We start from the raw sequence: 72,089 nt of genomic DNA on the forward strand, positions 1-72,089 counted from the left end.
CAGAGCTGCAGGAGAAGTCCAGTGTGCTGCAGAGCAGAGAGCAGATCTGCTGCTGCTGCCCCCTGCTGGAGGTCAGAGACACTGTAGCAGTGGAGCAGCCTCAGCAGCAGCCTGTCAACACTGAGAAAACAAAACACACACACACACACACACACACACACACACACACACACACACACACACACACACACACACACACACACACACACACACACACACACACACACAAACACACACACAGTGGCAGGGCAGTTAATTTCAGATTAATATAAATATTTCACCCGAATTTACCAATTACCATGGACTGTAATATGTTGATTACCTGACACAGGAGTCTCAATAAAACCTAAACAATGCTGGCACAAAATGACATCTTGGAAACTTTCCAAAACACACATAAATGAATATATAAGTGTATGTAAATGTATATAAGTTTTTATAACACGCCCAGTTTCCTGCTTATTTTCAGCCACTTTTTGGTAACTGCATTTATATTATGTCAAATGAGATTTTAATGCTTTAATTTTTGTGTATTAAGAAATGGTACTTGATCAATTTATGTTATTTATCCTCATATGGAAAGATTTGCTTCCATATTTTCCATATTTCAAATTTTGTGGGAAAAAGATGTCTGGAGATTTTACAGTCTCTTATAGCCTGCAAGTTATAGGACAGTGCCAGACCTGTGAAACAGTGCCACTTCATCCAGTGTTTAGACGACGTTTGATGCTTAGACCTCATTAGTCATATGCTAATAGTAACTTTGATACAATCTTCAATACAGTGTTGAATCAATGTGCTTTGCAATAGTGAGCTTTGATGCCTCAGTATCTAACATCCCATCACTACACTGGAGTTCTACCATATGTATTCTTTCTCTGCCTGTTCGTTTTCCATATTGTTCTCCGTTCCCGTGTTCTTAATATCTGTGTTATCTTACTTTTACCTCTATGTTTTCTTCTTCCTGGTTAGCCTCACTTTGTTTTTTGTTTATCATGTATTCTGGTAACCTGCTCTTGGATAATGTTTCTGCTCCTCCTAATAAACAAAGTTCGACAACACGCTTGTGTCTTGCCCTGCCTGTCTCAGCATTAAAGCTAATCTAAAGGTCAAAGCATAAACTTCACTGGCAGATACACCTATATTTAAACATTACCACGTATGTACACAGTTTTCTAATTACATTAACATATTAACAAATAAGCAGACATCTAGTTTCTGGACATCTGAATATTTTCAAAAATTTGATTCTTTAAAAGGTGGGTTTAAATGATACAGCACTACAAAAAGCATGCCAACCATAGGCAACAAGCAATCCTTGAATTAGAATAAATTAATATTTCTGTATGTGGGCAAAATAATAATATGATTCTTAGTCCACGTAATATTTAGGCTCCATGCATGTAAATATATCTTTTATTTAAAAATGAACACATTGTCTTTTTTCACCATTAGTCGCTTTGAAACCATTTAAGCCCACTACACTCCATTTAAGATGACCTTAGAGTGTTTTAATGAGGAGTTCCTTCAAGTACAAACTTGCATCAGTTTTCACTGTACTGGCTGCAAGTAAGAAATTATGATATGCAAAATAAATGCTGTTTGATGGAATAAATGAATGACAAATATGAAGTTACGATGTGATCATAAAATGGCTTAGGCTAATGTGTCCATGTGTTCTTACAATCCTGGCAGGTCATGTGTGACTGGGGTTGGAGCTTTACTGAAACAGATGTTTTACATCTTGTTCTGGATTATAATCTGGCTAGTGGAATTGAGAGCCCTTTCCCCAATGGGAGAAAATGATTTTATTGTTTTATGTGAGATCATCCTGAGCAGACCATTCACAAATCAGAACAGTTTCCTGTGGCTACAGTGAGGACCTCAGCTGATACTGGAATATTCACCCACTGCTTTGATATGCTTATCTCACAGATTTCACAACAAAACCCCAGAATATCTACAATGTAGATGAGACAGGATTTGTCACTGTTCCATGACAAATCCTGTAAGATTATGTAGCAGACTACAGGTGGAATTGGGAGGGAACAGATAACCGTCCACATCACTGGGAATGTTGTTGGGCAGATTCATCATCTACAAAGGGAAACGGTTGTACGATTCTTGGTGTCAAGGAGGTCCAGACCGCAACCCCATTTTTGTGACAGAACATGGACGGTTGGACAAATATCTTCCTTAAACTATTCACTCAGATCTCAGACTGAACATTTCTCAGGGTTTTAATATTTGATGGTTAAACCTCGCATGTGACTCTGGGACTGGGGGACTAGGGGGCTTCTTAACATTTTTTCTACTCCTGAACCTCTTACTGAATAAATGTTGAGCTGTTAATCCTTCCAAAACTATACATTTTTAATATTTTGTCAATAAATCATGACATGATCTTACTTGGAACTTAAATGGACTTAAATGATGCAACTGTACCTATTAAGATGATGCCAGACTTTGCACCTATTTAAGAAAATATCTTTATTTACATTATAAAACAGACATGAACTAATAAGCACATTTTGAAATGAGAAGTTAGACATTCATATTATAAATCAATTAAATATCTATGAAAAATGCCTGGAAAATTATTTTGGCAGGCTTATTGCATGCAGTAAAGGAGTAAAGTTATGTTAATATGGAAAGGACATGAAATTCTATACCATACAGCTATTTTTGAAAGAAAGACTTAATTCCTTTAAATCCTTTCCATACAATCCTAATTCGAAATCTCTTCTTCTCACATGTTCTTGCTTCCGAGGCTCCATTCGCTTCTTTCGATGTCTGCTCTATGTCTTTTTGATGACGTTTCAGTTTCTTCTTCTCATGTGTCTTTTTCTCCTTGAACTGTTTCTCCTGTGCATTTGGTGCTGGCCTCACATCTGAGTGAGGCAGTAGTGGACGGCAAGGCCTGTAGGGTCTGGATGATGGGGCTTCTTGGAACCAGTGGGGCTCACCAGGTGCAAATCTGGTAGGCTGTCTGAGGGAGAGTGAGGGAAACCTGTTGTCTCGTGGTTTGGGAGACTCCAGGGGGAAACTGGGCCTTGGGCTTTCCAACTGTGAAAAAGCATTTAATTTAGCATCACTATTAAATACATGCATGTGCACACACTTTGATATACTATCAAAAATATAATGTAAGTGATATTGTAGTGCCATAGGCAATCCATTTGTTGATATGCCCTAATACATTTATGCTCACTATTTACCTGGACTTTAATTATAGTTCCTTATTTCAGTCTAAAACCATCTGCTGTGTATAGCAGAACATTGCTTCATTGGATGTGCACTGCAGTGTAACTAAGTGTTTCTCTTTTCCTACTTTCTCAAGATGTGCTCTCAGCCTTCTCAGTTCAGCTTTGATCTCCACATTCTCCCTCTGCAGTTCTCGCACTGCTAGCTCGAGGTCTAGACCTCCAAGACACCGCCCCACACGTGCAGCCTTCCGTCGGTTGTCCTCCCATGTCTTTCTCCGACATTCACCCAGGGTCTCTTTGCTCAACTCCTCCTCCACCTTATGGATTCCCATTTGGAACATACAGAGACATATGAGCCAGCAATGTGTATTCGGTATCTTCAGCCGACAAAGAGTATATATATATATATATATATATATATATATATATATATATATATATATATATATATATATATATATATATATATATATATATATAGTTATTGTTCTTCTCTGCGTTCTTTCTTTCTTTTTCAATCTGAGATGTTGCAGAGCCTCATTCCAATCCCTAAAAGGCAATCTCTATCTAAAAAGGGCTCATATCAAAATTTAAAGTGGTGTGTTAGTTGTAACAGTCGCCAGCTGTGTTGATAACTCACTCTACGATGCGCTGACACGGTGGAATCTTCCAGCTGCTTACCGTCCTCCTACAAAACAGAAACCTGCTTAACACACTGATATCCAGCTCAACAGGAGGATGTCTTACAATGTAGGTCGGCTCTAAAGTGGGAGAATTGCTGCAACTAACTTCAAAAGGATGAACGCTGTTCTGCCAAAAATGCATCTCACTTTTTTAATCGTATCTTTTTTAAATGTTTCTACTACTGTTTGTCTTGTTTATTCTGACTAGCAGTTGCTATCACACCACGCGACTAGAATGTTATACGTATGACGCCGCATGGTTACAGAATTCAAAAGATTACAGCTCGGACGATATTGAACGCGCGTTAAAATACGCTCATGAATGAGTTTAACAGACACCTGTTCATTTCAACACAATGGGAGAAATGACTCTGCTCACAGAGCTTAGTAACGCCTTAGAGGAAAATTCGCTGCTGCACTTTAAAACACTGAGCGTTTTTCTTAAAACACATAAAAGGTGCAAGATCACGCGTTGTCGTGTGAGCACCTCAGTCGTAAAAAGGGCTGAGTTGTCATGAATACGTTATGATCAGGAGTAGTCGGCTGTACTGCTGCGACATCCGGTCAAATCAACTGTCCTCTAAGAATCAGCGCAGTACTAGTTTTGGTAATAGCAGCATCTATGGACATAAACGGCGGCGAAACGGATGGTTTCTTTCTCGTCAACTTTATAGTCCATCACACCTGCTCCTATAGATCGGGATAAAATCTCCATACCAAAACCTCTGTGCATTGGCATGATGAAAATTTAGAGCACGCAAATCCTTCACTTCTGAAACAGCAGAAATTATGTAATTTTACGCAGATTAAAAAAAAAACCCTCAACGCTAAAGACTGCTGTTGACGGAGTTTTAATGTAAATATAGTAGGTTGGGGAAGTGTAACGATGAGCAGTGTGTGGAAAAGAGTGAGATTTATTAGGGGCAAATCCAAAGTCCAGGGTCAAATTATTAACATGGAGAGTCCGAGAATTCACGATAAACTAAAGTAAAGAAAAGTGCACGAAGACAAACCAGGGATGCGGGCTATAACATTGGGGCGAGGATAAACATTCAGGCTTATATTCACATGCACGGAAGCCTCGATTAACAAACAGCAGCTGGACTTACAATAAATAGCAACAAGACTAAACTAAAACAGGGCTTAAAAACATGGTCACATGAGCATTAAACCAGACACAAATGCAAATTTGAAAACGAAACGAAGGAATGGAACCACAACAAGGGAGTAAATCAAAATAAAGACACTAGACAGGGAAACCGTGGAGACATGAACGCTAGGAGGGTGGTCAGTGGTGACAGGAAGCTTGTTTCAGTCATGGATGTCTTTGGCAAAATGAATGCAACTAAAATGCTTTCCTCATGTGTCCTAATAACCAAATAATAACCAAGTTCTTCTTTATTTCTAAATAATATGCCTTTCGGAAATTGTATAACTGCTTGTGTTATATTACTTTCTTTTATTCAGAAACACAGGAGACTCAGGTGAAAAGTGTGATGGAAATTATACACTTATTATTATATCCTAAAACTTGTCTCACCTAATCGTAGTCATCAGTTTATTAGATAAATGCATACCTATTTTTATGTTTGTGTTTCACATGTTCCATCCCTTTTCTTTTCTTTGAAAGAAAAATTCCTTAACTTAATCAAAGACTAGGATTAAAAAAATAAAATAAAATAAAATCATAGACAGGTCAGCTGAGCCCACTCCCTTGTCGTAATGTCCCCATATTGACAGTTAAATACCACATATTAAATACAATAGAGACTGGAGTGTCTTGTTTTTCTCTGAACATTCCACAGTGCATCTAGAATTTTAATAGTTGTTTATTTCTGCTCAGTTTTTCTGCTCTTATTTTAATTTGTTTTTGTCTTAAGGAGAAAAAAAAGGCGACAAACGAGACCTGTGACCCCAGGGGGAAATCATGGATCAGATGCCTCACACCAAGTCACTGTGTAAACAACACCAGGTTCATGTTTTAGTGTGAGGAATGAGTGCAGGAGTGTTTTGAAAGAGCAAATACAAACACTAACAAGAAGAGAACAAAGAAAACAGGAAGGAGAAGCTCCTTTCCTTTTTGAGTTACTTACTGAGATCATTCTCATAGCAAGTTCATTACACCTTGTGTACTTGTTGTAGTGCAGTTTGCTGTTTCTATATTGGCTGAGAGAAGGAGCAGACCTGTTCCATTTACATTTAAACAACAGAATCTTGTCAGTGGAGGATGTACTTTCTCAAACCTTTTTAACTGGTATCTCGCCTCTGTGTCTCTCTGTGTTCGCAGGACAGGGACCACTGCACGCCTCGCACCAGAACACCTTTCCAGTGATGACTCCCCTCGTGTGGAATTAGTTCACAGCTGTTTAGTCTTATACTTATCCACAACTAGGATTAGTCCATTTACTATTTCTTAGAAGTGGGGATCAAGAACATTGGAAGACGTGAGTAGTTTTTTGGAGCAATACAGATCAATACATAAAAACAGGCAAATGACCTGGTTATACCCAAATACATCCATAAACATATCAAACAAAGTAATGCTTAGGTATGAATTTTCTTGACTTCGTGACCTATTATGAAGCTTAACTTGTTATGAAGTGACACATGTGATAATGTTCACACATTTAGCTGCAATTCTTTGTTTAACTTCAGAGGGTTAAATGGAGCTCACTCAGATGATGGTGTTGACTGCTTCAAGGATTTTCACTAGAAGTTATATAACTACAAGTTATATTACCGATGTCTAAGTGTATGCAGCGCAGAATTCTTTATTCGTAATGTAATACATGTCCTATTTCATTCTACAAGATAAACAGGTTGGAAAATATTTGTGTAAAATAGATTAGGATTATTTTTGGAACATAAAGCCATGCAGACATTGTAAGTGGACATCAAGGAAAAATATAAAATAAAAGAATAGCATAGCATACAGTTACAGGGTATGCCTGTTTTCATTGATTACTAGGGAAGCTCTTTGTCTCCCTCTTGTGGCCATTGTTGTCTTAGCCAACAACCATATCAACATAAGTGACATGAAGTTATAGAAATTAATTAAAACTGAAACGTATTTTTATAAACACGATTTGACAGTGTGTTTTACATATTCTGGTTGAATATGACATTTGTGTCGACAAGATTATAAAAAACATAACCATACATTTACCTGATACTTATATCCAAAGTGACTTACGAGTGAGTATATCTTCAGCAATTGAGGGTTAAGGGCCTTGCTCAGCAAACCAACAGTGGCAACTTGGCAGCAGTAGGGCTGGAACCGATAAGCTTCTGACTACATGTCAAGTATCTTAACCACTGAGCTACCACTGATCACTGCTGGGGGTAACCATAAATGTTAGAATTTAAAATGTTGGCTACTAAACTATTTAAAAAAACATTTTGGAACATTTATTTATTTCATTTCCCCTAACCTTTGACAGCACGGCTAGTCCAGACCTCTGTATATGCATCTTCTTACCCCTTCTCTCTGCACACAAAAAATAAAACGCATTGAGAAGAGACTAATTGCCCAAAGGATAAAAAATAAAATGACATATATAATGATAAAAGGAAAAGGTAAATAGATAACAGTAGATGTGTTAATATAAAATCAAAAGTCATCTAAACAGAACTCAATGCAATAAGTGTGTTTTGAGATGTTTTTGTTTTGCTGTTGTTGTTTTGTTTTTTTTTTTGCTTTCAAGTGCTAATGCCATTATGACTTGCTAGACCATGAAGACATTTAAAGACATTTAAAGAATAATAAAATAATTTGATTTTGCTGTAAAAGACAGATGTCATGTTCACACTGCATAACTGCACTGTTTAATGTGAGCAGACATCTGGCGGACACGCTTATCTATAGCAACTTACAGTTTCAACTATATTACAGAGCTAGGTCCATATAGCGGTAGGAGTTTGATTCAGTTCAGTTCAGCTCACCCAGGCTTTCATTTCTGTTTTCTTGTCTTCAGGTTTTGTTTCATTGTCCCTAATAGGTCCAACTTGTGCTTGTCTACTCATGTCTCACTGTCCTCCTTTGCTTGATGTCACAACTTCATTGATACCTAAAGTGAATGTTGGAAATATCACATGTTCTTTGAGTAGGAATCAAACATCATTGCTCTAATACACTGGACTGATAGTGGACTCTGCCGAGGTACACCTACCCCTGATGTTGTGATGTTACTGAGCCTCATCCTGTCTCAGATGCCTTGGCTACTCCCATCATCCCCTGATGTCCCCTGTTGTAGCCCACACCACCTCCACCCCAACTAGCTACTCTCTGTTGCCCTTAATGGACGTTCTCTTGCGACTTGGGTCTCGGACACATGCACACAAGTCTAGAACCTCCAGAAAGTTGGACTAAACATTAAATGCTTATTTCATTTTTTTATTTATGTCTCTCTTTAAACAGCCAGAGGAGGATGGGACCCCCTTTGAGTCTTGGTTCCTCTCGACGTTTCTTCCTCATGCTCTAGGGAGCTTTTCCTTGCCACTGTCACCCTTGGCTTGCTTACTGGGGGCTTGGACTTGGACATTTGAAAAGCTGCTTTGTAATAGCACCTGTTGTAAATAAAATAAAATAAAATACAATTTTAAAAAGTACTTTATAAATAAATTTTGAGTATTTGATTTTTATATGAAATCTTAAAATGTATAAGATAACTAAAATGTGTTTTTTAATCATTACATTTTTTCACTTAAAACAAATATATAATTTGGATAGTCCCAATAATCTAGAAAAATCAAATCTCATCATTACAGTGCCAACAACACATCAACATCACCAGACTTCAAAACACTTGTCTGAGAGGAAGATTTGTATGCCTGTAATTCTGTTGTTGAAGAGCCTATAAAATCAAAATAGGCTCTTAAATTTGAAATTTTAAACTAAAATAAATACAACCTTATTTTAAATGCCTAAACACACACACACACAGTTACCTCACAGTGTGAATATTGTTGTTGGTGGAGAAAGTATCATAGATCCTCTTTGCTGACACATCAGTGATGTCATTGTGACTGAGGCTGAAATTAGATGGATTATAATTACCACATTGTTCAGGATTCCCAAACACACCTCCCTCTACTAAATCACCGTGTAGTAGTACAAACACCTGTAGATTTATATATCAATGAATTAAATTAATGAACGAATGAATGAATAAACGAATGACTGAATTAGCAAATGAATGAATAAGCAAAGCAATAAATTGTATATTTGTGTCAGTGGACCTGAGTCATTAATGGCCAGATAATTATGCATTTTGACATTTTAAACAAAATATCATTTCTTTCAGTTCTTGTACACATGACTTGTTATATATCAGGCATGAAACTGTAAATCATAAAGAGTCTGTTATGCCTTATTTCTCTTTTTAATGAGAACATGTGTTTCTACAAGCAGTCTGGATATTTTGTAGACCACAGAGGTCCATCTTGCCAAGTACAGGAAGTGATCAGTGAACCAGGCAGCCAGTGAGAGAGGTCGCCATTTCCAAATAAAATCACCAAGAAAATCAAGCTTTTTGCTGTTTGCTTTTGAAAAAAAATAAGTCCTTGAAGGAACAAAGGATATGACTGAATGATCAAAGTTACATTTATATAGAGCCTTTCAAGGAACATACAATGCTTTACAATGAACACGCACAGCTTCTTTGTTCAGTCACCCTGCCGGATTTTGTGTTAAATTGTGAGAAAAAGAGTAAAATGTGTTATATCTATGTTAGTGTTCACTGTGCACTCAACAATCAAGACTCTCTACACATCCCTCCTCCCGCTTGTCCACTCACTCCAGGATGTGGGCTTTGTGCTGGTGTGCGAACAGCATCTGCAGGCAGTGGTTAGTGAGCTGACAGTGGTTAAGGTCCAGTTCTGACAGCCCTTCAGAATGTTCCAGAAACAGTGCCAGTGACCTACAGGCCTGCTGGTCCAGCCGGGTCTGACTGAGGATCACCATCTTACCCAGAGCCCGGGAGAGAGCCACAGCGCGTCTCACACACTCCACATCAGTCCCCACACAGAGAAGAGACAGGAACTGGAGCAGCATGGCTTTATTGCTGCTGAACACACTCAACATTCTCCAACATGTAGAGTCACAAAACACTAACACACTCACATAACTACTAACATTAATGCTATTTACACACATTTTGTTTCAAATGATAAAATTATTTTCCCTTTTCCAGAATGTTTCCCTAGTTTGTGTGGTGTTGAGTCAGTGGCTTACTGAAGGGTGACTGTGTGTAAAATGGGGAAGAGTTGCCCTCACAGCCGTGTAGAGTGAGCTGTGTGTGTGTGTGTGTGTGTGTGTGTGTGTGTGTGTGTGTGTGTGTGTGTGTGTGTGTGTGTGTGTGTGTGTGTGTGTGTGTGTGTGTGTGTGTGTGTGTGTGAGAGAGAGAGCTCTCTGGATGACCATGGAGACGACTCTGCAGTCCTCAGTGCTCAGAGTCAGTGTGTGTTTCTGTGTGTCTGCTGTGAGGTCCAGAGCAGAGCAGCAGGAGAAATCCAGTCTGTGCTGCAGAGCGAAGAGCAGATCTGTTGCTGCTGCCCCCTGCTGTAGTTCAGAGACACTGTAGCAGTGGAGCAGCCTCAGCAACAGCAGCCTGTCAACACGGAGAAAACAAAACACACACAGACAGTGGCAGGGCAGTTAATTTCAGGTTAATATAAATATTTCACCTAAATTTAACAATTTCCTCCAGAAAGTCATTTTATTCTGAAGTAAATATCCATGGATATTGCTGATTACCTGACAGGAGTCTCAATAAAACCTAAATGATGCTGGCACAAAATGACCTTTGAGGAAACTCGTGAAAAACACATAAACGTACATAAACGTTTATATAACACTCCCTAAACAGACCAGTTCTGTGTTAAAATTCTGATTGTGAGAAAAGTTCAAGCCTGAGACGGGAGACGTGTTAGAGCAGTGGCTCATTGCTCTCCAGCTCCGCCTTTGGTATGGAGGTGAAAAGCAGGCTGAGAGAGACTGCTGTGCAGTGCTGGAGGGTGAAGCGCAGGGCAGCACAGTGGACAGAGTCCAGCTCTCTGCTGTTCAGGTTGATGCAGTTCTCTGCTGAATTCAACAAGCTGGACACACAGTGAGCAGAGCCAGTCTGATAGATCTCTCTGATGATGGACAGTACAAAGCTGGAGCTCAGCCTGGGGAGAAGACACACACACACACACAAAAACACAGACACACATTTCCAGGTCTCATGCTGTACAGTATAATTAAAGTGTTTGGACTGTTACTAACTGTGTGAACAATCTGAACCACACAACACATGACTGTATTCTCTCACCTTCTGATCTGAAGTCTGGCCAGTACAGGCAGAAGGTCTCTGGGATTTTGTTACTTAATGTTGGGGATGTGTAGTGGTCCCATGAGCTGGTGGAAGCTCGTCTACTTTGCAGTAACGTCACCCTTTCGCCTTGCTGTCTGGATGCGTACTGTCTGTCAGACTAGCAAGTCATCTACACTTCTCACAGATAAAACTGCCACTAATGACGAAGAATAAACATGCTGCATTCAGTGCTCTGAAGCAGAACATAAGTCATGATGAAAAAGCAAAATGTTAACATTACTTATGTTTGTGGTAGTTCCTTAGATATAGTTTGTGATGATAAAATAGTTTTCCATGGAAGTTGCCAGTTTCCAGGTAGAAAGTAGTTAAATCCAACAAAACATTTGTTAAACAGATAGAGAGCAGTAAGAGCTAGTATGCTGAAACTACCTGTTTCAAAAACAGGAAGCTTCCTTATGAAGGAAAGAGGTTCTTATGAACCTCAGCATTTTGACAGCAAGTATTAACCATGGCTATAAAACCATGTGAATAATTCAGTTATGGGATTAATCCACAAAATAGAACATCAAATCTAATTATTTGGCCAGTACAGGGTTATGCAATATTCCTTCATCTCAGCAAAATGCAATAGCTTGACTTCCTTAACTTAATAATAGGTTTTTTGTATTAAGAATGTTTGTTTATAAATTCTGATATGGATGTAGGTATCGGAATTGATTTTTGAACACATAGGTGATCTTAGCTGATGTTATTGTAGGAACTGGGTGCTCTTTATACCGTATTTTGGGGCTAGTTGTGGGCGTGACATGAAAGAAGTCTTATGATAAATATGTTTAAGGTGTGTAATGCCTTTTTCTATCCAAGATGTAAAGTTTAATATTTTTGTTCATGGTAAATTCTGGATTGTTCCAAATGGGAGAATGAATAGTTTGTGGAATTTCCACCAGACTGTTAGTGTCATGGCCACCTTCAAACTGTTGAAACATGGATATTTTTGAATATGAGTCTGGGCACATTTGAAACACCTGCCGCAAACATTACTGACATTATATCTTGTTTATGTGATTGGCTGTTTGTCTAGCCACAAGTACTTTTTGATTTATTTATTTTTTAATTTGGCAATTTTATATATAACAGCAACAAATGACATCTTAAGTTTTATGACAAAATGTGCAAACAAGCTGGCCTGAGAGGTGTGTAGCGGGATATGACTCAATGCATCTCTGGTGCTGCTTTTGATGAGTACAGTGTCATAAGTGTGTCTGTCCAGCAGCGCAAACAGGGGATACAGCTTCTTCTCCCGGAGGTTTCCGATAAATATGTAGATATGTTAGTATGTAATAGAAAGACAGCTGCCCATCCTCATAGTCTAGGTACATGCCCACAATTCCTGGGCAATTGTGTCAGGGGCAGAGGGGTCTCAGGCTTGGTGCAGGTGTACGACTTCTGGATGCTCCTCCAGAGCACCCAGAAACCCTCATAGTGGGTTTCTGAACTTGCTCAGACTCAAATCTGAATATCGACGTCCGAAAGGTCTTAGAGAGGAACAAAAAGCACAATTCATTTGATTAATTTGTTCCAGTATAAATATGGTTACCAAACATGCTTTTAAAAATATACTTCCATGTAGATGGTACCCTACAGGGTAGTGTTGGAACAGTGTGTATAGGCTTAGCGTCATCTTGTGGCCCCGCCCCCTCCTCAAATATCTTGGTGTTTGTGTGTTCGTCTTTGTTGCCACACCCTCTCGTGTCGTTCGCCTGTTCTCTGTTATGTGTAATCGGCTTGGGTGTATATATGTCTCGTGTGTCATAGTACATGTGTTGGTGTTTGAGATGTGCATAGTGTTTGAGCTTTGTTGTATGTTTTGCATGTTTGCAAAAATAAAAGTGCGTTTCATCGTGCCTCGTCCCCGCATCCTGCTTATCCTCACAGCGTCACTACTAGACCACTTTAGATGTAACTTAGAACCTCCAGTGACCTCTGTATGTGTTTCTTTAGTTGTATGAGCTCCACTGGAGGACTCTGAATAGTTGACAATGGAAGAAGGGTATATCAGATTCACTCCTTCTGCGTCGGTGTGACAGATTAACACACTGCATTAACGTTTAGAAATAAAAACATATGGTAAACACAGTCTAGAAAATATTACCATGTAACAATTCATTCAGTATATGAACTGTTTTCTGTGTCCTTATGTCTATAAATTAAAAGTAATAAAACATTTAAATGATAAATAAATTACAATGAATGTATAAATGTTCACAAATAAGAAACTACATTGGTCTGCACTTTTCTCCACAGATTCAAGGAACTCATGAAAGTTGGAAGCTATAGAAACACATAATACAGAATTATAGACTGTGTGAGCAGAAAGATCACTGTGATGTTCTCATATCTAAAGCACTCAAAGCATTGATGTTATGTAAATGAACTGTGATCTGATTGGTTTAAGGAAATAGATTCACCTACTTTGAAGTTCAAGTTTTTATCAAAAGGTTAGAACTGGTTGACTATACTTTGTCTGTCCTGCAACAGGAAATTTAAACATTTATATCCAAAGTATTATGCGATACAAATCAATTCAAGACTACCCGTTATTGACCGCTAGATGGCGGAAGATACGAAGAAATAAATGAGTCCAGCTCCTCCTGCCCGACTTTACGGTGAGACTCTGCTTTTACGTCATTAAAACGCTAAAGAAAAAAGGTCGCCATATTTGTAGTTCCACAACGTGAAAAGGCGTCATTTTGTATGCCGAAGAATGAATAAACACCATGCCATGCCTTGAAGTCGACGAAATTGCAATTTATTTAGCTAGCCATAAGAATAAGAATAGCTGTTTAATTTACATAATCACAAATATATTGCATGTACATACAGCTACATTTCAGTCGATAATTGCTGCACCTGATACAAGGATAGGAATTTCAATTTATTCATACTGGATAGAAGAATCATTAATGGCTGTTGAGCGAAGCACTTTCATTGAAAATTCATCCACCAATTTAATTTTTTTTTGTTGTTGTTGTTTTTTTTTTTTGTAACCAGAAACAGGGCACATCAGCCAGGAATACATTCCAGCTGTGAACACTGGCTGTGATTCATTACATTTTGGCAATTGTGAAAACAAACTGGATGATACTTCTAAAAGTAATTGTGTTTGCAGTTTATTTGCACAGTTACATGAACAACACTGGTAGCATAGTCAACAGGCTTGATGGTTTTCCAGTGCACGACACTGTGATATCAGGGCTGGCCCAAGCCTGTGTGCAGCCCTATGCAGAAATCTGAGCTGCCACTGACATAACATAGGTAAAAAACAAATAGAAATAAATACATGGTCTTTGGCACCCTCTTGGCGGCCTTAGCAGTCTCTCATTTTGCTTATACGGCGGGACAATTGTTCTGCTGTTATCCTACCTATTGAGCAGTCCTACCTAGATTTAATGCACTTATGTACATCACCCTTAGTCCAGGTTTCTGGTGTTTATTTTAGATGCATTTTTGGTTGTATATATTATAATTAGGCTACTGTGGACAATTGTATACCATATAGCTACAGCACCTGTACTTCACACACATGTAGTAATCGGATCTAGAAAGTTGCCAACCCTATTAAAATATTAGGTTTATAGTATAATATTTGAATTAAACAGACAAAGCGTTAATCACAATCATTTGCATGATGATTAAATCTTGAACCAAAAATGTATCAGAGAGCTCTAGTTTTTTTTACAGACACACACCCAATAAAACTGTGCTTGACCATTTCTTGCCCTCTATATCATTCTCTGCAGTTTACTGAGAAAGACCTGACACTGGGTAATGCCATTGTCTATTCGAAGGCCAAAACAACAACAATCTTGGTTATCAAAGACTCACTCCACCCTGACCACAGCCTCTTCTTTTAGAAGCCATGAGAAAACCACCATCGCAGCTTGAGAGCACAAATCTAGCCTCTTAAGAGGTGTTATGTTCCACAAGCAGTTCGATATCTCAATGTGGTCCACATGAAAGCAATTTTCTTTCCATGAGTGCAAAATGCACTTTTAATGCCTGATATTTCAGCCACTCATTTCTCTCACTACATGACAAAACTCTCAAAACCTTTCTCCAAAAGCACTGAATGTTATTCTAACCATTTATGGCCTTTCTCCATTCATGTACACAAAGTCCAGTATGATTCCAAATGTCATCAAAATATATATCTGTTTGTAGCTGAGCAACTTATACAATGCAATCTTTCTTCTTTGTGTCAAATGAACTTAACAATTGAAACATCCAAAACTGGCTGTGTTACTTGCCAACCTACTGGTGTTTGGACATGTGGGATTACTTGCATGTCGCTTTCAATAGCTCAGTTGGTACAGTAGAAGTAATAACTGTCGGCTCAACTCCGACTCACACAAACTTTATGTTTTAATGCAGAATCTGTCATTTTATATGAGCATAAAAAGAGGTTTTTCCCTGACCGGGAATCGAACCCGGGCCGCGGCGGTGAAAGCGCCGAATCCTAACCACTAGACAACCAGGGACAAAGCTGCAGATATTACATGACAAGACCATTTTTCAAAGTCTGCACTCCTACTATTCTGACAATGTTTGGATGCATACTGGACTTGGTATGCATGGGTGGAAAAAGGCCATAAAGCGAGTTATTTATCTTTGTTCTACAAAAAAATGAAGTTTGCAAGAGTCAGGGCTCTTTTTTACCATCTGGGAAAAGAGGGAACGCTGGTGTCACTAACACATGGAAAGAGCTGTTATATATTCCCCATTTGTCTCCTTAATGTTTCTGACATTTTAGCCACTCATTTCTCTCTCTACATGAAAACACTCTAGAAAATGTTCTCCAAAAAGTACGGAATGTTATTCTAAGTACTCGGAAAATAGTCTTTTCCTCCCCCTTCTGACGCGTGAATTTATAGACGCCCTTGATTGCACGGTGTCTCTGTAATTGACAGGGGAGAGAGCGTATGCCACTCCCTCTCTCCCTAAGAGTACAGCCAATTATGCTCTTCTAGACTCTCGGCCACAAATGGCTGTGACACCATCAGTTTCAAAGTTAAACACAACTCCTATAGTACTAATAAAAGCTTCACACTCAGCTCAGCTGGGGCATGGCAGACACTGAAGGAAACTCCTCACTTCACTCTCTTCATCTGACCAGTCATTAAGCTCCACTGGTTTCTTCACTGTTTGGAGTTTCAGCACTTCTAGGAAGAGGGAGGTCTTTCTCTCTGAGGTCTATGTAGCAGACTGCAGATGCTGACTGGTAAACTGGTTGTAATGCTGGAAGGACACTCCTGCCTGTTTGAGTCTCAGAGTCCTTCGCATGAGAGTACATATCCAGCAGGAAATCTTGTTCATCATATGCATATGACATCAGTTTCTTTATAGGTCTGTTACTAGTCTCTCTCTGATGAATAGCTGGTTGCAGACTCAGGTTCAGCAGAATTTTTTTTTTTAATTTTCCCACTTATAGGAATCTGTCTGATCCTGTGTTGAATCAAACCTGCAAACACAACAACCCATTTATTAAATTTTTTTCATTTAGGTTTGATTAAAAATAGCTTTATTGTCAAGACTATCCTGTATAATATTGTGGAATAATTAAAAGACAGGTTTAAAGTTTAATGCAAAGAAACAGCAAAGGTCATTTGAAGATGTCATTTATCAGAACACTGGACATAGTGATTTGTAATTTTAGAATAGAATCCCTTTATTTACTAAAGGTACACAGAAATGTACACAGGTACACAGAAACTTACTGTATGTAAAAGTGCAAGAGTTCAAAGCAGTATAAGTGCAGATAAAAACAACTACAGTGCCACTGCAGCTTTTAATGCTGTTTCAGTATCAGGGTCTTCAGGAAGGCTCCACCTGGCAACCCTGAAGTGCCTTGCTATGCTTAAAACTGCACACACACACACACACACACACACACACACACACACACACACACACACACACACACACACACACACACACACACACACACACACACAAAAACAAACAAACACTCAACAAGGTGAGTTCTGCTTATTTGTTATTGGAGATTTGTTAAGAAGGCTGATCGCCATTTAAAATTAGATTTCACACACTAATTGTTACACTGGTGAGTTTGAGGTAGAGATGCACTTTCATTAATACTGCTTACACTGTGTTTCTTTATCACACGCATGGACGTGTTGAAGCATCTCATATGCATGGAACACTACTACTCAGAGCATTGGATGAATGAAAACAGAAGCTATCTGGCTCACACAATGTTTTAAATGTGCCAAGGGAAATTCCAAGTGTGGCCATCCTTGAGTGGAGTGGAAGATAAATACGTTTTTTGTCTTTCAAAGCAGCTGTAAGAGTTAGTGGGTCTCATGCAAGAATATTTTCATTATGCTACATTTATTTTGAATTCTTATAACTGTGCCACATCAGATTAATCTTTTAAATTCACCAAATTATCATAATGTTTGTCCATTTGTTCAAAGTTTGCATATAATACTGTGTATCTATAAATTATTGTATTTGATAATTGCCCCCAAAATGTCTTATAAGGCTAAGTGCCTTCCCTGTTTTCATCTCTGGGTAAAAGGAGCCAATTTCCTAATCTGAGGGATTAATAAATGAAAACTTCACTATGACATCATTAGTAGTGGAATTAAGATCTGTTAAAGGCAAGAAACAGAAAACCATGTTACTCTATTTGTTCATGTTGTCACATAAGATCCCCACTATCACGTAAATAAATAAGATATGGTCTGATAAATATATTAAAACACATAAATAAGATATGGGGTGATAATTATAGTAAAACACATAAATAAGATATGGTCTGATAGTTAGATTTTCAAAAAGCTTTATAAACCTTGATAATTATATTCATAAAGAAAAAAGGTGTGTAGTTGCGCTCAATCCAGGAAAAAAAAAAAGAAAACATATCCTGTAGGTGCATAAAGTAAATAGTAGAATGTAGCTTGCACATTACCAGAAGGAGAATCAAGAGGTTTTGTTAAGTTTTATTGCATTAGTGTGTTAGCTGTTGTGTATGATATCAGCCCGTGAAACAAGATCAAGTGTTTCATATTTCAAGCTGTCGCCAGCGCTCAGAGCTAGTTTAAAACACGTAAATAAGATATGGTTTGATAGATTCAAATACAGTCTCACTAAAGAATGGCCATAAATGACTATAATGAGGTGAAGGGGAGGACAGATGAGAGAACATTTGTCCTGACAGGTGATGTTACACTGACAAGTGCTGGAATGGAGCCTGTTAATTTGGACATTGGTTGTCAATATCAACATCACAAAGTATTAATATTGCAGTGTTTTGGGATTTAAAATAGCATTGACATATGGAGGCCCATGTATAATAATAATAATAATAATAATATTAGTAATAATAATTGTTAGAAACTGGTTCAAAGTGACCAGTCCCTCAGGTTCGATCTTGTCCAAGTTACCCTCTGCCCTCTGTAGCCGGATCCGGAGAAGTCAAGAGATACTGACACCAAGGTAGTGAATCAAGAGAGTTCCACTTTATTGAGGAAAGCACAGAGTATATATGTGTCCTATATCTACTATCTAAATCTACAGTATGATGGGAAAAGTGAGGCATGTTCTAAGGGTCTACGTAGAAAGGAAAGAGACAAGGTTAGTAAAAATTAGATGTTCTTTGCATGAACGACCCACGAGCTGTTCCCTTGCCCGCCATTAGCCACTCCTGTGCTTAAAGAGAGACGGAGAGAGAGAAAGAGAAAGGGAGGGGTAAAGGAGACAAGAAGAGGGAGCGGATGACCTCGGGCGACCAGCTTGTGGTCAAGCCGCCATGTCATGGCTGATAGGCAGAGACCTTGCGTTGGGTGCCTGAATAGAGAAAGGCTCCAGTATCTAACACTTCTAGGCATCAGCAGTAATCCCTGTATTTCTACAGTATTCTAGATCATTGCTATATTGGACTCTAACCTATTGGACTGGCTAGGATGTATTCTATGAATAAATAACAAAGCACTTTTGTAAGTCGCTCTGGATAAGAGTGTCTGCTAAATGCAGTAAATGTAAATGTCCAAGGAAAGCCGACACTAGCAGGCAAACCGAGCATTGCACAGGCCATACTTGAAATTCCCACAATGCTTTTCTCACCAGGCGTATGTCGGGGCAATAACGTCAGTTGGTCCTACCAGACAATTATCAGCATGACGAGAGTCTTTCATATCAATAAATTCTGACAACATTTTGAAAGTGATAAGCAATGGTTAGTTCGAAAGTTATTCATAAACAAGCACGTTGAAAATTACGAAGCAAGAGACTTAGATCAGCTGTTGTCTCTATCGATAGTGTGGGTGACCCATGTGTTCTTAGGATGCAGGTAGGGTCTAACGCCTTCTGTGCTGAGTTGCTGTTTCCAGATTTTAAAAATAGAACGCATTGTTAAACGGCATCTGTAATAGTTAAGCAAAGTGTGTTATAAGTATAAAGTGTTACAGTAAGTGTTTTGGCCCCTGACTGCCATTAGGACAAGCCAAGACAACCGCTCACTACGTTATCTTATCTACTTGTTAAATCAGCCTGAAATTAAGATACAGCTAAAAGTGTTGATTTTTATACTAACATTTTAACAACTTCAGCCAAAGTATTCAGAATGTAAATGTTTGGTCTAGCAGGTATGGCCCACAACTGATGCAGAGAGTGCATGACATGGCAGAGGGGATTCATGTTGGCAAAATGCCCTCCTACAAATTAGTCTCAAATACTGAAGCAAAAAAGAGGCCAAATTCATCTGATGGAAGTAAGTCTAAAAGGGCTTCTTGATGATGTTACCCTGGTGACTTGCATTCTTTCCAGATGCTCAACAACCACTAAAAGTAGTGCATTGCTAAAAACTACTACTTGTTGTGCTGGAGGTGTTGAAAATATGGTTTCCTTGTCATTGTCAGTCTGATTTTATAAGGTTCTACCTGGGTATCGATAGGAGCTGAAACTGTGCATTTGTTGCCCCTCTGAGGAGATGAGCCAATGAGGAAGATGCCCGTGTTCAAATTTGGCTCTAGACCACGCTTTGAGCCGGTGCACTTTGTCAACGGTTGAAGTTGCAGCAGCATTGGCGGAGTGGGACGCAATGGTGAGAAGGAGAACGAGAAAGATCTCAGGAGTGAGAAGCTGAACAGCGGCAAGCAGCGGGAGGCCGGAGACAAAGCCTCTCCTCTCCCTTCTCTGACACAAACACAGTCACGTGTTATATACTCACATAATCCAAAATCCAGCATCTTTTATTTGCTGTTAGCTGGCAAAGAGTAATCAGTATAGTCAGATTCCTTTAATGTAAACACTTGGGAAAATTCCTGCCATGATACCACTTTGGACACAGGGAAGATCTGATAGTAAATATTCTGGCAGGGACAGGCCATGACGGCTTAGGAAAGTTTATAATGAAGGTTAATTACACAATTCCATAAAATATAGATTCAGTTAAAATGATCAAACTTTTAAGTCATTCACTTTTATTTTTATGTAGCTAACCCTTTCTTACCAACTTAGTACAATGACAGGAGTTAATCAGAAATGCTCTCATTGGCATTTCTGCTTGAATTGGCTTGACTTGGAAATGGTTGGCTGGAAAATTCCTGCCATGAGATCACTTTGGACACAGGGAAGATCTGATAGTAAATATTCTGGCAGGGACAGGCCATGACGGCTTAGGAAAGTTTATAATGAAGGTTAATTACACAATTCCATAAAATATAGAATCAGTTAAAATGATCAAACTTTTAAGTCATTCACTTTTATTTTTATGTAGTTAACCCTTTCTTACCGACTTAGTACAATGACAGGAGTTCATCAGAAACGCTCTCAGTGGCATTTCTGCTTGAATTGGCTTGACTTAGAAATGGTTGGCTAGAAAATTCCTGCCATGAGATCACTTTGGACACAGGGAAGATCTGATAGTAAATATTATGACAGGGTGAGGTCATGACTGCTTAGAAAAGTTTATAATGAAGGTCATGAAAGGTCATTTTTGACTAATTGCAAAAAACGCCATGTAAACATTAGAATGGGAAAGTCAAGCGGTCTGAGCGAAGCGAACTGCGAACGAGGCATGGACCAGACTAACCAGGACCAATATTTTGAAAGGGATCAGAGGAGGATGACATCAAGAATCATTCTGACGATCAAGTGGCGCACGGTCAAGCAAATTGCAGCCAGATACAATGCTGTTGCTCCAACTAACTTGTCTGAATGCACAGGTCATCGTCCCTTAGCACATTTGGATGACCTGTTGAGATGACCTGTTTGAGTGTCATTGCTGTCTGAGGCAAACAGAACGGCAAGGCTCCAGTGGGCAGAAGAGCAGAAAACTAACAGTGGAACATCATCTTGTCAGATGTATCCAAAATTCTGTTGCACTATGATGATGGGAGGGTAAGAATTTGGCATAAGCAGCATGAGTTAAAAGAGTCCTTCCTGTCAGGTGTCAACAGTTCAAGCTGGTAGAGGTGGCATAAAGGTGTGAGGAATGTTTTCTTGGCACACCATGGGTCCTCTGAAATCATTAGACGTTTGAACAGAAGGGCTTACCTATGTATTGTGACCGAGTGCATCCCTTCATGCAGCTGCTTAAACTATGGCAGAAGGACACTTTCAACAATACAAGAAACCCTGCCGCAAGGGTTGTATAATCACGGATTTGTTCCAGTATCAAGACAGCAAATTTTCAATGTTTCCCTGGCCTTCACAGTCCCCAGATCTTAATCCTATAGAACATCCCTGGGTAAAGGTATAACAGGCAATTTAGAACATGTCAGTCCCTCCATGTAATTTGAGAGAAAATATCCTATGAAGATTGGACCAAGATTCCTGCAGAGTATTTTCAGCACATAGTGGAAACTATGCCAGAAAGAATTGCTGTAGTTCTGGAGGCCAAAGAAGGTCCAACATGCTATTAAATGGGTGTACTTAAGCCAGATACACTGTGTCCTATAATAGGATGTTGCTGGAAAGTATGTGGATGTTGTTGGAATGGCCGCAGAGTTGCGGCAGCAGTACAGGTAGTCTGTGATCCTTTCCCCCATCCGAGTGAGTTTGTCCTATTACACGGGGTCGAGTTATGATGTGAATGATTAATTACACAGGATGGATTGTGGGTGACGGAACCGAACAGCCTTCAGGATTCAAGTAGAGAAAGGGGAAACTTCTCCAGCCTTTGAGTTAATCACAGGACTATTGCATAGCAATTAGGGATAACAGAACAGCTTTCGGGGGGGTTTGGGTGGGTTGCCTTATCCGCCCCTTTAACAGAGTAGTCACAATTCAAATTTCCCTTCTTCCATTGTTTACAAGGCATTATACATGTGGTTTATTTATAGTGCACGGAGTAATATGCAGCGAGTCTGGTCTGTCTGCTTTGGAAGAGAAACATTTGGCCAAAAGAGCAAGACACAGCCAGGAGGATGATTGGTAAGAGCACATCATAATATGCACCTTAAAGCTGTGCTCTACAGCTAGGTCCTGTTCCATGATTGCATATATAAATTTACTACTGACATTGCCATTTATATCTGGCCATTTACAGTGCACTCTTGCTCAATGCAGCACTTGAAGCTGATTTTCCATTGTGCAGTTATTATGTTCAAGAGATGTTTGACCCGGTCAGGGTGACACACTTTAGTGAGGGCAGCAGTATCCTAGAGGACACTACAGACAGTGACGGAGACATCTCAGAGCGCGAGGTGAGAGGTTGAGTTTTTTGTTACTCTCTCTACGACATACTTTTCATGCCAGGTACTATTGTCCAGTTCAGCCCAATTTAATTTACTGCCTTGTATTATCATATATAAATTGCTGAACATCTTATCACTCAGTTTCAAACATCCCCTCAGCTGTTTTAAGCCATTTCGGTGATTCAGAAGTACTGCTAAATGGATGTGGTGGGAAAATGAGAGCACATCAAACACAGACAGCTTTATGCATTGAGTAGTAAAGAGTAAAAGTTTATTGAGTTTGTAAAGGGAAAGAAATGTGAGTTCCACCTTCCAACTATAACTTTTCTAGGATACGTGATCAGCCATGGTGAAATCACTACGGATGATAAGAAGATCAAAGCCATCTTCCAGTGGCCCATTACTATTATAGTTAAAAAAACTCCAGAGATTCTTGGGATTTGCAAACTTTTACCGATGCTTCATATGGAATTTTAGCAGCATTGCAGCTCCTCTCACAGCCCTCCTGAAAGGAGCAATGACCAGGCTACTTTGGAATCAGGAGGCTGATCAAGCATTCAGGAAACTGAAAGAAGCTTTTACCACGACTAGCATACATCGACATCCTGATCCTTCCATTCCATTTGTCGTGGAAGCTGATGCTGCTAACATCGGGGTAGGAGCTGTACTTTCACAACGATACGACAAGTCCAAGTTACAATAGATGATTAAATAGACAAGTGTATATAAAATAGATGATGGAATAAACAAGCCATACAAGACACAGTCATCCCAATGGAATGTCTGTCGGGAAAACATTACCTACCTTGTGCTGTGACCATCTGTTGAAGTGGGCTCATTCTTCGCTGGTTCAGGGCTATGACAAGCGATATTTATAAGTATGTTTCTTCATGTTCAATTTGCAGTCAAAGCAAGATGCCTAAGACCCTACCCACAGGAAAGCTCATGCTTCTTCCCGTACCAGAAAGTCCTTGGTCTCACATCACCTTAGATTGCGTTACTGACCTCTCTGTCCTCATTGTAGTTGATGGATTCTCCAGGGGTGTGTGGTTCATTGTGTTTCCGAGTATGCCTACAGCCTGCCAAACTGTGGAAGCCTTGTTTAACCAGGTGTTCCGTATATTTGGCATCCCAGAGGACATAATATCATATTGGGGACATCAATTCACATCTCGAGTTTGGGCTTCCTATATTGAACACATCGGGGTAGCTATTAGTTTTACATCCACAGTCAAATGGCCAATTCCTACATTGTTTTTATATGAACAATCCATCAGACCGGTCCAAGTTCCTCTTATTGGCAGAAATGGCCCAAAATTCACTTACTAGTTCATCCACTGGCTTGACTCCTTTTTATTGTATTTTAGGTTATCAGCCTCAAATGTCCCATGGACTTCCATATCAGCTGGTTTCCCCGCTGTGGATGAGTGGATGCAGCAGAGCGAAAGGGTATGGGAGGAAACAGATCAGTGTATTGTATGAGCTCTCTGAACGTATAAGGAAATTGCGGACAGGCACAGAGGGGAGAACCCGATATACCAACCTGGTGACAGAGTGTGGCTCTCTACACAGGACTTCCGCAAGCCGGGGTCATGTCGCAGGTTAGGTCCCAAGTATATCGGTCCATATGAAATTACCAAGCACATTAATGAAGTCACATATCAACTCATCTTACCTGCTCACTTTTGTGTTTTGAGGTCATTTCATGTGTCCCTTCTTAAGCCTGTTGTTCCTGTTGTGGCCTTTGGATGAGGTCACCCCTGAGGTCACTCCTGTATTAAGTATGTTGGTTGCTGTCATTAGAGTGTATTGTTTCTGAAGGTTTTTTTGCATTATGCAATGCCTCTTCGCAGAGTGTGATTTTCAAGAACTTTAGTAAGCAGATGACTTATTTGCATCACCTTTTTTGGTAGGACAAAGCCCATCCATGAGCCAAAGGAAGCTGAGGTAGGCCCCATTCCATGAAAACACAGGGAGTGTGTGAACCAGGATACCAACACAAGCATACATGCAAGCTGACGCCTACCCTTCCTTTGTCCAGTTGTTTGGTCAGTAGACAACTAATGAAAAACATTTCAAAAGGGTTTATACAGAAGCCAATGTTCAAATGGCTCTCTGTGCAGTGAGGAAACATATCATAAGGAAGTGCAAATTCCACTAAAGTTTAAGTAGGATCACTGAATTCAAAGTCTAGAGCACTATTACACTATGACTTCTAACAATAGCGTAAAAACAGTAATGTCATTCGTTTTTAGGAAAGGAATGTAAAAGTTTATGAAATATTCTTAAAAAGAGGACAGTTTGATGAGGAGCTTGGTCTTGCACAGCTACCAAAACCCAGGATTGAACTAGGAGTCTTTTGATATTCAATCTAACACTCACCCAGCTGAGCTATCTCAGCTAGTGACTAAATACTTTTGCCTGGTTTCGATCAAAATGTTACCAATGAATGTAGCTCATGTTCATGTCAGAGGAAACTGTCACCTTTATCCCTGGTGAGCTAGTGGCTAGGATTCTCTTTCAAACTTAATTTTTATGTGGAATAAAAAGAAATATGAATACCTCTCTTTATGACCTCCTAATGCTCATGCATACCAAGTCTGGTATGCATACAAACATCGTCAGTATACTAGGAATACAGAGTTTGAAAAATGTTTGTCAGAAGCATATGAGCTTTATTGCTGGTGGGTGAGTGGCTAGGATTCAACACTTTCACCACTGCGACTTGGGCTTGATTCCAGGTCAGGGAACGCTCTTTGTATTTGCTCACTTAAAAAAGAAGCTTGTATGTGAAAAAACAAACTTCCTTTGAGTCAGATTTTAACTGACAGACTAAGGATAACAGTTTTAAATTCTACAGTCCTAAACACTACCAACTAAGCTATTGAAGGCAACATACATGTAATCCCATAAATCCAAACACCAGTATGTTGGCAAGAAACACGGCCAGTTATGGATGTTTGAATTGTTAAGTTCATTTGACACACAAGAAACATTGCATTGTACGAGTTGGAGATGTTCAGCTACCAACAGATATCTCTTGATTACATTTGGATGCATACTGGACTTTGTGTACAATCAATAACTACTGGTACTAACTCAAAGTATGTTTCCCCCTTCAGTTTTATTTTATGCCAGAATAAAGACTTTCTGTCTTTAGAATTCTACATGACTCAAACTGAGATGCAGCAGATCACTTAGCTAGAACAAAGGGTCTTGTACTACAATAATGACTTTTGCTTTATTGCCCATAAGGTACTCCTCTTTTTTCTTTAACCCTCAGATCATCCCGTAGATGTTAGAATTATTCTAATGAAATTATAATTAACATTTAAAAAAATTCCTTAACATCACTCTTAAAATAACTTTTACCTTACAAATGATTTCTTTACCAGCAAATTTGAGTTGGTATGAATTCATCTATTAATTTTTCGTTATTATTTCATTAAATACATGCCCCCCCGCCCCCTAAAAAAAAGAATAACAGTCCAAATGAAAGGTCTAAATGAATCTTTGCAGTAACAACAGTCTTTTATGCTATTCCAACCACCCCACCTCCCCCCAGTGGACACACCATGCTCCAGTACATGATTCTGGAGTGCTGTGCTATCTGTGCTCCCCACTAACTCTTCCTACCTGCTGGGGTTTCTCCTTCCTGGACCTGCCTTAAAATGCTTAAAATGACAGCACCTTGCCCTCCATTTACCTGCAACATTCTGCACTGTCACAAACAATATTTATGTGCAGATTAGCAGATGAACCTCACCTGGATGATCCACATTTCATTTCTTTGTACTGTTATAATAATGAGTTACTGTATTTCTACCCAGGTGTTCTATCCAGGTGAACTGTGCTCTGTTTCTATCTCCTATGATGTCTTTGTGTAGGAATGCTGTAGTGTATCTTTCATGCTTACAATTTGTCAGCCATCCTCTACCCAACTCATCTTTGCCCAGGTTTATCCAGGGTTAACCGAAGGAGGATGAGTTCCCTTTTGAGTCTGACACCTTCCAAGTCCCTTCCACCATTCCAGTGAGTTTTTCCTACTGTCACCCTTGCCAATGTCATTTGGCTTATTTATCAGTTGTCACAAGGTGTTAACGTTATTATGCACATGTATATAAAATGTGTATATACTCTATATACATAAATATATATATATATATATATATATATATATATATATATATATATATATATATATATATATATATATATATATATATATATATATATATATATATATATATATATTGCATTATTCTCTGCACCTTACATGTTATTTGCAGTTTGGATTGGATTATAAAGTGAATTTCATTGGTGAGTACTATATTTTTTGGTGACAAAGTATAATCTAATCTTTACAAAGCAGTGACCAGAAAGGAAGAGCTGGATGAGGCTTTGGTCCCCATGATAGTTAGAGACACACAGCCATTTAGCTTAGTTCAGGATAAAAGCTTCAGGGACTTGGTAGCAAAATTGGATTCAACTTATATTCTCCCAACTAGGAAGGTATGTGTGGTGACATGGATACATTATGAGAGTAGTATTAAAAATATATATAATTATTTTCTTCCTTCCCTTTAGACTGTAAAGGCCATGGTTGAGGCCAAATGTCAATAAGAGAAAGAGAAGGCCAAAGCTGAGGTCCAGAAAATTCCTGCAATGAGTTTGTCAGCAGATATGTGGACATCTCTTAATGTGGATGCCTTCTTGGCTGTGACCTGCCATTTTATAGATGACAACACATTTCTGAAGTCTACACTACTTGGTGTTGTGAAATTCCTGCAGGCGCATACGGCTGAAAATTTGGCCTGTGTGAAATCCTCTCTTATGGAAGAATGGGGAATAAAATAAAGTCACATGTCTGGTTACTGATGGCACATCTAATATGATTGCCTGTGGAAATAGCTGAAGCTGCCTCATGCGCTTCAAAAAAAAAGAAACTGAGGTTGAAACAAGGTGTTGGAGCGATTAGTAGAACTCAGGGAGCCTGTGGGGGCAGATTTGGCGGGTTTACAAACTGATATTCCTGCGCTGATCTCTGATGTGTACAGTAATGTATGTGGGTGCCGGTCTATACTGTATTCTTTTCACAAGGCAACTGTGGAGCTGTCAGACCTCAGTGGCAGGCATAATCATATCCCAACACATTTCAGACTAAAGGATTTGAACTCCCTGGCACTGCCAGACACCTAACTGGCTATAATTTGATGGGGAGGATGCAGGTTGTCTGCATGCCTCTGGAATGGCTTCTTTGACCTATTCACACAGCGATCGAGAGCCTTACACTAATGCCAGAGTCCCTCTGATTTCATACTTTTCTCTGCATTGTCCAAGATTTGTAAACAAGCACAAATCCATGGGTAAAGTTTTGTAATCAAGAACACACTCTCATGTACTTGGAACATGTCTTAGCAGATTGTGATTTACAAGCAATGTTATAAGCAACACAAGTTCAAACAGGTGGTTTGTTGACAAGGGGTCATTCATCAAACAAAACCCACATGCCCCATATGGGGATCAAACCCATGACCTTGGCGTTATTAGCACCACGCTCTGACCAACTGAGCTAATCGGCCTTTCTCTGTTCGTTTCGCAGTTTTTGGTGCAGCACTGAAGGGAACCTTTCCATGAAATTGTAGACTTGGTGTCAACGAGATTACGGCCACTTTTTCGACCGAGCATAGGTGAAAGTTGACACTTATTGTTCCCTCTGACAAATGGTTATTCTGCAGCCAACTTTTGAATTAAACTTCAAAAGCAAATGTGGAGAAGCTTTTGTTAAAGAGCAATTCAGTGCAGTTGTACACAGTGACGAAATCATCAATTGCAAAGTCCACTGAGCTTTATTGCTGCGAGTTACATAGTGCTGTCTACTACACCATGAAATCTGCCATAACAACAAAAATATAATGTCTGATTCTGTGAGCCAAGGAATATAAACCTTTTAGGGACATATTTAAAATATCAGATTTTCTGCCTGAGCACAGAGTAGGCATTTTTTTCTAGCTTTAACCATACGTCCTCTTTCTTTGGAAATCTGTGTCATTGCTGCATGAATAAGCAGAAAGATTTTGAGCAATTTTTTGTCTGGGTCTAAGGGGCAATTTATTAAAACCAAAAGATGCTATTTTAGCTAGTTTGTCAAATGAACATGTCAAACCTACAGAGACAATGTATCTAGCTACAGAGCTCTGCAAGGTTTAATTCTTGGAAGTATTTGAAGCCATAGAAAGTTATTCTGTAAGCATTGCTTAACTCAATAAAAAGAGACAGTTAGAGCCAATGGCTGCCAGATCTAACATAGCTCACATTTTATAGTGTTTGCATAGCATATCAGAATCTGCAAGAACTATTCCTGTCATTTCAGGAATAAGCTTTTTTGACTTCACAGCTAGATGAAATATTTAGGGTGGATGCAGGATTTGGTATGATCTCCTAGAGAATTGCCATTCCACTGTGTCTTCAGCTTTTGTCCGATCTGCAAACAAGTCCCACTCTAGGAGAACTAGGTCAAGTGGTAGAGTGCTCTTTTAGTATGTGAGTGTTAGTGAGATTGATGCTCACATTCTCAAGTCTAGAATTTGTAGTTTTTTTCTATGATGAAATCCTTTCTGATAGCAAATGTTTTCGGGACCTGCTAATACGCTTATGCCATGCACACATTACGTGACTTTTGAAGTTTTCAAATTGATGTATGGCTCACACTGCACAACTGTATGTCTTGGAATCTGGAAAGCTTAATTTGTGGTATCTCAGTGGCAGACATAATCAGTGATAAACCACTGATATGTCAACTGGTCTTAACACAGACAGATTTAACTTACTCTGTTGAGACTGTGTCTAACTTAAACCTTTCCTTCAAATAGAAGAGATCCTTGTTGCAGAGGTAATGTTTTTACCTTTATATGGTTTTCCCACTCATAGTCATGCAACACACAAATGCAAACCTCTCACAGACTGTCTCACACACATCCAGTTATTCATCTGAACACATGATGTTTCTGTCTCTGTACCGCTATTAGTTATGCAATGGTTCCTCAATACTAGCACTAACTGAACAGGGTTCTGTATAAATATGATCTTTATAACAGCTGCCATAACAGCAAAAATGTAATGTCTGATTCTGTGAGCCAAGGAATTATTATTGATATTGTGAAAATTTAATAACCTCCAATGCCAGCAAATTAAATTTCACAATATTGTGAAAATTGTAAAGGATACATTATTCATGTCCTCATTGCTAAAGATTGTATCGCTTTATCACAGCGATACGCTAGTTAGCTAGCTAACAGTTGAGGTCAGCGAGTGTGAAACTCGGGGCTATAAACCATTCCTTGTGGAACCGTTTCATTGTTCAGCTTTCAACTTTGATCGTTTAGGTGCTGGTAGTTTGTTAGCTAGCTAACTGTTCAGCAATAGAAAACCTACTTTTGTATGATTTAGAGACCCAAATTCACAAACCTGTGGGTTTTCAAATGTATCGTTCTCTCTAAATAAGCAAAATGAGTTAAGCCATTACTACAGCTATCGGACTGTTTGAACTACAATATTCGACTGTTCATTTATTGTTAATTAGATTAAATTAACTTTCATAAACATTCTGTATTAATAGAATGTAGTTTGTAATGACTGATTAACTGTGTATATTCAACATGAAGCTATTCATATAAAGTTTCAAGTTTGGTTTATTTGTAACATACATTTATTTGCCACTTTCATTTTTAGGCTGTAAAATGAAAGCTCCTTGCTCACAATCATTGCTATAGTTTGATCAAATTCAGTTATATATATAAACTCCCTATTCAATGGGAAGAAACCAGTTCATGTCATTGTGAATTGCTGGTTCTGTAATCAAAACACTGAGGTTCCATATGGGAACAGAAACTGCTGGGACTGTCCATTCTGTGTGCAGTACGATGGCTTCTAAGAGGTATTGCTGTATTTGAGACATGGTGAGGACATATTTTAGTGAAAGTCTTCCAATGATGCACCCTTAACTGAACCATTTTATGCTGTTGCTGCTGTTAAAAAATGCAGAATGGTGATTATAACGAACCGATCCTTGCACAATATATGGAGCACCTCAACCATGGGGTCTCAGCTGGTGTCCCTGTGCTTGATGCACCCAAGACTCAACCAGACACTGAAGATCAAGCAGCTGGCTTCCTTCACTCCCAGAAAGGAAGTAGGTTTTCCATTTGAACTGTTGCCTTCTTAGTTAAGACGTATGCAGGGTTTATTGCAACGCCAGAGTTGTGAAACTGTGCAAGGTAATGCATGTCCAGTGCTGGAATTAAGATAATAGCTCTAAATAGTCTCTGACTTGGGCAGAGATTGTGAGTGGGTCTTCAAGGGCAAACAGGATCTGATGGCCCACATGTAGTTTGATATTATTCCTAAATAACTAAGTTGACTAAGTTTACATGGCTATTTGAAAGAAGCTGATCATGTAAGCAGCAAAGACAGAATATCATTCTCTGACTAAGGATTTAGTTGACTCATGTTTAGCCCAACTAAACTGTGGTCCTGGCTGATTTTAGTTGGACTATTGAGCCACTGACTCATGCACAGAGTTCTCTGAGTATTTTGCAGTTTCTTAGTCTACTGAGTTCTTACTGAGTATAACGCCAACTTTGATGCATTTGTTTTCTTTTCACCGAACAAAGCCTTCAACTTTGACTGTGGTGACATGAATTCCAGATCTGTAGAGTATTTTTTTAGTAATGCATCTTTTGCCCGTGCATTTTGATTGCAGTGTTAGGAGGTCATAACTGCTGATCAGAACTTTGGACAAGAGGGCTTATCCTCATGGCTGACTGACTTTCATGTACAACAAACAATCTTTTCTTATTTATTTTTTTCCAGTTGTAACAAACCGTTCTGCTGTTTTTTAACTTCTGTCAAATTTTTAATGGTTGTATAGGACAATTACGATGGAAATTGAGGTGTACAAGCACCACCTTGAACAGACCTACGAGTTGTGCGTGCCTGTCAGACCGCTGAGCAGTATGACATCCAGCACCAGAACCGACAGCTGCGGGCCCTGCTTTTCAACCACCAGCTCAGATGCAGCCAAGATGCGGACAAAGCATTCATTAAGGTGAGTAATTATTGTCAATGGTTGTCTTAGAATGGTGCTAAAGTGCTTAAGATACTTTTTGGCGATTCCATAACCAAGAATTCTCAAGGTCACAACTAGCTGCATTCCTGTTGGGTGTGAATGACAGTTGCTCCTTCCCGGTTGATACAAAGTCACGATAGAAAAAAAGGCGTACACAGAACTGCAGTGAACACTGTCCTTCAAGTGCATACAGTGTTTGAGCCTGCAATCCAGTTCATTACCCTGTCCAACAGCCTCCCAGGTTCCCCTCCACATCTTCCTTGTCAGAGATGAAAATTGATATAAAAAAAATGGGGAACAGTTGAAATGACTGAGCCAATACACTGCACATTTCATCTTGAATACTTTTGGTTACTTTTTTGTTCCTGGCTACCATGCTTTTTTAAGCATTGATTATATCAAACACTGATTTATCTAAGATAAGCAAAGACCTGTTCTCTCTTGCTGCATTTTGTTGGGTTTTTTGGTTTTTTTTCCAAATGAAGCTGTTGTTTTCATTTTTGGTGGGTTTCATACTATCCACACCAGCTTCCAGGTTTCTGTCCTTTTACATACCAAGCAATCAGCTTCCTTTCTCTTTGCTACAGAGCACCTCTTTTCTGTCCACACCTGTGGTGTACTGGGAGGTAGTAAATCTTGCTAATCAGTACTTGTTTTTGGCCTGTGAAAATACAAACAAACAATACACATATTCAAACACTTCTGAACTACAATTGCTTATCAGGATTTACACAGGCTTATGTTCTTAATAGCTCTTTGCTTACAACTTCATTAAAGCGGTTTTGTTCTACAGTATGTGCAAAGTCTACTTTCCCACACAGTTCACATCAGTCTTGGTTCGTCCTGCTGGTTCTTCATGTCTGTGAATGTGAAAAATCAAACTTTTTTGCTTGGCTTCAAGCAGTGATCCTTTGATTGCATCATTCATGATTCATTTAGGATTACAACCAAGTGGTTCAATATCCAGCCAGAGGTGTACTCAAGTGAGGTAATAAAATGAAATTATTAATGTAATAATATGATGGCAGGAATTGTAAAAGACCAAATTAGGCTTCAGAAGTAAGCAGGAAGTGAGAATGACCAAATATGGCCTCTGTGGCAAGTCCGGGATTGAGGCCAGGATACCACCTAAAGATACAATTTTAATAAAAAATGGTTTTGTAACTTGATGAAAATGTATAAAGATTGAACCCACCTGAGACTGTTAGACATTCTGTGGACAATACCTCGTCTGTATGCAACATTAAGCTCAGAATAAAGATGGCACCGGCTATTCCCTTCAATTAATTACTTTATTTTCTATTTAAAGTGTACTTAAGAAAAGGACTGGAATGTGGGAAAAATCTAGGAACCACACAAGAATGTCTGGAGGTAAAAAGTCAAGCCTTAATGTGAGAGAGCCTCCATTTCAGAGTCTGCTGTGTGAGAGTCCTGTGCCTTTTTTCTCTAGCTTGGAATAGGACTGTTGCTTCTGCTTCTTAAGGTTTTCAATCAACAAGGACGGTGGCTCCACCTGCAATGAACCATGAACTTGTTATATTGAACTGCACAAGACAGTAAATTTACACTTGTATTCATTCAGTATGAAATGCGCCTCACAAACACAGTGCTTGTCTGTGTTTATGTTTTCAGTGTTACAGTGTGATTTTATTTAGGTGAAATTTGTTTTCAGTCTATCTGCAGTAGTGCACTTAAAGGGCCAGGAAGGTTAGTGGAACACATTTGCTCTGCCTCTGACCTCACAATTCCACTGTAACAACAGTGTTCAATTCCGTCATTTAAAAAAAAACAAAACTTGGTTTGGTTTAAATTTGTTTAAAGATTTGTTTAAATTGTGTGTGCCAGTGTATGTGAGCGTGTTACAGTCTCTCTGACCCTCTACACCCATTAGTGCGTTCTTCCACTAGCTTCTCTCTCGTTCCTGCTTCAATATTCAAGGGAGGATTGAGATCCATTCAGGTAATTTTGCAGCCTCAAAAAATGCATTGAAAGACATTCCAGTAGCTCAGTGGTGCACCTGCGCTCCACTCTGCTCCCCAGTTCGGAGGATGCCAGCACCTATGTTTAGTCTTTTATGTTTAGTCTTTTTTAGTCTGTTTCTCTTTATTTCCTTTGGACTCCAGTGCTTTTTAATAATCTGTTTTGGACATGGTATGGCTGCTCCATTACCCAGGAGCCCATACAAAGGTTCATTTCTGCCTGCCTGCATAACTGCTGGAGGGAGGATTTTATGTCCAGAAAATGTTAAGATGGCAACAGCTCGGTGGGAGACAGTATGTGAGAATCACCTCTTAGGCTCATTTTACTGTTTCTCATGTAGAAGGAATTCCCTCACTATGTTCCCATTCTGAGCATCAAAGCCAACTGGGATGGGGGTTTGTCACATTCTGAATTCTAGCTCATGTCATATTTTGTCAGCATTGGCTTTGATAGACTCAGGTTATCGGTACAAATTTACATTCAAGATTAGTTGTCTTTTACATATATATCCCCTCTCCTGCAATCATGGCTAATTAGCTGCATCCATCATTGTAATTGTTTAATTTTTCATGCTAGTTCATTCACCCTTGTATTAGTGCCATGCATGTGAAACAGACTCTTGAAAGATTTTTCTTTTTGTATCTTGCATGCCTAGCATAACAGGACATTCAAAATCCCTTGAAAATGTTAAACTTTTTTTTTTATGTATATATCTCCTCAAAATTCCCAGTACAACTGCTGTAGAGTCCACGACTCAACTCTTGACTAAAGTCTTCACTCCGAGCGTCTGAGCCGGCTGCTGCGGCATACGCCACGCTGCTCTGTGACCCTCACTCTCCACTCCTCTCCTCTCCCAGCTTTTCCAGATCCCTCAGATGCAGACAGCCCAGCCTGCCATTCCAAGTAACAGTGCTTCCTTTCGACCCGTGTCCAGCCAGCCCATCATGATGTTCCTGACGCCCATGCCCTTCACCTCATCCCAGACCGGCCAGTACTACGTACTCCAGTACTACGTGCCTCAGGTACCCAGAGCAGAGAAAAGCGCCTGTGCAAATATGTACACAGTGTAGCAAATGGGTTGAAAATCTGTCTATAAACAGGTTGGCCAGCAATAAATAAACTGCTCCTAAAATGTGTAGATAGAAATATGTTTTATCTTGGAAGCAGAAATGAGAAATTCTAGTTTAGTTTTTTTTCAGTGTAAAAACTAAATGTTTTTGTATTTTTTGTTTGTTTACTGCTTCGAATATCTCTTTTAGGAGTGTCCTATATGAATGGCCATGTCTGGTGCTAGGCCCTTTACTTCTGCTGTTCTGTTTCATTCTCAGTATCACCACAGTGGCCTTCCCTACGTGGGACATCCCCAGCAGTACTCCGTCCAGCCCACAGGACCCAGTACATTCTACCCTGGGCTCTTTCCTGCAGACTGCCCACTAGCATATGGTGAGTTTGGACTTCCCTTTCTCTACCCCCACCTGGGAAACCCACACGCGTGCTCTCACCGATAAAGAGACCTTTCTTCTGGGTATTCCCGCTGGCTGAAACTGGTTTTTCGTTTGCTCTCTAACTGAAACCAGTGCTTTTTTTTGGTCACCACTAGTGGCAGGGCCTTCATACTATCCTGGCCAGACCATATACACCAAATCTCCATCCATAATAGTGCATACAGCTCAGCAGCCTCCACCCACTAAGAGGGTAAAGAAAACAGTGAGTATTCCCCCTGCCTCAGAGGTGAAATTAATTTAATTGTGGATTGACTTAATAGATGCAAATAACTTGCTGTTCGCTAAGATCCGTATCCGAGACCCTAACCAGGATGGCAAGGATATCACAGAGGAGATCATGTCAGGAGTAGCCATTAGCCAGAACACAAGCCCACCAGTGGGACGTCCCTGCACTACCCCTACTGCTCCACAGGTAAGCCATTCAGTCCCACAGCCCGAGCCCCTGATCGGCTGCAGGCCGCTGCTTCGCGTGATCCACTCCACAGGTCAAAGTACTCTCTCATCTAGTCCTCCCTCATAATAAGCTCTGAGCTGATTGTTTGGTTGTTTGGCTGGCTTTCATTGTCTTGTCCTATTAAAAGCATCATACAATCACCAACAAAATCTGATGGTGTAGTTTGATTTCCGGCCATTCTCTCTTCCTTCTTCAGTGATTCGGTCACACCGTTGACCCTCCTCCGTCATATTTGACTGGTTGCAGTAGCTTGTGTGATTGTGGCTGTTCTGATTTAAGAAGGCTTCTCAGATGTGTTTTGATGTTCCGACTTGCCGTGCCTATTCTTTCGTCTGCCTCCATCTTAGTTCTCCCTCACAGCCACTCGAATCCTCCTGATCTTCCCTCGTGTTCCCTCTACACAGACAGCCCACGTAAAGGCCCTGTAAGAAGGATTCAGCCAAACCCTGAGCACCTCAGCTCCTCTGAGGAAAGGCCTCTCTGTAAAGGGAACACTCACTACTGCGCTGTTGCACTTACTTTGTGTCCTCTTTCCCTAAATGTTAACAGTGTTCCTCTTTCCTCTCTTTCTCTATTTCTCCTGCCCATTTATTTAAGCACCCCATGCTTGTCTGCTGTCTCTTGCTGTCTTTGTGTCTTCACCCCCCCCCCCACCTCCACACACACACACATTTTGTGCCTTTGCGGCTGGATCTTTTGCCCTCTTGTGCTTTTTCTTTGCCTCTTTCTCTACTCACTTCTCTAATTATGCTGTGCTGTGCTGTGCTGTGCTGTGCTGTGCTGTGCTGTGCTATGCTCACCCCCCCACCCTCATTGCCATTCCCCTTCTTCTGCATGTGTGTGCAGTATCTCTCTCTCTCTCTCTTTCTCTCTCTCTCTCTATCTCTCTCTCTCTCTTTCTCTCTCTCTCTCTATCTCTCTCTCTCCATCTTTTCTGTCTTTTGCTAGTTTTTATGTCCACACCCTCATTATCCTCGCATTTTCTACCTCAAATCCCAGCAGCTGAACAGCCAGGTAGCAGAGCAGGGGAATGTCAATGTCGGCCTGGCCCTGGAGGCCCACTTTCCGGCGAAGGCTGCAAGTCCAGCAGCCGGAGAGGCGGTTGCCTCAGGCACGCTGACGCCCTCATTGCCTTCCAGCACTGCTGTTCCTTCAGGCCTCACTCTCCCAGGCCAGGCTGTTATAGAGGCAGTCCAGGCCTGTGGAGCCTCCACTGGGGCAGAGCTGAAAGAGACTGGCGAGGAGCCAGAGGTCTTGCTGGAGGATAAAGTGGAGCCCATTTTACAGTCCAATCTTAGGCAAAGCTTGAGTCAAGGTAAATAAGCACATGCATGACATGCTATGTTAGGACACTAAAAAGACACCAGACTGATTTGTTATGATTTACAGCTATTAGTTTATCCAACACCTGGAAGAAGCCAAAAGAGGACACTCCTGTGGGGCAGGCCCAGTGTCCTGACAGAGAGGTGATTCCTCTCTCCAGGTGCTCACTGTACCCCTCTCTGCATGCAGAGCCAGAGCTGAAGGATGGGAAGAGGCAGTATGATAGAGACTTCCTGTTGGCCTTCCAGTTCATGCCTGCCTGCATGCAGAAGCCAGAGGGGCTTCCTCCCATCTCTGATGTGGTACTGGACAAGGTAAGCCTGCTAAAACATTGGCCTTAGGGGACCTTTAAAACCATTCCATGGAGAGGGGCTGATGGACTTCGACTTGACTCTGTTGTTTTCTAGATCAAACAAAACAAGCTGCCCCTGCAGCAGGTGGGCCCTCGCATTATCGCCAGAGACCCAGGCTTCAACCCAGCCTCTGCAGACTTCAGCAGGGCAATTCCTGGAGGCAGGGGTGCACCGGTGGGTCTCTCCGCTCATCCCTTCTCTTCTGTCACAAATGAATGAGCGCCTGGTCATCTTATGTGACCGAGGTCTTTGTGACATTGTTACCGCCCATAATAAAGAGCACCCATTCGTTGCTTCAGCTGCTCAGTGTAGGCCCGAGACGGCTGCCTCCCCGCAAGATCATTACCAACGTGTCCGTGAATGACGAGGTGCAGCTGAAGAAGGCTGAGAATGCCTGGAAACCTGGCAGGAAAAGGGAGAACACCCAGAACCCCGAGACCCAGAAAACTCAGGTCAGCACCTCACTCCGCTGTGCCCTGTTTTCAGATTTCAGAGTCACAGCCTGTTATGGTGGGCTTGAAAGCTACTTAATTTTTTTTGCGATATGCTCTTCAAGAATTGGATATTTAAATTATAGAGTCGTTGTTTAATTGGGTGGGTGTGCGGGGAGTGTGCACGAATGTAGCTATGCAGGGGGACATTGGTTTCTAGTGTAAACAGGGGGTGTGATGATACTGAGGACCAGATCTTGTGTGCTTGTTGTTCCTTGTGTTGATTGTGGTGTTGATTTTGGTGATAGAGTATTGTAGATATTGTAGTGTATTCTGTGGATGATCTTGTATATATTATAGGTTAACACCCAGTGGTTGTGTTAAAAATATTCTTGCAAATTTGTGTGCAATTCAGCATTTGGAGAGATTGACAGATCTTCATTGCATTGTCTGGTCGGTAGGGTTATTATTGGATCAGATTTGGTTATTATGTATATATTTTTTTTGTTTGTAGGAGTTATATATTGATTAAATCTAAAATTCTTGTAGCTGGTTCTAATGGGTTTTCTTTTAATTTGAATTTGGAGCACATGAGGGGTTTTAGTTGATAAGATTTGATAAACTGTTTGCTGCCAGTGCTACACTTCTCAGAAAGTGTGATTGATGTATGATGCCTTTATCGGTCTATATAGCAAAGTTGAGTGATTTTTGTTCATGAGGAAGTTCCAAATGGCAGAGTAAATATTTGGTGAAAGTGAGGAGTTAGTCATTATGTGGAAGAACTGCTGAATTTAACAAAAGATTGGGATCTTTGTAATGGAAAGCTTAGTCGGTAGTCTGTTTTCCTCTCCAGGAGCTTTTCCAGAAGGTGCGCAGTATCCTGAACAAACTGACACCGCAGATGTTTAACCAGCTGATGAAGCAGGTGATGGACCTCACCATCGACACAGAGGAGCGCCTCAAAGGCGTGGTTGATCTGGTTTTTGAAAAAGCCATCGATGAGCCCAGCTTCTCTATGGTCTATGGCAATATGTGCAGCTGCCTGGCTATGGTGAGTAACATGTTCCCATACATTGCTGCTGAAGTTCCATACAAAGGCAAATGCCACACAGAAGTGAACTCTGTTTGAACCACTCTAAACTGACATGGAGCTTTAATCAGCTTCTATTTAGTAACAGAACTCTCAACACTGTCTTATACCCAAGTGTTTCTCCTACATGTCTTTCCTGTGTAGTTAAAAGTGCCCATGGCAGACAAGCCCACCAGCACTGTGGGTTTCCAAAAGCTGCTGCTGAACCGCTGTCAGAAGGAGTTTGAGAAGGACAAGGTCAACGATGATGTTTTGGAGAAGCTGCGGCACCAGCTGGAAGCGGCCACTTCAGTAAGCAGCACTCCTGTCTAGTTTACCCGACTCACCAACCCACAGATCAGGAGAAAGGGGACTGAAATCGGCAGCAGTGCTGGGAGGCGGCCAGGTCGTTATCGGGTCCAAACGCGCTGTTTCTTGCTTTTGTCTTTGTTCTGGTTACTCCTCGCAAGGCCAGCGAGCGGAAGAGGCTGGAGGAGGATCTGGAGGAGGCGAAGGACAAGGCCCACAGGAGGTCCATCGGTAACATCAAGTTCATCGGGGAGCTGTTCAAGCTGCACATGCTGTCAGAGGCCATCATGCACGACTGTGTGGTCAAGCTGTTCATGAACCACAGCGAGGAGAGCCTGGAGCGTCTGTGCCACCTCCTCACAGCCATCGGCAAAGACCTGGACTTGGAGAAGGCCAGGGTAAGCAGGCCACGGGCCTGGTCTGGGTTGATTTAATATTCTCAGCAGATGCTCAGCACTTGCATCGGTTTATCTTTAATATGTCATGTAAAGGTTTACGGCGCATGTGTACATGAGTGCTAGTGTGCAGTGCAGCGGCTGTGCGGATTTTGTCCAGATTTGGTCTGTGTTGCGTTTTTCACAACAAGTACTTTACACATCGAAACTGGATGAAGAAGTTTTGGATATTGTATATTGACTGTCAATTTTGTCTCTAGTAGGAATGGCAGTTGTGATGTTGACAGTTCAGTCACCAACTAGTGTGACAGTTATTTGTGTTCAAGTTTCCTGGTCTTTTTTATTGTATTTTTTTTGTCCATGCACGTTTTTAACCAAAAAACAAGCATGTTGAAATGTTGTTTATAAAAGTTTATAAAAGCCTGCACTCTGACTACAGGGTAGCCAACTAATTAGGATCATCATCTATAGTGCGACTAGCATGCTGTGCTGATATCAGTGTATTATTAGGCCTTGGCAATGATTTTAAAAGTGTCCAAGTTCATGTTGTTTAGTGAAGTTGTTAGTGTGGTTGTTAGCTCTGCTCCTACTGCAGCTGACAAAATGAAAGGCTTTTATTCAGGACTGGTCAGCTGTTAGAAGGTTTTGCTCTCACAGCCTCCTCCACGTTTGCCACCTCCTGCTGCGGCACCCTGGATTCCCCAAAGCCAAGTGCAGCTGATGACAGCACAGCTACACCCACAGTGGCAGTGAACTGCTTTACAGCACTGACCAACGTGCAAGGCAGCAGGGTTTACATAAGAGTCATAAACGTCTTGTGACATGAGTTCAGCTGAGAGCACACCTGATCGAATCGAAAGGTGAAGAATATCTGAAATTTGTCGACGTTTCTCTTACACTCTCTCTCTCTCTCTCTCTCTCAGCCAAAAATGGATCATTACTTTAAATATATAGAGAAGACAGTGAAGGAGAGGAGGGGTTCCTCACGCATTCGGTTCCTGCTCCAGGACGTCATCGACCTGCGACTGGTTAGAGACTCTGCCTGTGTTTGTGTGTTTGTGTTTGCCATTCCAGCGCATGGTGATGCAAAAGTATGCATCTGCTGATTTTGCTTTTCTAGAATAACTGGGTGTCGCGGCGAGCTGACCACGGGCCCAAGACCATCGAGCAGATTCATAAGGAGGCCAAACTTGAGGAGCAGGAGGAGCAGAGGAAGGTGCACCAGCAGCTGCTGTCCAAGAACAACAAGAGGCAAAGGTGTGGCCCTCAATTCCGTGACAGCCTTTTTCACCTGGCTGTGTGAGGCCGAGGACAAGTCCAAGGACAATCGACAAGAGGATGGACACATTTGCCAACATGTGCTAAAAGACAATACAATAATTCAAAAAAATAATAAAACTGTGTGACAAAGAAACAAAAGTTCTGACTCTAATGTATTTTTGCTTTTTCCTTTATGAACTGCAGACAAAACTATATTTAACATTTACAGATGTTCAAAAGAAAAGACAGAGGTGAATATAGAAATAATATTATTTATTTTTTATTTTATTCTTCCTTGGCTTCTCCTGAATTCAGATAGGCTCTGCCCATTAGATTTCACTTTTTTGTTTGTTTGTTTGTTTCATTTTTTTGCTAATTTCAAACCAGTCCTAGGATTTTCACACAATCGGAGTGAAATTGGTGTCAAAATATTTGCAAGAGTCTGAATCTCAATAATTATTTAAACAAAAACCTGACATAAAAAATGCAGCTGTCCTATTCCAGTCTAATATTAGTAGTACAAATTAGTAGTACAAAGGTCAGGCTTTAACTTTAACTTTAACTAGCTGTAACTCCTGAAGGACATGTTCAGATTTCATGAAATTTAAAAGACTTATACCAGTATTGACTTTGAGGTAGCTTACCAAATGTAGCAGTTTTGTCAATATGGGGCATTATAATATGCAAATAACTGTTTCTCAATGACTGCTCTTCTGATCAAGATGAAATTTTGCATACTGCTTCTGTAAGCAAGCTGAAGGATTCCTAAGGATGACTCAAACATTGGCTAATGTTTTTCAGGTAATGGGCTAATCATAGAACTGGCTTCAGTGGACTTCTATAACGTTGATTCTTGTAGAAATAACTTTAAATTTAAATATCCTACTACTTTTTATGTTGCTGATGAACTGTAACACATTAGTCGTAGGACCTTTCTCCAATCTTCCCAAATTTGGTATCAAAATGTTGATGAGACTGAAACATGTTGATATTTGTATGGTATATGACACTTACATACCTATCAATCCTTCCAAGGTGTACTGATTCATTCAAAACAGCTGAAAAAAAATTAAGACTTCTTTGAGTAATTCTTATGAAACTTGACATGAGTATTGATTTATGGACTTTGAGCTAGCATGGGAATTATAGGACATTTTTGCCAACAGAGCCCCTCTGACATATGAAAAGGTATTTAAAAACAGAAAAATGAGTCAATCCTATTGTGTACCAATTATGCATGAGAAATGCAGTTTATACAGTGCAATACTTTGTGACTATTTCATAAAAAAAGTTAAATACGTTTCGTAAACCTTTTTTTAGCCTGATTTTTGATACCTAAATTAGTTGGGCAAATGCACCTTTCAAACAAGTCAGTGACCTTTTGATCTAGAGATACCTTTTAAATGTAAAAAATGCAGATCTTCTTGTAAATAATGATCAAAAATATGTGTATTTAACTATCAATCCCCAAGAGCAGGATTTTTATTAATAGGCTAAAACTTAGCCATAGAGTGTTAGATTATCACCAAACTTCAATGGTGTATATGAACATACTGTGAATGCAAGTACATTTGGGGTGAACTGACCTTCTGGGGAAACTATATTTCTTAGTCATGTCGAATCAGAAAAATAATATTTATATAAAGCAATTCAGCAGAGAAAATTGAGAGATTGGTTTCAAAATACAACATTCCTGGAAACAAAACCTCAAAACCAACCACAAAGGCTGGTGAACTTTATATGGGATGTCATCAGCAACCAAGTTGTGCAGATGTGATAAAATGATTGGACCCCTTAATTGCCAACTGCAGCTATAATAAATGTAATTCTAATGTATGTCATGAATTCCCTAGATGAAAGAAGTTAGACATTTCAATAGCAACACACCTCCCTTGATGAAATGACTGGGTACAGAAATTAGTTGACCAGAAAGGCCAGAAAAATAGCACAACCACAGCCTTCAAACCTGACAACAAACCTGCTTAATGCTGACAGTTTTTTTTTTTTTCAAATACAAAATACAGACTCACTCTCAATGAATAACCATTTGATGAACTAATGCAGAATATAAATTAAGACACTGACACAAGCTTTACTTTAGTTACTAAGCATTTAGGTTTGGGTGTTTTTAGTACTTGGTGGGATGGTTACGAGAAAATATTGGCATATTAGATAAGCAGAAAAATACTATGGATGGGTTCAACACATGATGTGCGTACTCGTTTGACTTTGGATCTATTGGATCACGCCAATAACTGTTGAAAAGAAAAATGACCACCTGAATGCTAAAACATATAATGGAAATAAATGTCTTATGCAATACGAGAATTATGGAAATTATGGACAAGAAAGTCAGGCTTTTTGCTGTTTTTTTTCAAAAAAATGTCCTTGACAGAACACAAGATATGACTGAATGAGCAAAGTTACATTTACATAGAGCCTTTCAAAGAACATACAATGTTTGAACTAATAACAGACACCTGTTCATTTCAACACGATGGGAGAAATTACTCTGCTCACAGAGCTTAGTAACGCGTTAGATCAAAATTCGCTGCTGCACTTTAAAACACTGAGCGTTTTTCTTAAAACACATAAAAGGTGCGAGATCACGCGTTGTCGTGTGAGCACCTCAGTCGTAAAAAGGGCTGAGTTGTCATGAATACGTTATGATCAGGAGTAGTCGGCCGTACTGCTGCGACATCCGGTCAAATCAACTGTCCTCTAAGAATCAGCGCAGTACTAGTTTTGGTAATAGCAGCATCTATGGACATAAACGGCGGCGAAACGGATGGTTTCTTTCTCGTCAACTTTATAGTCCATCACACCTGCTCCTATAGATCGGGATAAAATCTCCATACCAAAACCTCTGAGCATTGGCATGATGAAAATTTAGAGCACGCAAATCCTTCACTTCTGAAACAGCAGAAATTATGTAATTTTACGAAGATTAAAAAAAAAACCTCAACGCTAAAGACTGCTGTTGACGGAGTTTTAATGTAAATATAGCAGGTTGGGGAAGTGTAACGATGAGCAGTGTGTGGAAAAGAGTGAGATTTATTAGGGGCAAATCCAAAGTCCAGGGTCAAATTATTAACATGGAGAGTCCGAGAATTCATGATAAACTAAAGTAAAGAAAAGTGCACGAAGACAAACCAGGGATGCAGGCTATAACATTGGGGCGAGGATAAACATTCAGGCTTATATTCACATGCACGGAAGCCTCGATTAACAAACAGCAGCTGGACTTACAATAAATAGCAGGGCTTAAAAACATGGTCAAATGAGCATTAAACCAGACACAAGTGCAAATTATGAGGGGTGCAGAAAACGAAACGAAGGAATGGAACCACAACAAGGGAGTAAATCAAAATAAAGACACTAGACAGGGAAACCGTGGAGACATGAACGCTAGGAGGGTGGTCAGTGGTGACAGGAAGCTTGTTTCAGTCATGGATGTCTTTGGCAAAATGAATGCAACTAAAATGCTTTCCTCATGTGTCCTAATAACCAAATAATAACCAAGTTCTTCTTTATTTCTAAATAATATGCCTTTCGGAAATTGTATAACTGCTTGTGTTATATTACTTTCTTTTATTCAGAAACACAGGAGACTCAGGTGAAAAGTGTGATGGAAATTATACACTTATTATTATATCCTAAAACTTGTCTCACCTAATCGTAGTCATCAGTTTATTAGATAAATGCATACCTATTTTTATGTTTGTGTTTCACATGTTCCATCCCTTTTCTTTTCTTTGAAAGAAAAATTCCTTAACTTAATCAAAGACTAGGATTAAAAAAATAAAATAAAATAAAATCATAGACAGGTCAGCTGAGCCCACTCCCTTGTCGTAATGTCCCCATATTGACAGTTAAATACCACATATTAAATACAATAGACACTGGAGTGTCTTGTTTTTCTCTGAACATTCCACAGTGCATCTAGAATTTTAATAGTTGTTTATTTCTGCTCAGTTTTTCTGCTCTTATTTTAATTTGTTTTTGTCTTAAGGAGAAAAAAAAGGCGACAAACGAGACCTGTGACCCCAGGGGGAAATCATGGATCAGATGCCTCACACCAAGTCACTGTGTAAACAACACCAGGTTCATGTTTTAGTGTGAGGAATGAGTGCAGGAGTGTTTTGAAAGAGCAAATACAAACACTAACAAGAAGAGAACAAAGAAAACAGGAAGGAGAAGCTCCTTTCCTTTTTGAGTTACTTACTGAGATCATTCTCATAGCAAGTTCATTACACCTTGTGTACTTGTTGTAGTGCAGTTTGCTGTTTCTATATTGGCTGAGAGAAGGAGCAGACCTGTTCCATTTACATTTAAACAACAGAATCTTGTCAGTGGAGGATGTACTTTCTCAAACCTTTTTAACTGGTATCTCGCCTCTGTGTCTCTCTGTGTTCGCAGGACAGGGACCACTGCACGCCTCGCACCAGAACACCTTTCCAGTGATGACTCCCCTCGTGTGGAATTAGTTCACAGCTGTTTAGTCTTATACTTATCCACAACTAGGATTAGTCCATTTACTATTTCTTACAAGTGGGGATCAAGAACATTGGAAGACGTGAGTAGTTTTTTGGAGCAATACAGATCAATACATAAAAACAGGCAAATGACCTGGTTATACTCAAATACATCCATAAACATATCAAACAAAGTAATGCTTAGGTATGAATTTTCTTGACTTCGTGACCTATTATGAAGCTTAACTTGTTATGAACTGACACGTGATAATGTTCACACATTTAGCTGCAATTCTTTGTTTAACTTCAGAGGGTTAAATGGAGCTCACCCAGATGATGGTGTTGACTGCTTCAAGGATTTTCACTAGAAGTTATATAACTGCAAGTTATATTACCGATGTCTAAGTGTATGCAGCGCAGAATTCTTTATTCGTAATGTAATACATGTCCTATTTAATTCTACAAGATAAACAGGTTGGAAAATATTTGTGTAAAATAGATTATGATTATTTTTGGAACATAAAGCCATGCAAACATTGTAAGTGGACATCAAGGAAAAATATAAAATAAAAGAATAGTATAGCATACAGTTACAGGGTATGCCTGTTTTCATTGATTACTAGGGAAGCTCTTTGTCTCCCTCTTGTGGCCATTGTTGTCTGAGCCAACAACCATATCAGCATAAGTGACATGAAGTTACAGAAATTAATTAAAACTAAAACGTATTTTTATAAACACGATTTGACAGTGTGTTTTACATATTCTGGTTGAATATGACATTTATGTGTACAAGATTATAAAAAACACAATCATACATTTACCTGATACTTATATCCAAAGTGACTTACGAGTGAGTATAACTTGAGCAATTGAGGGTTAAGGGCCTTGCTCAGAGAACCAACAGTGGCAACTTGGCAGCAGTAGGGCTGGAACTGGTAAGCTTCTGACTACATGTCAAGTATCTTAACCACTGAGCTACCACTGATCACTGCTGGGGGTAACCATAAATGTTATAATTTAAAATGTTGGATACTAAACTATTTAAAAAACATTTTGGAACATTTATTTATTTCATTTCCCCTAACCTTTGACAGCACGGCTAGTCCAGACCTCTGTATATGCATCTTCTTACCCCTTCTCTCTGCACACAAAAAATAAAACGCATTGAGAAGAGACTAATTGCACAAAGGATAAAAAATAAAATGACATATATAATGATAAAAGGAAAAGGTAAATAGATAACAGTAGATGTGTTAATATAAAATCAAAAGTCATCTAAACAGAACTCAATGCAATAAGTGTGTTTTGAGATGTTTTTGTTTTGCTGTTGGGTTTTTTTTTTTTTTTTTCCTTTCAAGTGCTAATGCCATTATGAGTTGCTAGACCATGAAGACATTTAAAGACATTTAAAGAATAATAAAATAATTTGATTTTGCTGTAAAAGACAGATGTCATGTTCACACTGCACAACTGCACTGCTTAATGTGAGCAGACATCTGGCAGACACGCTTATCTATAGCAACTTACAGTTTCAACTATATTACAGAGCTAGGTCCATATAGCGGTAGGAGTTTGATTCAGTTCAGTTCAGCTCACTCAGGCTTTCATTTCTGTTTTCTTGTCTTCAGGTTTTGTTTCATTGTCCCTAATAGGTCCAACTTGTGCTTGTCTACTCATGTCTCACTGTCCTCCTTTGCTTGATGTCACAACTTCATTGATACCTAAAGTGAATGTTGGAAATATCACATGTTCTTTGAGTAGGAATCAAACATCATTGCTCTAATACACTGGACTGATAGTGGACTCTGCCGAGGTACACCTACCCCTGATGTTGTGATGTTACTGAGCCTCATCCTGTCTCAGATGCCTTGGCTACTCCCATCATCCCCTGATGTCCCCTGTTGTAGCCCACACCACCTCCTCCCCAACCAGCTACTCTCTGTTGCCCTTAATGGACGTTCTCTTGCGACTTGGGTCTCGGACACATGCACACAAGTCTAGAACCTCCAGAAAGTTGGACTAAACATTAAATGCTTATTTCATTTTTTAATTTATGTCTCTCTTTAAACAGCCAGAGGAGGATGGGACCCCCTTTGAGTCTTGGTTCCTCTCGACGTTTCTTCCTCATGCTCTAGGGAGCTTTTCCTTGCCACTGTCACCCTTGGCTTGCTTACTGGGGGCTTGGACTTGGACATTTGAAAAGCTGCTTTGTAATAGCACCTGTTGTAAATAAAATAAAATAAAATACAATTTTAAAAAGTACTTTATAAATAAATTTTGAGTATTTGATTTTTATATGTAATCTTAAAATGTATAAGATAACTAAAATTTGTTTTTTAATCATTACATTTTTTCACTTAAAACAAAAATATAATTTGGATAGTCCCAATAATCTAGAAAAATCAAATCTCATCATTACAGTGCCAACAACACATCAACATCACCAGACTTCAAAGCACTTGTCTGAGAGGAAGATTTGTATGCCTGTAATTCTGTTGTTGAAGAGCCTATAAAATCAAAATAGGCTTTTAAATTTGAAATTTTAAACTAAAATAAATACAGCCTTATTTTAAATGCCTAAACACACACACACACACACACAGTTACCTCACAGTGTGAATATTGTTGTTGGTGGAGAAAGTATCATAGATCCTCTTTGCTGACACATCAGTGATGTCATTGTGACTGAGGTTGAAATTAGATGGATTATAATTACCACATTGTTCAGGATTCCCAAACACACCTCCCTCTACTAAATCACCGTGTAGTAGTACAAACACCTGTGGATTTATATATCAATGAATTAAATTAATGAACGAATGAATGAATAAACGAATGACTGAATTAGCAAATGAATGAATAAGCAAAGCAATAAATAGTATATTTGTGTCAGTGGACCTGAGTCATTAATGGCCAGATAATTATGCATTTTGACATTTTAAACAAAATATCAATTCTTTCATTTCTTGTACACATGACTTGTTATCTATCAGGCATGAAACTGTAAATCATAAAGAGTCTGTTATGCCTTATTTCTCTTTTTAATGAGAACATGTGTTTCTACAAGCAGTCTGGATATTCTGTAGACCACAGAGATCCATCCTGCCAAGTACAGGCAGTGATCAGTGATCCAGGCAGCCAGTGAGAGAGGTCGTCATTTCCAAATAAAATCACCAAGAAAATCAAGCTTTTTGCTGTTTGCTTTTGAAAAATAAAGTCCTTGAAGGAACACAGGATATGACTGAATGAGCAAAGTTACATTTATATAGAGCCTTTCAAGGAACATACAATGCTTTACAATGAACACACACAGCTTCTATGTTCAGTCACCCTGCCGGATTTTGTGTTAAATTGTGAGAAAAAGAATAAAATGTGTTATGTTCTATGTTAGTGCTCACTGTGCACTCAACAATCAAGACTCTCTACACATCCCTCCTCCCGCTTGTCCACTCACTCCAGGATGTGGGCTTTGTGCTGGTGTGCGAACAGCATCTGCAGGCAGTGGTCAGTGAGCTGACAGTGGCTAAGGTCCAGTTCTGACAGCCCTTCAGAATGTTCCAGAAACAGTGCCAGTGACCTACAGGCCTGCTGGTCCAGCCGGGTCTGACTGAGGATCACCATCTTACCCAGAGCCCGGGAGAGAGCCACAGCGCGTCTCACACACTCCACATCAGTCCCCACACAGAGAAGAGACAGGAACTGGAGCAGCATGGCTTTATTGCTGCTGAACACACTCAACATTCTCCAACATGTAGAGTCACAAAACACTAACACACTCACATAACTACTAACATTAATGCTATTTACACACATTTTGTTTCAAATGATAAAATTATTTTCCCTTTTCCAGAATGTTTCCCTAGTTTGTGTGGTGTTGAGTCAGTGGCTTACTGAAGGGTGACTGTGTGTAAAATGGGGAAGAGTTGCCCTCACAGCCGTGTAGAGTGAGCTGTGTGTGTGTGTGTGTGTGTGTGTGTGTGTGTGTGTGTGTGTGTGTGTGTGTGTGTGTGTGTGTGTGTGTGAGAGAGAGAGAGCTCTCTGGATGACCATGGAGTCGACTCTGCAGTCCTCAGTGCTCAGAGTCAGTGTGTGTTTCTGTGTGTCTGCTGTGAGGTCCAGAGCAGAGCAGCAGGAGAAATTCAGTCTGTGCTGCAGAGCGAAGAGCAGATCTGTTGCTGCTGCCCCCTGCTGTAGTTCAGAGACACTGTAGCAGTGGAGCAGCCTCAGCAACAGCAGCCTGTCAACACGGAGAAAACAAAACACACACAGACAGTGGCAGGGCAGTTAATTTCAGGTTAATATAAATATTTCACCTAAATTTAACAATTTCCTCCAGAAAGTCATTTTATTCTGAAGTAAATATTCATGGATATTGCTGATTACCTGACAGGAGTCTCAGTAAAACCTAAGTGATGCTGGCACAAAATGACTTTTGAGGAAACTCGTGAAAAACACATAAACGTACATAAACGTTTATATAACACTCCCTAAACAGACCAGTTCTGTGTTAAAATTCTGATTGTGAGAAAAGTTCAAGCCTGAGACGGGAGACGTGTTAGAGCAGTGGCTCAATGCTCTCCAGCTCCGCCTTTGGTATGGAGGTGAAAAGCAGGCTGAGAGAGACTGCTGTGCAGTGCTGGAGGGTGAAGCGCAGGGCAGCACAGTGGACAGAGTCCAGCTCTCTGCTGTTCAGGTTGATGCAGTTCTCTGCTGAATTCAACAAGCTGGACACACAGTGAGCAGAGCCAGTCTGATAGATCTCTCTGATGATGGACAGTACAAAGCTGGAGCTCAGCCTGGGGAGAAGGCACACACACACACACACACACACACAAACACAGACACAGACACACATTTCCAGGTCTCATACTGTACAGTATAATTAAAGTGTTTGGACTGTTACTAACTGTGTGAACAATCTGAGCCACACAACACATGACTGTATTCTCTCACCTTCTGATCTGAAGTCTGGCCAGTACAGGCAGAAGGTCTCTGGGATTTTGTTACTTAATGTTGGGGATGTGTAGTGGTCCCATGAGCTGGTGGAAGCTCGTCTACTTTGCCGTAACGTCACCCTTTCGCCTTGCTGTCTGGATGCGTACTGTCTGTCAGACTAGCAATTCATCTACACTTCTCACAGATAAAACTGCCACTAATGACGAAGAATAAACATGCTGCATTCAGTGCTCTGAAGCAGAACATAAGTCATGATGAAAAAGCAAAATGTTAACATTACTTATGTTTGTGGTAGTTCCTTAGATATAGTTTGTGATGATAAAACAGTTTTCCATGGAAGTTGCCAGTTTCCAGGTAGAAAGTAGTTAAATGCAACAAAACATTTGTTAAACAGATAGAGAGCAGTAAGAGCTAGTATGCTGAAACTACCTTTTTCAAAAACAGGAAGCTTCCTTATGAAGGAAAGAGGTTCTTATGAACCTCAGCATTTTGACAGCAAGTATTAACCATGGCTATAAAACCATGTGAATAATTCAGTTATGGGATTAATCCACAAAATAGAACATCAAATCTAATTATTTGGCCAGTACAGGGTTATGCAATATTCCTTCATCTCAGCAAAATGGAATAGCTTGACTTCCTTAACTGATTAATAATTAAAAAATATCTTTCTTGACTATAAGAATATAGCTTAACCACTAGAAAGATTAAACATCCAGTGAGTGTGTATCCTGGCATGTTAATGTAAAAGGCAGCTCCTACTGGATTTGGGGAAATGTGAGGTTTAGGTTCATCTATAGTGTTAAGTATCAATGTGAAATATGAATATTGAGGTCAGCATCACGTAAGAATGTATATGTGTGAAACATCTTCGTCGCCATAAATGTTGTGTTGTTACATAATTAAGCAGTCCATCCAGTTTCATTTACTTGATTTATTAGCAACCTGTGTCCACTGTCTAACTCAAGTATTTTTATTTTTATTTCCTCCATGTTGTTTATAATAGGCCTACAATAAGAAATCCTTTTAACTGATTAATAATTAAAATATATCTTTCTTGACTTTAAGAATATAGCTTAACCATTAGAATGATTAAACATCCAGTGAGTGTGTATCCTGGCATGTTAATGTAAAAGGCAGCTCCTACTGGATTTGGGGAAAGATTAGTAAAAGATTTCAAGTATCTGCAAAGCAGAAAACTGCCTATTCAACAGGCATGAATGATGTGCTACAGAAGTAGTTGTTTTATTTGCATAGCCTAATTAATATCATTAGATCAAGTTCTATATTACCTATATTGTTATATTACAATTTTGCTTTTGCTTTTTTGCTTCACAGTTGTTACACATAATTGCTGCACCTGATACAAGGATAGGAATTTCAATTTATTCATACTGGATATAAGAATCATTAATGGCTGCTGAGTGAAGCACTTTCATTGAAAATTCATCCACCAATTTTTTTTTTTTTTAACCAGAAACAGGGCACATCAGCCAGGAATACATTCCAGCTCTGTTTTAGAACACTGGCTGTGATTCATTACATTTTGGCAATTGTGAAAACAAACTGGATGATACTTCTAAAAGTAATTGTGTTTGCAGTTTATTTGCACAGTTACATGAACAACACATGTAGTAATCGGATCTAGAAAGTTGCCAACCCTATTAAAATATTAGGTTTATAGTATAATATTTGAATTAAACAGACTAAGCATTAATCACAATCATTTGCATGATCATTAAATCTTGAACCAAAAATGTATCAGAGAGCTCTAGTGTTTTTCACAGACACACACCCAATTAAACTGTGCTTGACCATTTCTTGCCCTCTATATCATTCTCTGCAGTTTACTGAGAAAGACCTGACACTGGGTAATGCCATTGTCTATTCGAAGGCCAAAACAACAACAATCTTGGTTATCAAAGATTCACTCCACCCTGACCACAGCCTCTTCTTTTAGAAGCTATGAAAAAACCACCATCGCAGCTTGTGAGCACAAATCTAGCCTCTTAAAAATACTCGCCTGGAATTAAACCTAGTAGAGTTCCACAATGAGGTGCAATTTGTAAAAGGACGTCTTTTTCTCTCAGAGTTAGAAATCTGCAGAAATAAATACATCAGTTAAATGTTTAAATATGTAGGTTAGAAATCCAAGTATAAAGAGCAGATATATTATCTGTGCTAATTAATGAATGTATTTAAAGTATACATTTAGTAGGCCAAAAAATAGAACTCGTATGTAAAGCATATCTAAATATTTTTATTTAGAGTAAATTACATGCGACATTTTGAAGATTTTGATTTTTTGGCCCGCTACCACCACACCGCCTCATCGGGAACTGTTACACTTTATTTTTTATTTATTTTTATTTATAACTTAAAAATAATCACCTGGAATGTAAACCTAGCCGAGGTCCACAACGAGGTGCAATTTGTAAAAGGACGTTTTTTTTCTCTCAGAGTTAGAAATCTGGAGAAATAAATATATGAATTTATTACCCCCCATCAGTGGACCTTTAGAGTTTTATTATTAAAAATAAGACAGACAGATGAACAGACAAACGCAAAATGTATATATAAAATTTTTAAGTATTCGCCATCTGCACCATTACAGGAATAATGTGTGTGTGTGTGTGTGTGTGTGTGTGTGTGTGTGTGTGTGTGTGTGTGTGTGTGTGTGTGTGTGTGTGTATGTATGTATGTATCTATGTATATGGTTATGTGTGAGTACATGTATGTTGGATTGTATATGTACACGTATTAGAGTGTGATATTTAGCGTTTATGGATTGGCTCTGTATGGATTTTATCAAAGGTGTCCAGTCTAGATTATTGGTTCTGTTATTGATTAATTCTGAGAATTATTCTATTGATATATAGTCTATCAATAGATTTTTCTACTGGGTGACACTAATATTATTTTTTGTTTTCCAGTTCATGAGTATGTTTTTTTGTTTGTTGTTTTTTTGCAATAATATTTTTATTATATCAATATAATAATGTTATCCATAGTATCCTGTCATATTGGATGATGATATGTCTCCTAGGAGACATAAAGATGGTGTTGGATGGATATGGTTATTTAAAGCATGGGATATGTTGGTGATGCACTATATTGGACTGTTTGCACTTGTGTAGCATGTTGTCTGTTGCACTGTTGTTTTTATGTTGCACCATGGCCCTGGAGGAACATTGTCTCGTTTTTGTTGTGTACTTGTATATAGCTGAAATGACAATAAAACCTCTTGAACTTGAACTCGAACTTGATGATGACTTGCCAAAATTGCTTGATAGGTATGCTCTGCCACGTGGCGTGAATGTAATCGTCAACTGTGTTTTGAGTAAAGTATGTACAGATTGCTGAGCTTGTGAAACCAATTTTAAACATCCAATGTGTAGTATAATGTACTCTGTATTATTTTGTACTGAATGCATTGTAGGTTAGTGTTGCTGTCATGTGGTAATGATTATTACACATTTTAATCCAAACTGCGGCGTCGGGGGCTGGTAATGAATCTTCCTCCCATTGTCTCGATGGGAGAGTAACTGTGAGATTTGATTTCACTATTATTTTGTATATCTTAGATAATAGGTTTTTTGTATTAAGAATGTTTGTTTATAAATTCTGATATGGATGTAGGTATCGGAATTGATTTTTGAACACATAGGTGATCTTAGCTGATGTTATTGTAGGAACTGGGTGCTCTTTATACCGTATTTTGGGGCTAGTTGTGGGCGTGACATGAAAGAAGTCTTATGATAAATATGTTTAAGGTGTGTAATGCCTTTTTCTATCCAAGATGTAAAGTTTAATATTTTTGTTCATGGTAAATTCTGGATTGTTCCAAATGGGAGAATGAATAGTTTGTGGAATTTCCACCAGACTGTTAGTGTCATGGCCACCTTCAAACTGTTGAAACATGGATATTTTTGAATATGAGTCTGGGCACATTTGAAACACCTGCCGCAAACATTACTGACATTATATCTTGTTTATGTGATTGGCTGTTTGTCTAGCCACAAGTACTTTTTGATTTATTTATTTTTTAATTTGGCAATTTTATATATAACAGCAACAAATGACATCTTAAGTTTTATGACAAAATGTGCAAACAAGCTGGCCTGAGAGGTGTGTAGCGGGATATGACTCAATGCATCTCTGGTGCTGCTTTTGATGAGTACAGTGTCATAAGTGTGTCTGTCCAGCAGCGCAAACAGGGGATACAGCTTCTTCTCCCGGAGGTTTCCGATAAATATGTAGATATGTTAGTATGTAATAGAAAGACAGCTGCCCATCCTCATAGTCTAGGTACATGCCCACAATTCCTGGGCAATTGTGTCAGGGGCAGAGGGGTCTCAGGCTTGGTGCAGGTGTACGACTTCTGGATGCTCCTCCAGAGCACCCAGAAACCCTCATAGTGGGTTTCTGAACTTGCTCAGACTCAAATCTGAATATCGACGTCCGAAAGGTCTTAGAGAGGAACAAAAAGCACAATTCATTTGATTAAATTGTTCCAGTATAAATATGGTTACCAAACATGCTTTTAAAAATATACTTCCATGTAGATGGTACCCTACAGGGTAGTGTTGGAACAGTGTGTATAGGCTTAGCGTCATCTTGTGGCCCCGCCCCCTCCTCAAATATCTTGGTGTTTGTGTGTTCGTCTTTGTTGCCACACCCTCTCGTGTCGTTCGCCTGTTCTCTGTTATGTGTAATCGGCTTGGGTGTATATATGTCTCGTGTGTCATAGTACATGTGTTGGTGTTTGAGATGTGCATAGTGTTTGAGCTTTGTTGTATGTTTTGCATGTTTGCAAAAATAAAAGTGCGTTTCATCGTGCCTCGTCCCTGCATCCTGCTTATCCTCGCAACGTCACAACTAGACCACTTTAGATGTAACTTAGAACCTCCAGTGACCTCTGTATGTGTTTCTTTAGTTGTATGAGCTCCACTGGAGGACTCTGAATAGTTGACAATGGAAGAAGGGTATATCAGATTCACTCCTTCTGCGTCGGTGTGACAGATTAACACACTGCATTAACGTTTAGAAATAAAAACATATGGTAAACACAGTCTAGAAAATATTACCATGTAACAATTCATTCAGTATATGAACTGTTTTCTGTGTCCTTATGTCTATAAATTAAAAGTAATAAAACATTTAAATGATAAATAAATTACAATGAATGTATAAATGTTCACAAATAAGAAACTACATTGGTCTGCACTTTTCTCCACAGATTCAAGGAACTCATGAAAGTTGGAAGCTATAGAAACACATAATACAGAATTATAGACTGTGTGAGCAGAAAGATCACTGTGATGTTCTCATATCTAAAGCACTCAAAGCATTGATGTTATGTAAATGAACTGTGATCTGATTGGTTTAAGGAAATAGATTCACCTACTTTGAAGTTCAAGTTTTTATCAAAAGGTTAGAACTGGTTGACTATACTTTGTCTGTCCTGCAACAGGAAATTTAAACATTTATATCCAAAGTATTATGCGATACAAATCAATTCAAGACTACCCGTTATTGACCGCTAGATGGCGGAAGATACGAAGAAATAAATGAGTCCAGCTCCTCCTGCCCGACTTTACGGTGAGACTCTGCTTTTACGTCATTAAAACGCTAAAGAAAAAAGGTCGCCATATTTGTAGTTCCACAACGTGAAAAGGCGTCATTTTGTATGCCGAAGAATGAATAAACACCATGCCATGCCTTGAAGTCGACGAAATTGCAATTTATTTAGCTAGCCATAAGAATAAGAATAGCTGTTTAATTTACATAATCACAAATATATTGCATGTACATACAGCTACATTTCAGTCGATCAAAATGTTTCACGTATTTATAACCGCAACTTTATGTTACAGTGGTCATATCAGAGATTTACCAATATAAAACGCAACAGGTGTCGTGTTCTGTAATAGAACATTTTAACATTTATATCCATATTACACATAAGCAAGGTGTAATATAACCATATGTACTGAACAGACATGAACAGCCTGTGTATTGTGAAAATACATGTATGTGTCTTCTACAGCAATTACTGTGCCCTGCACACTTTAAGTTTGGCATGAAGTGTTTGCTTTTTCCAAAGCAAGTAATATTAAATTATTCTCATAGAATAAATTTCACAAAGACATGGACTTCTCGGTTGACCGTAGAAATATGTGGGGTTTTTTTGTATTTAATTTATTTAATGCGAATCGTATGTAGGTTACCACTGCTAAGCTTCACCAATGTCAAGGTAAGACCTCGAAAGGACGCAGAAAATTATTTTAATAACAGCTTCTGCTGATTTATTCAATAACTGTATGACACCGTTTGAGTGTACGTACCGACTGAAAACAAACTCAAATTATTAGAGACACTCTTACTGCGTCTCCACATTGAAACATATCAGTTAGTTAGCTAGGCTGGCTAACTAGCTTAGCTTTATTAGCTAGCTAAGCTAATGGCGAAGAGGATTACGTTAAAGAACCCCCGGTCTACAGTTGTGCACATACAGGAAAATTAACGAATAGCATGGTAATACACGCATTTATTGGAACAGTTATGTAGCTAATATGCATTTGTAGTATGTGCGCCTGGCGTAGAAATGAGTCTTTGTTAGCCCATTAAGGCTATCTTAGCTAGGCTATTCCGAGCAAGCTAAGTGCTGGTTGCTATGACAACGGGCTTGGTGTATTTTGCGAGCTTGTCAGCTACATAAGACAAGTGTTTATCGCTTTACTGCTGCGGTGAACTGTTATTATTGTAACACTCTGCTAATGCCAGATGTGTAGAATAACTCACTAGTGATGTTTACTTCGAGACTTTGGCAGTTTTAAGATGGCTAGAAAGCGAATGAGCCAGCTAGCTGTCCAAGCTAACATGCAACCTTCTGTACATCCCGGGTACTCCCAGCCCTTATCAGGACCCCACAGTTCCCTTTGAGAACTCCCTGGTATCACGATCATAACTTTGGACAACCAGTTGTCATTCTCAACTCATGTTTCAGATTTCCCCTTTGTAACATAGGAAGGATTCGGCCCCTTCTCTCGCAGGAAGCTACCCGGGTGCTTGTGCGGTCTCTTATGATCTTAAAGCTGAAGTACTGCAACTTACTACTTGCTGGTCTATTACTACTCTAGTACTTATTGTTTATTGCACTTATCAATGTTTAAGGTAGACCTTATGTATTTCATACTTCTTGTTAGGAACTGGTTCAAAGTGACAAGTCCTTCAGGTTCAATCTCCTCCAAGTTACCCTCTGCCCTCCGTCCTCTGTAGCCGGATCCGGGGAAGTCAAGAGATACTGACAACAAGGTAGTGAATCAAGAGAGTTCCACTTTATTGAGGAAAGCACAGAGTATATATGTGTCCTATATCTACTATCTAAATCTACAGGATGATGGGGAAAAGTGAGGCATGTTCTAAGGGTCTGCGTAGAAAGGAAAGGGACAAGGTTATTAAAGATTAGATGTTCTCTGCATGAACGAGCCACGAGCTGTTCCCTTGCCCGCCATTAGCCACTCCTGTGCTTAAAGAGAGATGGAGAGAGAGAAAGGGAGGGGTAAAGGAGACAAGAAGAGGGAGCGGATGACCTAGGGCGACCAGCTTGTGGTCAAGCCGCCATGTCATGGCTGATAGGCAGAGACCTTGCGTTGGGTGCCTGAATAGAGAAAGGCTCCAGTATCTAACACTTCTAGGCATCAGCAGTAATCCCTGTATTTCTACAGTATTCTAGATCATTGCTATATTGGACTCTAACCTATTGGACTGGCTAGGATGTATTCTATGAATAAATAACAAAGCACTTTTGTAAGTCGCTCTGGATAAGAGTGTCTGCTAAATGCAGTAAATGTAAATGTCCAAGGAAAGCCGACACTAGCAGGCAAACCGAGCATTGCACAGGCCATATTTGAAATTCCCACAATGCTTTTCTTACCGAGCGTATGTCGGGGCAATAACGTCAGTTGGTCCTACCAGACAATTGTCAGCATGACGAGAGTCTTTCATATCAATAAATTCTGACAACACTTTGAAAGTGATAAGCAGTGGTTAGCTCGAAAGTTATTCATAAACAAGCACGTTGAAAATTACAAAACAAGAGACTTAGATCAGCTGTTGTCTCTATCGATGGTGTGGGTGACCCATGTGTTCTTAGGATGCAGGTAGGGTCTAACGCCTTCTGTGCTGAGTTGCTGTTTCCATATTTTAAAAATAGAACGCATTGTTAAACGGCATCTGTAATAGTTAAGGAAAGTGCGTTATAAGTATAAAGTGTTACAGTAAGTGTTTTGGCCCCTGACTGCCATTAGGACAAGCCAAGACAACCACTCACTACGTTAGCTTATCTACTTGTTAAATCAGCCTGAAATTAAGATACAGATAAAAGTGTTGATTTTTATACTAACATTTTAACAACTTCAGCCAAAGTATTCAGAATGTAAATGTTTGGTCTAGCAGGTATGTCCCACAACTGATGCAGAGAGTGCATGTCATGGCAGAGGGGATTCATGTTGGCAAAATGCACTCCTACAAATTAGTCTCAAATACTGAAGCAAAAAAGAGGCCAAATTCATCTGATGGAAGTAAGTCTAAAAGGGCTTCTTGATGATGTTACCCTGGTGACTTGCATTCTTTCCAGATGCTCAACAACCACTAAAAGTAGTGCATTGCTAAAAACTTCTACTTGTTGTGCTGGAGGTGTTGAAAATATGGTTTCCTTGTCATTGTCAGTCTGATTTTATAAGGTTCTACGTGGGTATCGATAGGAGCTGAAACTGTGCATGTGTTGCCCCTCTGAGGAGATGAGCCAATGAGGAAGATGCCCGTGTTCAAATTTGGCTCTAGACCACGCTTTGAGCTGGTGCACTTTGTCAGCGGTTGAAGTTGCAGCAGCATTGGCGGAGTGGGACGCAATGGTGAGAAGGAGAACGAGAAGGATCTCAGCAGTGAGAAGCTGAACAGCGGCAAGCAGCGGGAGGCCGGAGACAAAGCCTCTCCTCTCCCTTCTCTGACACAAACACAGTCACGTGTTATATACTCACATAATCCAAAATCTAGCATCTTTTATTTGCTGTTAGCTGGCGAAGAGTAATCAGTATAGTCAGATTCCTTTAATGTAAACACTTGGGAAAATTCCTGCCATGATACCACTTTGGACACAGGGAAGATCTGATAGTAAATATTCTGGCAGGGACAGGCCATGACGGCTTAGGAAAGTTTATAATGAAGGTTAATTACACAATTCCATAAAATATAGATTCAGTTAAAATGATCAAACTTTTAAGTCATTCACTTTTATTTTTATGTAGCTAACCCTTTCTTACCAACTTAGTACAATGACAGGAGTTAATCAGAAATGCTCTCATTGGCATTTCTGCTTGAATTGGCTTGACTTGGAAATGGTTGGCTGGAAAATTCCTGCCATGAGATCACTTTGGACACAGGGAAGATCTGATAGTAAATATTCTGGCAGGGACAGGCCATGACGGCTTAGGAAAGTTTATAATGAAGGTTAATTACACAATTCCATAAAATATAGATTCAGTTAAAATGATCAAACTTTTAAGTCATTCACTTTTATTTTTATGTAGCTAACCCTTTCTTACCAACTTAGTACAATGACAGGAGTTAATCAGAAATGCTCTCATTGGCATTTCTGCTTGAATTGGCTTGACTTGGAAATGGTTGGCTGGAAAATTCCTGCCATGAGATCACTTTGGACACAGGGAAGATCTGATAGTAAATATTCTGGCAGGGACAGGCCATGACGGCTTAGGAAAGTTTATAATGAAGGTTAATTACACAATTCCATAAAATATAGATTCAGTTAAAATGATCAAACTTTTAAGTCATTCACTTTTATTTTTATGTAGCTAACCCTTTCTTACCAACTTAGTACAATGACAGGAGTTAATCAGAAATGCTCTCATTGGCATTTCTGCTTGAATTGGCTTGACTTGGAAATGGTTGGCTGGAAAATTCCTGCCATGAGATCACTTTGGACACAGGGAAGATCTGATAGTAAATATTCTGGCAGGGACAGGCCATGACGGCTTAGGAAAGTTTATAATGAAGGTTAATTACACAATTCCATAAAATATAGATTCAGTTAAAATGATCAAACTTTTAAGTCATTCACTTTTATTTTTATGTAGCTAACCCTTTCTTACCAACTTAGTACAATGACAGGAGTTAATCAGAAATGCTCTCATTGGCATTTCTGCTTGAATTGGCTTGACTTGGAAATGGTTGGCTGGAAAATTCCTGCCATGAGATCACTTTGGACACAGGGAAGATCTGATAGTAAATATTCTGGCAGGGACAGGCCATGACGGCTTAGGAAAGTTTATAATGAAGGTTAATTACACAATTCCATAAAATATAGATTCAGTTAAAATGATCAAACTTTTAAGTCATTCACTTTTATTTTTATGTAGCTAACCCTTTCTTACCAACTTAGTACAATGACAGGAGTTAATCAGAAATGCTCTCATTGGCATTTCTGCTTGAATTGGCTTGACTTGGAAATGGTTGGCTGGAAAATTCCTGCCATGAGATCACTTTGGACACAGGGAAGATCTGATAGTAAATATTCTGGCAGGGACAGGCCATGACAGCTTAGGAAAGTTTATAATGAAGGTTAATTACACAATTCCATAAAATATAGATTCAGTTAAAATGATCAAACTTTTAAGTCATTCACTTTTATTTTTATGTAGCTAACCCTTTCTTACCAACTTAGTACAATGACAGGAGTTAATCAGAAATGCTCTCATTGGCATTTCTGCTTGAATTGGCTTGACTTGGAAATGGTTGGCTGGAAAATTCCTGCCATGAGATCACTTTGGACACAGGGAAGATCTGATAGTAAATATTCTGGCAGGGACAGGCCATGACAGCTTAGGAAAGTTTATAATGAAGGTTAATTACACAATTCCATAAAATATAGATTCAGTTAAAATGATCAAACTTTTAAGTCATTCACTTTTATTTTTATGTAGCTAACCCTTTCTTACCAACTTAGTACAATGACAGGAGTTAATCAGAAATGCTCTCATTGGCATTTCTGCTTGAATTGGCTTGACTTGGAAATGGTTGGCTGGAAAATTCCTGCCATGAGATCACTTTGGACACAGGGAAGATCTGATAGTAAATATTATGACAGGGTGAGGTCATGACTGCTTAGAAAAGTTTATAATGAAGGTCATGAAAGGTCAGTTTTGACTAATTGCAAAAAACGCCATGTAAACATTAGAATGGGAAAGTCAAGCGGTCTGAGCGAAGCGAACTGCGAACGAGGCATGGAACAGACTAGCCAGGACCAATATTTTGAAAGGGATCAGAAGAGGATGACATCAAGAATCATTCTGATGATCAAGTGGCGCACCGTCAAGCAAATTGCAGCCAGATACAATGCTGTTGCTCCAACTAACATGTCTGAAGGCACACCATGGGTCCTCTGAAATCAGTAGATGTTTGAACAGAAGGGCTTACCTATGTATTGTGACCAAGTGCATCCCTTCATGCAGCTGCTTAAACTATGGCAGAAGGACACTAAACAAGACAAGAAACCCTGCCGCAAGGGTTGTATAATCACGGATTTGTTCCAGTATCAAGACAGCAAATTTTCAATGTTTCCCTGGCCTTCACATTCCCCAGATCTTAATCCTATAGAACATCCCTGGGTAAAGGTATAACAGGCAGTTTAGAACATGTCAGTCCCTCCATGTAATTTGAGAGAAAATATCCTATGAAGATTGGACCAAAAGGAAAAGCACATTTGGTAAATATGGGAAAAAGAAAAACGAAAAGACGAGCCCAGATCCCTGCCAGAATATTCACGCAGCTTGTGCTATTGTTCACTTGCTGCTGTCGGAAGGGTGTTAAGAGAAGGAACACGACCTCAGAGGATGACTTCTTTAAGGGTAAGTTCTGACCACAGCCACCACTTGGATGAACTGTGTGTGTGTGTGTGTGTGTGTGTGTGTGTGTGTGTGTGTGTGTGTGTGTGTGTGTGTGTGTGTGTGTGTGTGTCTGAGAGAGAGAGATCTACGTAGAAGTGTTCTAAGTATCTATACAACACTAATAAGACATTTTCTGTTACTTTTTAAACAGATACTAGAACAAAGTATTTAATGAAGAATTACTTGACTACTGAGGGAACTGAATCAGCCATAGTAAGTAAAATAGAACCAAGACAAATGATTTAAAGCCAAACTGAGGCAGGGGACAAAAGCCACAAAAAATGGAAAAACAGCTATGGTGAACAGTGATGCTAATTGAATGCTTGTACTTAAGTACACTGAATGTCTCTGAATATAAATTACAAATGCATTTCAACAAATGTTCGAGAAATTAATTAAAAACACTAATGTAAATGTATTTAGAATATATTTAGGACGCATACATTTAGCATATGCAATCTTTGTCAGTTACAGGAAAAAAAAATACTGTTGGTGGGTTTTTTGTTTGTTTGTTTTACATTCTCCTTACTATAGAATTAACAGTCGACTGTTCGGTGACTTTGCATGCTGAGTTGTAACACTGATTATTAGTATAATTGTGGCGAGAATCAAAATCAACACTAGCTAAAATGACTGAATGCATTGGAATTTATTATTCCAATAGCACAATTTGAATGGGTCTACGGTACCTTAGTGTGTCAGGTCCTGTTATTTCTGTTGAACATTTGATGCTTGGGGGCACATTTTTACATCATTAGGCTTGCAGGCTATGTGATAACGGCTATGCGATAAAAAATTGTATTTGTTTCCTTTCCAGTCCAATTCAAATTATAAATTACAAATGTATCAAAATGTAATTAAAGTCATATTTCAATTAAATGTATTTAAATACTGTTCAACAATATTTCTACTCATATCTACAGGTGGAACCTAAAGATATGAATTTCAATGAGAGGGATAAATGTATTGAGGACCTGGAAGCCATGTTTGCTAAAGTGAGAAAGTCTGCAGTGGAGCAGAGCAATCCTAACGCTTGTTTTCCATAAATTCTCACAATGCTATGAACTATGCATTTCAAGTAGATGTAATTAAATTTTGCTTAACACTGTTTCTCTTCATAGTTGGAGGCGAAACTGAATTATTTCATAAAGATGCAGTATGATACCTGTGAACATAATATGGGCCAACTGATTGAGGAGATGGAATCCACAGTTGCTAGAGTGAGAAAGTCTGCAATGCAGCAGAGCAATCCTAACACTTGTTTTCCATAAATACTAACAATGCAATTAAATATGCATTTCAAGTAGATGTAATTAAATATTGCTCAACACGGTATTTGTGTCTGCAGGCGGCCAAACTGTTAGGATTCGACGCCATACTTGCTAGGGAGAATATGGCTGCATAACCTCTGACAACAGCAATAAACAGCATTAAAAATACTCTGACATTTTTCAGTCTAATCCCTGCCTATGTTGCCTGCAACACAGTCAATTAAACCATGGATAGTAATTATATCTTATTTTTTTGTCTCACAAACATTCTGAATGTAACATTTCCTACAGCTTTAAAGATACAATCACCATACTTGGCACCCACACTATTTTTTTCCTTGATGTCCACTTACATCTATGTGGCTTAACAATCACAATTCATTTTTACACAATCAATTTCCAACCTCTATATATATCGCTCAGAATTCAACAGACACCTGACTCAAGTATTTTTATTTTTATTTCCTCCATGTTGTTTATAATAGGCCTACAGTAAGAAATCCTTTTAAAGGTGATCGCCATTTCTACCACTGTATACTGTTGAAGCATACAAGTTTTTATTCAGTGACAGATATGTCATTTTTGGGGATTAGGTACAGCGCATTTTGTTCAGGACATTCGCTGATATATGTTCTAAATGGGATTATAAAATAACTAGCTAGCTAGCCATGCATTTAGACAGAACCTGAATTGTGTTAAATGGAGATTTTTATCCCATGTTTTTTAGGCTGCGATATGTACCGCCTAGTATAAATAAATACGCAAGAATGCAGAGCACGAATAGTCCATAGTTTATTTTCCCTTCTATATAAGCCCGCAGGTTCATAGGTGACTAGCTTTTATAATGTCATGTGTAATTTGAGCATAATGGTGGAAACTTCAAAGAACAATATGGAAAAAAAGGAGGGTTGTTTACATAATTGCCCTTGAAAAAGTTTATAAGAATTAAACTCTTGTGTACCCCTCAGACATTCTCCAGAGGGTCCCTCAAAAGCATGTTTATATTTAAGTTGCAATAAAGCACAGGACAAGCTATTCTCTTCAACTAATTCTGATATCAAGTGGAAACAAGTTGTCAGGTTCTGGTCCGCACCCAACCAGGAACGCACACACAGACACGTACACACATATCCGCACAAATCACCTACCACGACCACTGCTCGGTTCACAATCACACACTTATCGACCATCACGATCACCTGCTACTAATTAAGTCTCTCCCTATTTAAACCCCTCACGTACCATCCTCCAGTGTTTCCCATTTAGCATACTGTGGACTAAAGCTGAGCCTGTCTTCATGAGCTTCCCCACATCTGTGTTTTTAAAACTTTTTGGCAGTGCTTTGTGTGACTAATATCCTGCCTTTTTATCCCTCACTCATGTCTTGCTCAGGTGTCAATATGTCACACAACTAAATTAGTGTTCTATTATTTTCTTAGTTTATACAAGAAGTACAAATATGTAGCTACCTAATGTTTATAATGTGTATTGTTTCTTATATTGTTAACATTAAAATGTAAAACCAAGTGAAAACATTTAAATGTAAAAACAGGTTTGACACTGCTTTGGATCTAGTGAAAATACTAGAAGCTGTCAACACCATGACCTGAGCAGACTGCATTTAACACAGAGAGAGCCAGAGACGATGTACGACAACAACCAAAGGTATTCAGATCTTAAGGGAATCCTTTTACTTAGTCTTCAATTATGCACTCCATAGATGTCATGAGCGACAGCCTCACAAGAAAGGAGGCCTGGTGCATGGCATGCAGTGGTGCCTATCATGCGAACACAGAGAGAGACAGAGACAAGGTAGCAGACAACAACCAAACGTGTTCAACTGCTGTCAGGTCTTTCTCAGTAAACTTCAGAGAATGAAGTACAGGGCAAGCACTTGAACATGCACATGTTCTTGCCTGGATACAGACACTTTGCCTCAAAGACAGTTGCCTCACAGGTTTGTTCCAAAATGACTTACCTTGTCCCTTATTCCCTTATGCAACAGGAATCGAAAAGAAAGGTGTGAGCAAGTACACCCTCCACTGACAAGCTCCTGTTTTTTAAGTGTAAATGGATTCTGTGACTTGAACAAGTCTGCTCCTTCTCTCATCCAATATAGAAATTGCTCACCGAACTACAATAAGTGAACAAGGTGTAATGAACTTGCTGTGAGAATGATCTCAGTAATTAACTCAAAAATGATAGGCTCAGAAGTGTTGATTTTTTTTAAAGTAGGAAGGATTTTGATATTTCAAGCTTGCCAGCAGAACTAGCTAGCCTAACCTGGGATGACAGCCAATGCACAGCATCACAGCTGGGGGAAACGGATGTGAAATGTCAGTTTAATCGGCAAGGCTCAAGGCAACAGGGTCCTGTCCCTTGACTTAGGTTGATCTAGAGGTATTTCAAGAAACTTCTCAAGCGCACTTTAGTGGCAAAGAACAATATTTTCACTTGAACAGGGACCTCAGATTAAAAGTCTGATGCTCTACTGACTGAGCTATTCAGGATAGAAGCAATATCAGAAACATTACAAGTGCAATGTCCATGTATGCAAAGAAAATTGAGTTCATGTGTATTGCATTAAGATGTCAATCTGCCTATGGAACATAACACCTCTTATGAGGCTCGATTTTTGCTCTCAAGCTGCGATGGTTTTGTCATGTTGTCTAAGAGAAGAGGCTTTGGTCGGTGGAGTGAGTCTTTGATAACTAAGATTGTAACTAAGATTGAAACTGCTCACCGCACTACATCGAGTACACAAGGTGTAATGAACTCGCTATGAGAATGATCTCAATAAGTAACTCAAAAAGGAAAGGCTCATCATGATGCATTAGCTAACAGTCGGCACTCATACACAAGTGTGAATGTTCAACATTCATTCAAGCATCTCGAGGTCACAGTCTGTAGTGTGTACAAAAGGAATCTAAAGGAAAGGTTTGAGCAAGTGCAACCTCCACTGATAAGAGAGTCCATTTGTTTAAAATGTTCTTTGATGTGAAGGTCATATTATTTTGCCCCCACTTACGCAGAACTTGATTGTTGGAAGAATACAACAGGGGAACTTTCAGTTGTACTTCACATGACTGACACTGTGTAGACTTTAACTAATGTACAGTTGTGTAGCTTTAGAGTTGTGTACAATTAGAGCAAGTGACCTAAGCAACATGTATTGCATACACAGTTTGCCTTAACAAACCTATCACTTCATCATGGTCAGAATATTTGTTATAGATACATGTAATGCTTCAGCATTGCTACTAGTTCTAATACACTCAAACTAGTGCAACAGAGTGGGTGATGGTAATGGTACTGTTAGAAGCAAACCTATATGACTGGGGTTGGGCTTCCACACACTGTCCCTTTCTCCCAATTCACAGAGCGGAAACGACTCGTTTTCAGCCTGGTTTTTTTTTTTTTTACACAACCAATTTCCAACCTCTATAAATATATCGCTTGGAATTCAACAGGCACCTGTTGCTACTGCACCTTTAAGACGGATGTAAGATAAATGAGCTCTTTTATGATTGGCTGCCCTGTATTGTGCTTCATTCAAAACTGACTCAGAGCTGAATTGCCTGAGAAAGGCAATTTAAGTGGGTGTGCTAAACCTCTATAGGCTGAATAGGCAGAGATAGGTAAATAAAGTGTTCTTGTGACATTAGAAATACAAATTTCAAAAGGGGCATTTTTGGCAGCTTAACTGACATAGTTAAGAATTTTAACATTTAAAATATATATATTAAATGGAGAATGTTACTTATTTCACTCTGACTGTAAAACAGTGCATATTGTGTTAAATGGGATTTCCATCCCATGTTTTTAAGGCTGCCTTATGAATAAATAAATATGCAAGAATGCAGAGCATGAATAGGTCAGTCTTCCATTCTGTATCACATACCTACCCTTGATAACACCATGGTAACTGGAAAAAAAAACAACCCTTTTTACTCAGTTGTCACTACTTCCAATAGACTTCACGCTAATCTCATAGAAGTCCACCCCTTTCCGTGTCCTCCGGAAACAGCACTTCCGTTGTGTTGTGACAGGATTTGTTCCTGAAGTTGTATGCGTTTTCTAAATTTGCACCGCATTTCTAAAGTGTGTTACCACTTTGATGAATATGCTTTGTGTATTTGCAGCACGATGGGTTTTCCAGGACACCGTAATTTATGCATGTTTAATTCCATCTTTTATTCACGTACTAAGCCCAACTCTATAGGCTAATATTTATAAAACCGAGATAACCATAGAAGCGTCTTCATCTGTGCTTGATACTTTCACGGAAAAACGGAACTGCTGCTTGTCAAGCTTGTTTCATCAGGTTTTATATCATCGTCATGACGTGTTTGAATTGATCCCAGGCATATGCAGTCCTCATCAAAATCCATGCATGTCCTAGGCTGTGAATAAGGTAGCTAGCTATGTTCTCTCTCTGGTCACAGTTGGCAAATAAATTGTGCATATAGATTGTGGGGAAAACACTTTAGCACGTGTTCTCCAAAGAAGTGTCTTAATATGAGCTATCTAGCTAGTTCCAATGTCAACTGTAGTCATAACACTGGGTTTCTCTCTGTGCTCAGGTGTCTTATTCGCATGCCAGTAACATGTTAGCGATATTGCAGTAGTGTGAATTTTTATGTTGCCCGTGATGAAAGGTGACAGCGAATAAAAATCCAAACATTTTTTTTTGTTCAGGTCTTTTTAACGGTCATAACCGACACATATTTATCTAACAAAAAAATCAGGTTCCTCTAAATGTGTGGAAGAACTGCTGTGTATATTTTTGTTTCCAGTGGCCTGAGTACCTAAAATAAGTCACCATTTTAGGAAGCAGGAAAGCAGGGCTGCTTACAAACATGACATTAGTAAATTATTTTTGGGATATTTTTATTTATGATTTTCCCCTTTTTGTTGTTTGTTTGCTTTTTTACTTTCATTTTTTGTAGGGACTGTGATATATATTTTGTCATTTGAATGCATAATATAGCTTTGGGGCTCCCACAGACACTTGTGTATATAAACATATTAGGGGAGATTTTTTCATTGATTTGTATATGTTTGTGAAGGAATGCACATAGTTCTCATGTTTGAGCCACTTTAAATATATTTTTTGACTTGTATCAGAAAGGAATGCAAGCGTTTATTCATATCAACATTTTCCTTGCAGAGTCATTTCAAAGACGATGCAACAGAATAGTTTTGCTTTTCTATTCTGTACTTTGTTTATTGACAGGTAATTCCACCCTCAACTTTTTAGGGTGCCTCCCCATAATTGCTCAGCTCTTCTGTGTAATAAAAGCAGGATTGGTTTGTATATCACATTGGTGTAGGTCGTTTTCACCTGTTATATAAAGAACATTCTAATGGCTTTGGGGGAGACAAACCAAATTAGTCCTTTATAATTGTAATTATATATTACTTTGCTTCATTAGAAGTTTGTGATTATTCCTGTTATTCATCAAGTTAGGTACCGTGATTTACTGGGGTAGGTCAAATTAAAAGATAATTGCCTGCTTATATTAGGTAAGCAAAGTTTTTTATGTCATAGTTTTCACTTACTATGATTGGGACAATACATCTTTTACATGAGGATGGATTTTATCAAAGCTTATAGGGATCTGTATGCCATGCATAGGACGCTTATGCTTTATTTAGTTCACTAAATACAAGCAGTTCATTTTTGTTTTAAATGTTGATGTTCCACCTGCTCCATCAGACCCTCTGCTTTGACACTATGTCCACCTGGTGTACATCAGTAAGCACAGCCTATAACAAGGTATGTCTTAGCCACTTGTAATCTTCTAAGCATTAACATTCACAACATTTTTATGACAATGTTAGTCTTTATAGTTTCCATAACTAGGTGCTTAACTGAAATCAGCTCCAGTGTTTCATGTTGATGTCTTTCATTTTTCATACATAGTCATGTATATATTTGTGACATGCTACATTTGTTACTGTTTTCACTTGAACAAGGAAAATCATACTCAAAACAGATATATAAGTGGACAGTCAGGGTGAAATAAGTAACATTCTCCTTTTAATGTTATATTTTAAAAAAAATATTAAAGGTCTTAAGTATGTCAGTGTTTTCGTTAGTCTTTTGGCCAATGTTTTTTTTTAAAAGAGATAAGGAGATACCAGAACAAAATAGATAAGCAAATAATAGAGGAAGATGGCATGGGATGGAGGGATGGAGGGATGATAAAAGACAGGGGTAGTAACGGATAATTTATTCTATTCTCTCAGCTATTCTCTTTAACTAATTCTGAAGTCTGCATCTTTATTTTCTATTTGAATGTTAACTTTACGACTATCTGATTGGGGATTTAGGAACGACACTAGCGTTGATTTTGATTCTAGCCACAGTTCTAGTAATAAGCAGTGTTACAACTCTGCATGCAAAACTACTTTTAATATTTCCAAATGTGCATTAGACTTTACAGTAACCTAAGACAACCCTTTTGCATGAAGGGAACTGGTAACTATGCTCACACTCCATAATGTGCAAAAGATATTTAAAGTGTAGGACAGTCGAAGCATTATGTGTGCGTGTGCGTGATGTTATTAACGTGACAGTAAAAGCTTACCATTTTTAAATGGGGGCTGATCGACTTTCCACTTATGCAAGACTTATGTCAAGAGTACATGTCAAAAATTAGAGACGAAATGAGATGCTAAATGCCGCAATTAGGCATACAGCAGTCAAAGGCAATTTGGAAACACACTTAGAAAACAAAGATCATGACCTTTGATCATGATCAAACTTTCAAAAAGCTTATCAACGTGACGAGAATGTGAGGTTTAGGTTCTATAGTGTTACAGTATCAATGTGAAATATGGATATCGAGGTCAGCATCACGTAAGAATATATGTGTGAAACATCTTCGTCGCCATAAATGTTGTGTTGTTACATAATTAAGCAGTCCATCCAGTTTCATTTACTTGATTTATTAGCAACCTGTGTCCACTCTCTAACTCAAGTATTTTTATTTTTATTTCCTCCATGTTGTTTATAATAGGCCTACAGTAAGAAATCCTTTTAACTGATTAATAATTTAAAAATATTTTTCTTGACTATAAGAATATAGCTTAACCACTAGAAAGATTAAACATCCAGTGAGTGTGTATCCTGGCATGTTAATGTAAAAGGCAGCTCCTACTGGATTTGGGGAAAGATTAGTAAAAGATTTCAAGTATCTGCAAAGCAGAAAACTGCCTATTCAACAGGCATGAATGATGTGCTACCGAAGTAGTTGTTTTATTTGCATAGCCTAATTAATATCATTAGATCAAGTTCTATATTACCTATATTGTTATATTACAATTTTGCTTTTGCTTTTTTGCTTCACAATTGTTACACATAATTGCTGCACCTGATACAAGGATAGGAATTTCAATTTATTCATACTGGATATAAGAATAATTAATGGCTGCTGAGTGAAGCACTTTCATTGAAAATTCATCCACCAATTTTTTTAATTTTTTTTATTTATTTTTTTTTTTGTAACCAGGAACAGGGCACATCAGCCAGGAATACATTCCAGGTCTGTTTTAGAACACTGGCTGTGATTCATTACATTTTGGCAATTGTGAAAAGAAACTGGATGATACTTCTAAAAGTAATTGTGTTTGCAGTTTATTTGCACAGTTACATGAACAACACTGGTAGCATAGTCAACAGGCTTGATGGTTTTCCAGTGCACGACACTGTGATACCAGGGCTGGCCCAAGCCTGTTTGGGGCCCTATGCAGAAATCTGAGCTGCCACTGACATAACATAGGTAAAAAACAAATAGAAATAAATACATGGTCTTTGGCACCCTCTTGGCGGCCTTAGCAGGCTCTCATTTTGCTTATACGGCGGGACAATTGTTCTGCTGTTATCCTACCTATTGAGCAGTCCTACCTAGATTTAATGTACTTATGTACATTACCCTTAGTCCAGGTTTCTGGTGTTTATTTTAGATGCATTTTTGGTTGTATATATTATAATTAGGCTACTGTGGACAATTGTATACCGTATAGCTACAGCACCTGTACTTCACACACATGTAGTAATCGGATCTAGAAAGTTGCCAACCCTATTAAAATATTAGGTTTATAGTATAATATTTGAATTAAACAGACAAAGCATTAATCACAATCATTTGCATGATGATTAAATCTTGAACCAAAAATGTATCAGAGAGCTGTAGTGTTTTTTACAGACACACACCAAATAAAACTGTGCTTGACCATTTCTTGCCCTCTATATCATTCTCTGCAGTTTAGTGAGAAAGACCTGACA

The 72,089-nt window shown here is 39.1% G+C and overlaps 1 protein-coding gene and 1 non-coding gene across 2 annotated transcripts; one reads left to right on the top strand and one right to left on the bottom strand.

The window, feature by feature from the left end:
* Positions 1 to 15,668: 15,668 nt before the first annotated feature.
* Positions 15,669 to 15,740, bottom strand: trnae-uuc (transfer RNA glutamic acid (anticodon UUC)). The gene has a single exon. It is a non-coding gene; the product is annotated as a tRNA-Glu (tRNA).
* Positions 15,741 to 18,378: 2,638 nt separating this feature from the next.
* LOC145657959 (eukaryotic translation initiation factor 4 gamma 3-like) lies at positions 18,379 to 41,171 on the top strand. Its single transcript, XM_081714839.1, has 9 exons — positions 18,379 to 18,442; positions 37,501 to 37,625; positions 37,719 to 37,838; positions 37,964 to 38,116; positions 38,949 to 39,146; positions 39,330 to 39,476; positions 39,635 to 39,871; positions 40,792 to 40,896; positions 40,989 to 41,171. The coding sequence occupies exons 1-9, from the start codon at positions 18,379 to 18,381 to the stop codon at positions 41,169 to 41,171; spliced, it is 1,332 nt and encodes a 443-aa protein (XP_081570965.1).
* Positions 41,172 to 72,089: the final 30,918 nt, after the last annotated feature.

This window comes from Electrophorus electricus, chromosome 5 (assembly GCF_041902795.1).
Source record: "Electrophorus electricus isolate QZ-2024a chromosome 5, ASM4190279v1, whole genome shotgun sequence".
Classification (NCBI taxonomy): Eukaryota; Metazoa; Chordata; class Actinopteri; order Gymnotiformes; family Gymnotidae; genus Electrophorus; species Electrophorus electricus.

Bases quoted from the DNA above. Each gene is read 5' to 3' on its own strand.
- LOC145657959 (XM_081714839.1), top strand. From the start codon at position 18,379: ATGGCCATAAATGACTATAATGAGGTGAAGGGGAGGACAGATGAGAGA. The intron at 37,626-37,718 runs GTAAGCCTGCTA...GTTGTTTTCTAG, and splicing joins CTGATGTGGTACTGGACAAG to ATCAAACAAAACAAGCTGCC. The intron at 40,897-40,988 runs GTTAGAGACTCT...TTGCTTTTCTAG, and splicing joins ACGTCATCGACCTGCGACTG to AATAACTGGGTGTCGCGGCG.